Here is a 58,686-nt window from a genome sequence, read left to right as displayed (position 1 = left end):
CTTCAGTGCGTTACTTTTGTTTTGTTTTTGTGCATTTTCTCTGTGTCTGGGCACTCCTCTGGATACTCGTACACCAGAGAAGAGCTCCTTAACTACAGGACTACAACGCCTGTGGATTTATTTCCAATATTTGTCGCATCTGCGGCAGATTTACTGCTGACTCTGACCAGGAAAGCGAGACGCCGAAAGAGAGGGAAGCGAGCCGGCGCACTCGTGCGTTTGAGGAGACGCGGACTGCGAACTGCTCTTCCTGGGATCTTCCTTTCTAATGTACGATCACTCGGCAATAAGGTTGACGAACTGGCCCTGATGAGAAGCATGAACAGAGACTTTGCCTCCTCCTGTGTGTTATGTTTTACGGAGTCGTGGCTCAGTGAGGACATCCCAGACTGCGCGCTCAAGCTGGAGAGCTTTCATCTGCTGCGTGCGGACCAGCAGGCCGCTCTCTCCGGTAAGTCCAAAGGTGGAGGTCTCTGCTTCTACATCAATAGTGGCTGGTGCACAGATGTGACAGTGATTGCTCAGCACTGCTCTTCCTCTCTGGAATATCTTTTTATCCACTGCAAACCGTTTTATTCTCCGCGGGAGTTTGCTTCATTCATCCTGGCCGCTGTTTACATCCCGCCAGACGCAGATGCGCAGGCAGCTCAGTGCGCACTCGCGGAGCAGATTCTCCACACGGAGCGGACATTCCCGGACTCTCTCATCATTGCTCTTGGGGACTTTAACAAAGCCAATCTGAGCCATGAGCTTCCGAAATATAAGCAGTATATTAAATGCCCGACCAGAGAGGAGAGGACATTAGACCACTGTTACAGCACGATCAGCGGGGCCTATCGCGCGGTGCCCCGCGCTTCACTCGGTCTTTCTGACCACGTCATGATCCACCTGATCCGCGCGTACAGACAGAGGCTGAAGCTCTCCAAACCTGTCGTGAGGACTAAAAAACTGTGGAGCAACGAGGCTGTGGAGGAGCTTCGCACGTGTTTGGAGACCACAGACTGGGACACATTGAAGGCTGCTTCTAACAGCTTGGACGAGTTTACGGACACTGTCACCTCCTATATCCACTTCTGTGAGGACAGCATTGTGCCATCACGCACCAGGGTGAGTTATAACAATGACAAACCCTGGTTTACTCCTAAACTCAAAAAGCTGTGGCTGGAAAAGAGAAAGGCGTTCAGAAGCGGAGACAGGGACTGCTACAGAGAGGCCAAGTACAGGTTCACTAAAGAAGTGGACATTGCTAAACATCAGCACTCTGAGAAGATGCAGCAGCAGATCTCAGAGAATGACTCGGCCTCTGTGTGGAAAGGTTTTAGGAATATCACCAACTACAAGCCTAAAACCCCCCACTCCACTGATGACTTGCTCTTAGCCAACACCCTTAACGACTTCTACTGTCGTTTTGACGAGCCATCAGGCAGCCTTCACACCTCCAACGGCCCCAACAATAGAGGCACTTTGGACACTCATTCCCCCACCTCTCCCCCCTCCATAGAGCCATCACCACCTTCAAACCGTTCACCTACAACACCCCCCTCCTCACCCCACACAAAAGAGGATTTCACACCACCTCCTCCCACCACAACTCTTCATATTCATGAAGCAGATGTGAGGAAGCAGTTTAGGAGTCTGAATGCTCGGAAAGCTCCCGGCCCAGACGGTGTGTCTCCTGCCACCCTCAGACACTGTGCAAACGAGCTGGCCCCAGTGTTTTCTGGCATTTTCAACTCCTCACTGCAGGCATGTCATGTGCCTGCCTGCTTCAAGTCCTCCACCATAATCCCTGTCCCCAAGAAACCTAGGATCACTGGACTAAATGACTACAGACCCGTGGCTCTGACATCTGTGGTCATGAAGTCTTTTGAGCGCCTAGTTCTCTCCCATCTCAGGACCCTCACGGCCCCCCTCCTGGACCCCCTGCAGTTTGCATATAGAGCCAACAGGTCTGTAGACGACGCCATCAACATGGCCCTACACTTCATCCTGCAGCATCTGGACTCCCCAGGAACCTACGCCAGGATCCTGTTTGTGGACTTCAGCTCTGCCTTCAACACCATCCTTCCAGACCATCTCCGAGGCAAGCTTTCCCAGATGAATGTGCCTGATCCCATCTGCCGGTGGATCACTGACTTCCTGACGGACAGGAAGCACCATGTGAGGCTGGGAAAGAATGTCTCGGACTCCCGGACCATCAGCACCGGCTCCCCTCAGGGCTGTGTTCTTTCTCCTCTGCTCTTCTCCCTGTACACCAACTGCTGCACCTCCACCCACCAGTCTGTCAAGCTAATCAAGTTTGCAGATGACACCACCGTTATCGGACTCATCTCGGACGGGGACGAGTCTGCCTACAGGAGGGAGGTTGAACGTCTGGTGTCTTGGTGCAGCCACAACAACCTGGTGCTGAATGCCCAGAAGACAGTGGAGATTATTGTGGACTTCAGGAAGCACACAGCCCCACTCCCCCCCATCATCCTGACTGACACCCCCATCACCTCTGTGAACTCATTCCGCTTCCTGGGTACCACCATCACCCAGGACCTGAAGTGGGAGCCCACCATCACCTCCGTCATCAAGAAAGCCCAGCAGAGGATGTACTTCCTGAGGCAGCTGAAGAAATTCAACCTGCCAACACGGACGATGATGCAGTTCTACACCGCAATCATCGAGTCCATCCTCACCTCCTCCATCACCGTGTGGTACGCTGGAGCCACTATCAGGGACAAACAGAGACTGCAGCGTGTTGTGCGCTCTGCTGAGAAGGTGATTGGCTGCAGACTCCCATCTCTGCAGGACCTGTACACCTCCAGGACATTGCGGCGTGCAGCTCGGATCTCAGCTGACCCTTCTCACCCTGGACACAGTCTGTTTGACCTGCTCCCCTCAGGCAGGAGGCTCCGGTCCATTCGCACCAGAACCTCTCGCCATAAGAACAGTTTCTTCCCCTCTGCTGTTGGACACATGAACAATAACCATATGACTGTTCCCACCACTAACACATGACCCTACGCTGTGTCACTGCATCATTCTATGTTTGGCACTGATCACCACCTGCACTCATGTATATATCTTTCAACGGAGCACTCTTAATTCTTATTCTCATGTATATATCTCATGTATATCTCATGCACATATCTTTCCACGTAGCACTTTTAATTCTTATCCCTACTTTTATTTTTTTCCATGTCTATTTAAGTGCTATTTATGACAGCATGTTCGCACTGAAGCACCGCAGCAATTTCCTAATGTTGTAAACCTGCTCAACATTTGGCAATAAACCCCATTCTCATTTCATTCCCATTCTGAAATATCTGAGGGTTTAACATCGTCGCTGTCTTTCTTGAGAAAGAGATGGAAAAAGAGATTTTGTGCATCTTCCTGTATAATTTCAGAGGGTCCCAATCATGCTGACAATTACCCGTATCAGTTGGAAAGTTCATGTTATCACTGTAATTGGCCCCAAATTTCCTAAACATGAACATCCTAAACATTTCCTAAACAGTTTAAGAAATGCTGTCCAGGCCAGGCTCTTGGTAATGGCACCCTGAGAGTGTTTATGCTGTAGGCTTGCATAACGTCTCTAATTTAGCATCATTTCGTGTCTATCAACACAGAGGCCCAAGTGGGATTTATTCATCGGGTTCCTGTAACTTCAATATAAAAGATGACCCTTGTGTTCGCATATTAACTATTACACAGCGTCGAGGTTAAAGATGTTTTAACTAATATAGACTGAAGAGAAAGACTGAAGCAGTGAGTCAGTGCTAAATACTTGGTGAAGCCAGGCAGAAAGAAGATATTTGAGCATTACACACTATGGTGGCCTGCGGAGGAAGAACCCCCTTTGAACAGGGCGACCTTTGGCAGAACCAGGCTCAAGGGCAGCCATTAATGTCTTTCTACTGGCTGCTGGCCAGTCACAGGAGCATGTTCAGTGAGATTACCTAAATGTACCACCGAACCACACTTCAGCTCCTCCAGGCTGCAGAATTTACACCCTTTGGCACATCCTTTAACAAATAACAGTTTTACAGTTTAGAGTAAAATGTCATTCATATATATTTAATATCTGTAATATCTGGATATATATATTTGTAATTTTGTAATATATTGTATTATTTAATTGAGTTCAGTCAGTTCTTAATGTCTTGGAGTGACTGTGACCACATAATTTCCTCAGGGTTAATAAAGTATTCTGATTCTGACGACAGCAAAACACGAGGAAAATAAATCAAAGTAAATCAGGAAATGGTGAGAGAAGTGCAGGAAACACAGTCACAGACTGAACAAGAGTCCGGGGACACATGTCATAAATACAAACAGTAACCACAACCAAAATACAACAAGGTCTAAGGACACAGGACGCTAAGGTGTAAGGAAAATCTCCCCCAAAAGGCAAGAGCGAAACTAAAACGTTGATGCTTTATGTTTTTATTACAACGTGCTGATGTCAGCCTGCTATGGAAACATGTTATGTGTTGTACTGCTCTTTCCAAACCTTTCATACAATGTATCACTGATAAGTTTTTTTTAATGAAAAAAATTAACATAAAACCTACGTACTCATATCCCACGATGTCTAGAACTTTAGTGTGAAGTTCCATAAAGAAATCATGGGTAATACAGCGTTTGTGCTGTTTGAGGGTTCTACCAGCACACTACATTGGAAAATGATATCTTGAAAACTGTGGATGCTAGACTGCTAACAAACACACAAATGGAGCTGATTACACACTCCCTCCCTTCAGGGGGAGAATAAAAGGAAGAACAAAGCAACCCAACGGAGAACACCTGGTAATAAACAAGACTCCAATATAAAACCCTGGGACTGTTGTGATTTAACTATACAAAGAAATTCAAAGTGAAATCATTGCATCAAGACATCACTGGACACTTTATTAGATACACCTTTCTTATAATGAGTCAGACCTCCTTTTGCCTTCAGAGCTGCCTTAAATCTTTGCAGCATAGACTCATCAGGGTGCTGCAGCTATGGCGCGGCTGGAGATGGGTGCACATCCATGATGTGAATATTCCTCCACATGTCAGAGGTGTTCGGTTTGATCTGGGGACTGTTGGTGATTTTGAGTGAACACATTGTTATGTTCAAGAAACTATATTCATGTTTCAGAGGATTTGAGCTCACGGTTTGTTATCCTGCTTGACGAGCCAAGAGCCAAGACTGGTAAATTGCAGTCATAAAAGGAGGCACAGACAATGTTTTCTATTGTTCAAGTTCAGTGAGCCTGTAGCCTCAGTTTCCTGCTCTTACAGACGCTGCGCTTGGTGTGGTTTTCTGCTGCTGTAGGCCACTTTAAGGTTTGATCAGGTCTTCTGATGACCTGGTTTGTAAATGGTTGTGTGGGGAAAGTTCCAATAGATCAGCAGTTTTTGAAATACTAAGACCAGCCCATCTAACACCATCACCGTGCTTTTCTTTCTCATTCTGATGCTCGCTTTGAATTTCACCAGGTTGTCTCCATCATGTATACGTGCCTAAATACATTGGATTGTTATTCTATGATTCTATGATTAGCTGATTAGATGTTTGTGTTATGGAGAGGTGTACCTAATGAAATGTCCAGTGAGTGTATGTAAAGAAACGTCACCAAATGACAGTCCTCCACCAAATAAACTTTGTTTTAAATACATATTACATTTCATCACATGATGAAGGTGAAAGCCGTATATGGTTGGAACTGTGGGATGTTTCTGATTTCTGAACAACAAGAAAAACGAGTTTTCTTCTACCAGCAGCGACTTGTTCAGCTTGTAGTGGATTAAAAAGATGAAGCATTGAAAGGCAAGAACTAAAGGTACCTCAGATACTTCCTTAAGTATAGCAGTTAGGGTTATTTCTGAGATACAAGCATAGCGCACATTCAGAACTACATTTCCCGTGATCCACTTCGAGGGGACGACCGTAAACAGAAGAAAGCGGAAACAAAAGAGGTTTTTATAAAAACACAAACACGTCCCGGCTGTCGAAGTACTCAGGGAACAAACTACAACCATTGACTTGGCCAGCAATAATCCTACCAACACGAGCGAGGAGTGAGCACGGGAGCGGACTGCGTCAGTTAGCATGGCACTGAAAAGAATACAGAAGGTAAGTTTAACAAGCTAGCATTGGTTGCCAGCTAAAGATAGCACAGCAGAGGCTAACGATAGGATTTATTTTTCGCTAAAGGTGTATTCATACAGAACTTACACTCCCCCCGCTTTGAAACAACTCCGCTCAAACTTCGTCATATTTTTGATAATAATGGGGCCGCTGACATCTCTTCTAACGGACGAAGCAGGCTGACAAATCCAAAGTTTCATGCTAGCTCGCTAACAAATGACCAAAGAGCGTAGTTAGCTCATTAACTACCCTCTTTGTGCCCTCCATGTTAGCCTGTCTCTGTGTCAGAAGCTGTGTTGTCCAGCTTGTAGTGAGGGCTGGGACTGCGGTGACCAGGGAAGTTTGCACAGAGTTCATTTCGGTTCTCTGTAGTGTGGACTAGTTCACTTCCTTTGTGGACTGTTGAGGGCGCACGGAGAGGACTACCAGTCATAATGGAAAAGTGAAATAACACGTTAGACGAGCTTCTCGAAGGCTTGACAGGACTTATAATAACTACATACATATAACAGTGATGGTTTCTTTCGGTGGTCCGCACTGTCGAAACAAAGTCACACACAAGCACGCTTGCATTAACGGCCTAGTGGGGACTGTAGCGATACCTGGATGGTATTTGCCATTAATGACGGAAAAGATTTCTGCATTTGCAGCTGATTCACATTAAAACTGCCGTGTCACGTGATGTTCAGTCAAACCTCACAGACTGGTTTGTGTTATGTTGACCAGGAGCTGCAGGACCTGCAGAGAGACCCTCCCGCACAGTGCTCGGCTGGACCAGTGGGGGATGACAGTGAGTTCACATCCTGCATGTCGGCCTTGAGACTCTTCATAGTTCCTAAATGTCATTCTACGTTTTATCTTAACAATCTAAAGCAAAACATAAATAGTTTTCAAGAGGATTTATTTATTTATTTTTTGGTAGGGTCAGTTTTAAAAAAAAGAGCGGTGGAAGAACGAGTCAAGTAGATATCAGAAGAAAATGTTTCATTTGGCTAAAGAAGGGTCCTAAAAGATTTACTAGGAAGTTCTGCAGAGACGTCAGACTAGCTTCTAGAAAGCCGGACCTCTGCCGAAGGCTGGAACTCCATCCTGATCGCCTGAAAGTGACTGTATGCCCTATGCTGTTTCACAGTGAGACACCCCAGGACTGGACTGTGTTGCTGTGTCTAGGACCAATTTAAAATTGAATGGACAGCCAGGGGTTCTCCAAAGGGTTAACTATGAGCTCCATAGGTTATCTTTTAACTGGGAAATGGGAGCGACGGCTGTTAGTCACCCTGTAATCAGCCAGTTAGAGTAAGGCTGATGACAAAGCACAGCTGTCTGTCTTTTGTGGACACAGTACACAGTGTGCACTGTGCTCTGTACACACAGCATGTGTAACGTGGTGGATGATGGCCTCTGAACATTGTGTTGGTTGAATGTACAGCTTGCGTTCTTATATGTGCCTCTGTTTTGTTTCTTGCTCCTAGTGTTTCACTGGCAGGCAACAATAATGGGCCCGGTGAGTGTCACGCTAAGCTTGCTTCTTCTCCTCTCATAATGTTTTCTGCACTAAATGCATCAGAAATAATGAGCACTGCTTTATTTATCCCATATTTGGGACATTTCTTTGTTACAGTGTTGAAATTATTCTCATATAGAAAAATAAATAAATATAGACAAATGAGAAGTGGTGCCAACCGGTTTGTTCATCTGGGCTGAAGGTGACGGGAGCGAGCCGACTGATTCCACCTGAATCGTTTCACTGTTGTTGACAGAAGTGTTTTTTTGTCAGGGTGACAGTCCGTACCAAGGAGGAGTTTTCTTTCTCACAATTCACTTTCCTACTGACTACCCGTTCAAGCCACCAAAGGTAAGAGCCCCAAGCTTTTCTCCTGCCATGCTGCTAGATCTCCTGTCTCACAGAGCTGACAACTTGCATCACTGTGCCACATTTCATACATACACAGCAGCACATCCACACGGCCGCCTCTTAACCACTTATCCATTTTAAGGTCATACGAGGCAGGAAAGGAAGTGAGATGGTGTGAGGGGCAGAGTACACCCTGGACGGGTCACTAGTCTGTCACACAGCTAGTCTAGGGTCACCAGTTCAGGGTGACTGTGCAAACACACACAGGAAGAAGCACAAACACAGTGTGTTTGGTGGGAAGATTGTATAACCTACCTTACGTATTGTACACATGTGTTATTCAGTCAGAGTTACTGGAGGGCGGTGGCGGCCTGCTTGGAAGACAAACTGTTCACTTTTGTCCTGAGACATTTCTGTCCTACTAGGAGTGGTCTCTCCTGGACACGTGTACCAGGCTCACTGGCTGATTTGATAAGTAAATAAGGGCGTGTGTTTTGGAAAAATGTTGCTCACTGCTCCAGCAGAGTTGAGACTGGGAGGATCGGTGGCCCACGGTGGCTGCACACCTGAATAAAGCTCTTTAAGCAGGTTTTCCACACATGAACTAATCCTGATGCCAAAAGAAAAGTCTGACAAACAAAAAGACTAAACTTAACCTGGGATAGCAAGTGTGGCTTTTAAATCAAACAGGAAGTGACTGAAGTGCAGGCTTTAAGCTTTCATTTCATTTCATTTATTTGTTCATTTTCAGGCACAACAAATACCTATATTGAACATAAAATACACAAAACAAAAAACAAAACTTGCCTGAAAAAGGAGTGGGACGAAGAAAACTTATTAAATCCCACCCCTATACTCACTCATCAACAAAAAAAAACAATAAACTTCCCGCAGCTACGCCCATCATTGCATACAGACCCATCAACAGCCCCGGGCAGATACAAGCATCTAAGCGGCAGCTCGCAACCAACAATTAGAGCCTTCATAACTGAATACAGAATATATAAATTATAAATTGCATTACCACAGGTAACAGGCAGTAATAACTACAAGTAACAAACACACATACATATACATACATATATATCTACACACACAAGTACATATATGTACATACATACGCACACTTTATTTTATTTTTTATTTTGGAATCCATACCAGCAGTGGTAAGAGAACAGACATTACAGAGCACACTAAAAGCATCATTGAGTATACTGTGACCAGACCAACTGTTTGTAGAGGAATTTAAATCTATGAATATTTTTGCATTGTTTCAATTGTAAACTCAGACTGTTCCAGATTTTCACACCACATACAGACACACAAAAGCCTTTACGGGTTGTTCGAGTTCTGGATAATTTGAATTCTCCAAATCCTCTCACATTATAAACCTTTTCTCGAATTTCAAATCTAGTTTGTAAATTTGCCGGTAAAAGTTTAGTAAAAGCTTTATACAAAATTATGGATGTGTTGTAATTAACCAGATCCTGGAATTTAAGTAACTTTGCCTGAAGAAAGAATTTGTGAGTATGATCTAGATAACCAGCCTTGTGAATAATACGCAGTGCTCGTTTCTGTACTGTGTGTTTAATTCAAAAGGTTTAACAAAAGTTTGACATTAACAGGATCCCAGGATGTCTCCTGGTCTTTAACTGCTCTGCTTGTTTGTGTGTCTGTGTGCATGTACGTTTGCCGTCAGGAAATGAACAGCTGCTGTGCTTGAGTTTGTCACTTCATGGTCCACTTACTGTTGAGCCTCTGAAAGTCGAGCCTGGGATTTTCAAACAGATAATGTAACATTGTTGTTCAGCCCACTGAATCAAAGCTGAAAGTCTGCACTGCAAATTTGATTTAAATCCACGACGGTGCCCAGACTCCACACAGCAAGACGTGTTGTGTGTCGCTGTCACGATGTCATGGTGGGTCGTGGACGTTACAAGTTGGGTTACTTTGGAAACGGTATCCTGCTCTTTCATTGGTAGTTGCTTCAGTCGTCTTGACGATGAGGAAGGTGTCACTCAGGACCTGCTCACTTCAGTTATTCCACTCGCTGAATGTTACTAACGTCATTCATTTTTTTAATCCAGGTAGCATTTACAACAAAGATTTATCACCCAAATATAAACAGCAACGGCAGCATCTGCTTGGACATCCTGCGGTCACAGTGGTCTCCAGCACTGACGGTGTCTAAAGGTAATCAGATGTGTGTGTCGTCTGTATTTTAAAAAGTGACATTATGGATCGTATGATTAGGGCCGAGGAACCTCCCTTTGCTCCCACACAGCGTCACGTCTGCCCCATGTTAACTGAAGTGTGTCGTTTCTACACACTCGACAATGAAACTGTCCTCAGTTCACTGACGGGATCCTTTCACCTGTTTTTTTGCAGTTTTATTGTCCATATGTTCATTGCTGTGTGATCCAAACCCAGATGACCCCTTGGTGCCTGACATAGCTCACATCTACAAGAACGACAAAGACAAGTGAATACACACACGCGCGCATGCTAACGTCTTTAGTAAAGCGAGTGTGTCTGATGGTGTCATCGATTTGTGTCTTTTTCTCTTCTCAGATACAACAAACTAGCAAAAGAATGGACCCAGAAGTACGCCATGTGAAGAAGATGAGCACAGCGCAAAAACGACAGGCTGACATTTAGTTTCTTTCTTTTCCCATCTGTTTTTTAAAGTCAACACGCACTGAAATTATAGTACGAACTCATGAAATAATCCTACTTAACTTCCACCAAACTGAACTGTTGTCATCGTTATTAATCCGAGGCCGATAACATCTACATTACTTTGGGGGGTTGTTTTTGTTTTTCCTGAAAAGAAGCCGGACTCGGAGCAGGCCACAGCCTGCCTGTGCGCACTCAGTGGATACTTGGGCATTTTTAACGTTTGGCATGTTATTATTGCACCACGGACGGTTCATTTGTGACATTCATGATTATTACAGATTGTTTTCTTTCCTTTTTAAGTACAAGTATAAAATGAGAGGACAGAAATGCCACCAGATGCCAAACGGGAACAAGCCCACGTCAGCTGTGCTGTGAACGGAGATCAGAAGGGCCGCAGCAGGACGTCTTAGCTCGACTCCTGTGTTACTTTACCTAACAATACTTTTGTGTTCCTTACATTATTACTGTAACTGTTGCTGTGTTGATCCAGTCCAGTTGGACACAGCCAATTAAGGCTAATACTTCATTGGCTGCAGAGAGGAGAGATGATGAGGGACAGCGTGGAGCTGCTGGCTGTGAGCACAGCCAGCTGAGGCTGTGCCTGATGTGTGGTTGTTGTTGGCTGCTTCTTTGTCTGAGCTGATGGTGCTGTGGATCTTTCCAGGTTACTACTGAAATCATTCAGTTAGCTGTTCTGACAGTAAGCAGCAGCATGCTGTTGGACACCGACCTATTAGCATGTGAGCACCGATAGCAGGACAGTCGCGTCATGTCTCCTTCCTGTCTAATTGTCCCTTACAGCCTCTGTAGACGAACCCCTGGTACAGATCACACAGAATGTAATGCACAGTGTGAGACGATGCAGAAGTATTGCAAAGAAATGCAAATCCCTTTTCTGTAATACAGGAAAAAGTCCTGGAAAACTTTGGAGCACGAGCTTCAGGCGGCTCCGTCATCCACCTTTCTGCTTCGCGCATCAGCAGCCAGGAAGAAACACTGAAGGCTGAATGTGAAATATGTATGGCCCTCCAACAGACAACAGTACTGACTGATACTAATGTTCTCTTTGCGTCGTCACTTCATCGATGTGCTGGCTTACGGAGGAGTCTTGATGTCGGTGTAGCAGACCAAGTTGATTGAAATGAAACAATGTACTGTGGCAGTGGTCCTGAAAATGGGAGCGACTTCTTATGTGTTGCTGTTTTCTTCTATTGTTGTTGTTATTATTATTGTTATTATTATTGACAACACCTATATTGTATTCAGTCTGTTTGGAATGATTTTTTCTATTTGAACTCAGATTGGAGTCATCACAGTGTAAAGCTCTCATTAAAATGATGTGCTCTTGTCCCCTGATCGTAGCTGTGACGTTGGATTTCCACAGGTACAACAATCAGGCCTTCAGCCCAGTGAGAAGCTTTTTTACACTGTCCTCATTAAGCTGCACTCCATCGTAACAAAGGCTAAAGACCCTGCTTTTTGTTCCTGTGTAAAGTTTTCTACCTGTGTCTCTGAGGCCCATGTGGCACATTTTGTACTGGATTAAAGAATAGTACCGTTACTATCATGACATGATTGTGTAACTCTGCTTTATGTTGACACGAGCAACACACTTTGTATGTGGTGCTCTTATTGCACTTTGACTGCGCTGTGTGCTGGCAGTGTTACATGAAACTAGAGAATATAGAAGCACAGTCAAACATACTGTGCAAAATTCTTAAGCCAACATCCGTCTCTTTATATTTTGCTGGGAAACGGGAGAAACTGCACTTTTTCCCCTCCAACTTTATTTCAACAGAAACATTTAACGAGCATAACACAACACAATGGGTTTTACAATTGTACTGCAAAATTATAACACAGAGGAAGAGTATGTCTAATTAAACAAAAAGGATAGAAATACAGATGCAAAGAGGAAAAACGGGACTGAATAATTCAATAAATTAAAATGTTACAAATATTAATGGTTTTTAAAGCTTTCTTATTGTGAGAGGAACACAGTTGTGTTTCTCTCCTGAAAGTGGAGAAGTTACATTTATGTGTTTGATTAATGAGGTGAAAAGCACGACAGTCTCACTAAAGTCACCAAACACGTCCCGGGACTCATTCAGATCAGATGCTGTTAGAGATCAAACGACATATAAAACCTCAGTAAATGTTTCTATATCGCTCTTATATTTTAACAGGGTTAAATCAACAGCAGCTTAAACCAAATCTCCTTTTGAAACCACACTCGTCATAAACAACCATCGAGCCCTCTGAACACTAGGCGGAAACGGAAGTGACGTACAAGCACACCGCCGTTTCGTCTAAATTCAAAATGAACATCAGATGACTTCAGATGTCTTAAAGTTGTTTTGACCACGTTGTCTTTGAGTCTGTTTGTGCTTTAAAGCTGATTTGCTGCTTTGTTGGAAGTAAAGCTTCAACACAGGAAGTTAAAAAAAACAGTTGACCTTTTCCCACAATCCACCGGGAGAGAGTGAAGGCGCGTTTTGTTGGTAGACAGTTGGTGGTGCGTGTCCGTGGGCTCCCTGGGTTCCAGCGCTATCACAGCGTCGCCTGAGCACAGAGACAACGCGTCTGCTCTTCGCTCCCCTGTTTGCGGACTTTCGCGCTGATTCCCGCCGACATGGCTCCGTACTTGCTGACAGCAGGTGTTAGCCTGCTGGCTAAGTCCTTCAGTGTGCTCTCCTGCACTGGCTCTCTGGCAAGGTAGCTAACCCAGGCGTATGTGTTGCATTAGCTAGCTGCAGAGACACTGCAGTCTGCTGTGTGAAACTCCCTGAACATCGTGTTTTAGAACAGTGAGTGTTGGTGATGGTAGCATACGTAAGCGTAGCATGAAGCAGCCGTAAATATAAACATGGCCTTCGGTTCTTGGTACTGTTGGTAAACAGAAAAGCAGACATCTTGTAAGAGTTCCCGTTTGCTGTCAGTGCTTTGAAGCTTCGTGTGCTCTTCATATCCGACAGGAAACGCAGTGTAGCTGCAGCTCACACATAGCAGCGCTGCAGTGTTTGCAGGCTAATGCTGACTGTCTTCTTTCAACGCGGCCAGTAAAGTGTCACCCAGTTAGCAGTGTGCTGTGTGAACAAGCACACTGTGCGGTCAGACATGCACTGACAGTCATGATGAGTAGAAATGGGGCGGGGCGATCGTGGCTTAAGAGTTGGGAGTTCGCCTTGTAATCGGAAGGTTGCCGGTTCGAGCCCCGGCTCTGACAGTCTCGGTCGTTGTGTCCTTGGGCAAGACACTTCACCCGTTGCCTACTGGTGGTGGTCAGAGGGCCCGGTGGCGCCAGTGTCCGGCAGCCTCGCCTCTGTCAGTGCGGCCCAGGGTGGCTGTGGCTACAATGTAGCTGCCATCACCAGTGTGTGACTGTGTGTGTGAATGGGTGGATGACAGGATATGTAAAGTGCTTTGGGGTCCTTAGGGACTAGTAAAGCGCTATATAAATACAGGCCATTTACCAAATGTTCCTCACAGATCTCAGGCATGAACCCTGAAATACTCCATGTGGAATAAAGCGTGATGGAGAGGAGAGAGATGGCTGTTCTCATGTATGTTGCCTCCCTGCAGGTGTACCAGCGTGCTGCCCTCTGCATTCTTCAGCCCAGTGAAGTTTCTGACCTCCGAGGCCCGCTCCCCTCCAAAGAGACCTCTGAACGGATACATGAGATATGTTCAGCAACAGAAGCCGCTCATGGCCAGACAGAACCCAGGTATGCACTGTCACACTGCAGGCTGGTCAGCCTGAATGAGCAGACGTGTAAACATTCAGACAGGAAAAGGTTTGAACCTCGTGTATATGAAAGCAGTTAAATGGCAGTGATGGGCTGAGGCTTTAAGACACTACTCTTTGTATTTTGCTACAGAAAATGAATATAGATGTGGCGATTTATTAAAACGTGCAGTCTACGTGGACATAAAGTATATATGGCTGCTTTTACGGACACACTGCACACCATGTGCATATATGCCATTGCTATGGTTAATGGCTCCTTGGCAATCACCCTGTTAGTTTGGAAGTAATGTTTCATGCCTGGTGTATGTAGATGCAATGCTGGTTAATCCCCTGAGCGAGGCCTCTCTGTGCCTGAATACTTCACAGGTCAGAGTTAAAAGTTGAAAATGCTACAGCAAAGGCAGTGAAAATGAATAAGAAATCCAGAAACAGAAAGAAACGAGGGATGGCTTCAGGCGTTTGCACAGTCCTTCCGACAACACATACATACATATACATACAGAAATGAATCAAGCACCGGCATGCAGCACAGCGTGGATAAAGATAACACATGGGGCCAGGTTGGCGGCTGGATGGGATGGAAACAGCAGCCATGATGGCGTCCAGAATTTCTCCCACAGTCGTGTTGTAGGTATGACGGTGGTGAAGCAGAGGGGGGAGAGGAGAGCCTGTGCACACTTCTGTGGGCGCATGGAAGTGCATCCATGCTTCCTAAAATATCAGTGAGAAGAATCAGCGGCTCGGCTCCAGCAGCTGGTTGTGATTTGTTGCCGCAGGGTGTTTGGCAGTGAGGAGCACCACAGCACTGACCTGATCAGTCCAAAGAAGAGCACGAGGATTGTCCAGTAACACACAGACCATGTTGTCTAGGGCTGCTCGATTAATCGAATTTTAATCACGATTACGATCTGGGCTTTCAACGATCATTAAAAATGACTGAGCCGATTATTAGCCCCTCCCTCATTTATCCGCGACACCTTAAAGGCCGGTCCGTGAAAATATTGCATAAACCGTCCGTGGCGCAAAAAAGGTTGGAGACCGCTGATTAAGAGGACCCGAGGGAAGCTCGGAAAGCTAAGCAGAAGTTATTTGGAGAGGAGAGTGACTGCCGCTGGTTGAAAAGAGAGGTAAAAAACAACTTCAGTGGTGTTGCACACTATTTTATATTATTTTTTAAAGTCATTGTTAACCCTTTAAAGCCGGTCAGAGCAGCACGCTCCATTTTGTGTAGCTATTTTTAAATCCCTTTTTATGCAATTTTTGCAAAGCTATGTGTGGAAGGAAACTGTGACCGAGGACAAGCTGATGGCATCAGATGTAAGTACAACTCCTCTGGTTTCATACGCAAAACAGATTATTGCGCTAGCTTACACGGTTCAGGTTCTACAGGGATTTAAAAATAGTTACACAAAACGGAGCGTGCTGCTCTGACCGGCTTTAAAGGGTTAACAATAACAATGTATTGAATAATGACTTTAAAAAAATACTATAAAATAATGTGCAAATGTTTGCAATATAAGAAATAAATGAAAAATGTAAACATCTATGTTTAGTGAACTTTGCAGTGTTGCTCTGTGGTGCAGCTACACCGTAGCAAAGTTTACACACTGTGTCTACTTGATCCACGTCTGACTGAACCCATAATGTTTCCACACCACTGAAGTTTTTTACCTCTCTTTTCAGCCAACAGCAGTCACTCTCCTCTCCAAATAACTTCTGCTGAGCTTTCCGAGCTTCCCTCGGGTCCTCTTAATTGTTGTGACACGTGTTCGAAATGCAGAGAGGTGCGCTCGATTTGCCACACGGAGCAGCGCGAGAGTAAAGCACGAGGGAGGGGCTGATAATCGGCTCAGTCATTTTTAATGATCGTTGAAAGCCCAGATCGTAATCGAGATTAAAATTCGATTAATTGAGCAGCCCTAGTGTTGTCTTGGACAACAATGGAAAACTAAACTGTGAATTGTGGCTAATTGTCAGAGTCTGGGTGTGTAGAGTAGACCGGGCCCACACTGGCAGATGTTACTTTCAGTGACTTTTTCTAACAACCATGAAAACGAGGTTATGAAGATTGTTGTGCTGCACTTTGTTGCCTTTAAAGGCCAAAGTCCCTTTCAGTGCAGAGCTGTAGATGTAACACGGGTGTCTGTCAGCTGCCCGGCTCGGCCCTCTCTCCCAGATCTGTATGAACAGTTTGTGAATGAGCCTGTGTGGCTGCAGCAGCAGCTCTGTGAGACACTCTAGATCAGTCACAGTTTCTCTGTCCTTCCTCTAGTGATGCATTTTTGTTGTCATTAAACATTTCCTCATTATTTTCTTCAGAAATCAAAGCAGTGGATCTGATTAAGACGATTGCCCAGCAGTGGAGATCACTGAGCCCAGAACAGAAACAGGTATCTCATTTCTGTGTGTGTATAAACTGTAGGGGTGCAACAGTTCACCAGATCTATGGTTGGGCCGTAGCATCACGGGTTGTGGTCGTGGACTACACGTCACACACGACAATGTTTAAAGTCGTTTCCTTAAATTCCTCTGAAGTACATTGATAGTCATTCTCTACATCTTAACTAAAAGAATACATTTTCTTGATCGTCATCCAGAACTTTTGGGCCTGTTTAGAATATAAAGCCTGAAGTTTATACTGTATTTATACATTTACTGTGATTCTTCCAAACATTTTCTCATTAAATAAAACAGGAAGATGTGAAGAACATCAAAGGCATAAAGTGAAAAGTAGACTCGAGTGACCTGAGCGGGTCGGGCTTTTCTCACGAGCCGTTGCATCCCTAATAAACTGCTTCGGTAGCTCGAGGCGGGCACGTGCAACTGTGATAAATGAAAATATGCTTCTGTCAGGTTGTGTTTGTCGCACACAGGTAACAATAGCACGGCGTTACCAGCGGTGAAAGTGGAAAAGTCCTCTCTGTTGTGACCCGAGTCTTTTGTTTGGTAGCCGTTTCAGGAAGCTTCTCTCCGGGCCCGGGAACAGTTCAAGGTGGATCTAGAGCGCTATCAAGCCCAGCTGACTCCTGCACAGCTGCAGCAACAAGCCCAGGAGAAAAGGCAGAGGAGGGCCAAGAGGAAGGCCATCCGCAAGAAGAGGGTAAGAAAGACAGAAAGGACCAGAGCAGGCTGGTTTTTATCTCCTGTGCACTCATCGTGGGTTTGCTGGGTTGGTAGTTCAATCCTTAGCTTCTCCTGTTCAAACTCTCTAAGGAACTGAATGTGAACTGTGCAGAGTTTTACTGTGTGTGTGTGTGTGTGTGTGCGTGTGTGTGCGCGCGCGTGCACGTGTTTTCCAGGAGTTGACAAACCTGGGGAAGCCCAAACGTCCTCGCTCTCCTTTCAACATCTTCATGTCGGAGCACTTTGAGGAGGCTAAAGGAATTACGTCTCAGGTCAGGAAGTACACGTGCACTGATCCAGGGTCAGTGTGACCCTGATTTAAAAACCTGCAACAGGTATCAGAGTTTCAGTGTTTGGTGTTTATGCCGGCACGCTGGCGCGGCACAGATGACTAATGATGTGTAGTGAAGTCAGCCGGTGGGACGTTACCCCGGCAGCTTCTCTCCGTCTGTCACGTTTGATGTTTGCTGGGAAGCTTCTCTTGCACTTTACAGTAACACCACGTAACATCAGCTCCTGTAAGATGGTGTGAGGAGCAGGAGGCGCTAGTGTGAGCGGAAAAAAGATTAGCACCAGTACAAATGAGGTCATTTTATATGACGATGGTATGGATGCGTTTTCCATATCAGCAAACACACAGAGCCAGAGTTTCTGACATGAAGTGCACCTGCAGAAACTGGACTAAATGGAAATGCCAGTTTGAGATGGAATACAGATTCAGGTGAAACTGGAGCAGCTGTCAGGGTGCTGATGCAGCACCCTGACAGCTGCTCCAGTCATTTCTCTTGTTCTGTGTTGGTCAGCAGCTAAGCAGACACTGCAGGGTTGTTTTGGCCAATAGTTGCTCCTGTCGTTGTTTCAGGCTAAGATGAAGTCGCTGTTGGAGGACTGGAGGAATCTCTTCAGCCATCAGAAACAGGTCGGCAACACGCACCTTTCATCCTTGTAGCTGGAATGCTAATGAGTGCTGTCGGGTCTTCTGACATTTGTATTTGTGCCACAGGTCTACACGCAGCTCGCTGAGGATGACAAGATTCGCTACAAGAATGAGATGAAGTCGTGGGAGGACCACATGGTGGAGATCGGAAGAGAAGACCTGATCCGAGAGCGGACCCTGTCTACCAAGAAGAAACCTGCTGCAAGAGCCAAGAAGGCAACAAAGAAGGTAACAAAGAAGGCTAAAACTGTGAAGAAAGCCACGGGAACGTCAAAACCCTCCAAGAAGACCACAAAAAGCAGATCGGCGAAAACTGTCAGCCCGCCGTCCACCAAGAAGACATAAGACGCGTCCAGAGGAGGTGACAGGAGCTGTGATGGCTCGGGCGGAGCTCGGCCTCGCTTTTCTCTGACTTGAAAGTCAGCTGTCTCAGCTGACAGGACAGAACTTTGATAACCTTCAGACAGATCCGCATCATTGATGTCTCCAGATAAACCGCGATGGCAGCATTTGTAAAAAAGGTACCTGTGAGTTTGAGTCCTTCCCTGTGATGCAGACTCACTCCTCCAGGCTTAGATGGAGTAGTAAAATACCAAGTTTGACTTTAAAAGTGTGAGAGCCAAATGAAGCAAGCCTGTTGGCGTCGGAGCGCTGACGTGTACCGCTGTGGTGTTGACAGGAACAAACGGGTTCCTGTTGCCGTCCTAGAACACCTGCAGGATTAATGTGGGCTGCATTTTTTACTTCAACACATCCACACAAAATCCTGCAACAATGAATGAGTCTGAATGTGTCCTGTAAGGTCCACTGATTCTACCTGAACCTGACATAAATCCATACTTGGTGCTGGTGAGTGTGCAGCTTTAAACGCAGCGCTCCGGGCGGTCCCACATTTCCTCTTGAGATCAGAGCACCGCTGTTCACATGCAAGAAACCTGACTGAATTTTAGTGTCACTACTGTCACGCCTGTTGCTTCAGTAGCAACTTTAACGTGTGTCCGTGACCCTGAATGAAACCAGCTGCTTTACACTCTGTACTCGGCTAACGTCCGGTAACATTTGGTCTGTTCTGTTATTATGAAGAGCATAGTGTAGTACTGATAGCTGCTTTGTGTTGTAGAGTGCACAGGTCTCTGTGCTGCCATGTTCATCCTGCTTTATTATGTCTTTCCTTGTATGGTGTTTTTTTTCCTCAATAAACCTTCGTATACAGTTTTCTTCTACATGGCCTGAAATGATTCTGCATGTGTGCATGAAGCCCCCAGTGTCAGGCAGGATACAACATGTCAGCCGTATGATGACGAGGTGTTTCAGTGATCTGTGTTACTGACTTCACCTTTCAGGGCTTTGTGGTTCTTTGTGTGACACATTCATGCAACATTTGAAGTTTCTGGCTCAAGACATGCGTCGAACAAATGAGGAACGCTGTGACTGACGATGACCTGCTGTCCTGACAGGCTGCTTGTTCTTCAGCTCGTTTCCTGAAACGCTGTTACGTTCGTGGCCGAGGGGTAAATCGAAAGTAAGAGCCAAAACAGCGCTTTTCAAAATGCTATGCAGCCATTTATTGACGTCAGCAGTGAGCAATGCCAAAATAACAAACAAAGCTCTAACGGTCCCCAAGCTTCCCTGTCAAATAAAAGTCAACCAAAAACAGTTTAAATAAAGTTTTACTTTGACAAACAGACCTGGGTTCAACAGAAAGGCTTCTCGCTCCGACCAGGCTGCTGCACTGGACTACATACACACATGTACAGTGGACGGGTTACAAATGACCTCATTTACGAAGGTCAATGTCCTAGCACCAGACACAAATCAGCTGATACTAATATACCAGCTGGCCACGTGTTCAGTCAGACACTCAAAGCAACACTCAGTAACAGGCTGTTGGGTGGAGGAGAGAGGGCCAGGTGGTGTCATCTGGTGGTTAAGTACTTGTTGTTGAATCCAACCACTCAGCAGGCACTGGTCCCCATTAAGACACACCCATGTGTCTGAGACCCACAGCCATCCTCTGGTGGGAGGAGTCTGTCACACATCCTGGGTCATTGCAGAAGCTGCTCTTTAAATGGGAAAAACCCTGTGGTGACATTTTTACTACAGCTCAGCATCCAGATACTGTACTGCTGCATCAGGCCTTGTGTCAGCCCGTGTGAGTGACACACTATGACGGTCCTTGTGGTCAGCAGGCTGATGGTTCATGGCCCATTTTACTGCGCTGATATCTTCATCCCAGAGAGGGAAACGTCTGTGTTTTAAAAAGATTCATTTCAAAGACTTCACATGATTTAAACACAGATGCATGGTGACTCTCAGCAGTGTACCCTCAGACTGTTCTTCCCAACACATTTACTGCAGTTTCTCCTCCTACAGTGTCTACGGGTCACCTGCAGGGAGACCCTCAGGGGCCCGGAGGCTGCTGTGATGCAGCTTGGCCCAGTAAAGCCTGGAAGTCCGGAGATAAAACCAGTTTGTGATGGACGTTTCCCAGCACCATCATATCTCCAGTCCGCCCATCACACAGACGCACAGACACCAGTTGCTGCAGAAAGAGGGAGAAATGGCGTGTGAATAGGCAGTGACGTAATGAATGGTTGTTTTCCTTCACCGTGGACGCCCGTGTGTTGCTGTCAGTGCTGCTCCTCAGCCTCTGAGCAGATACAGTGGCTTGCTGTATTACGCACACGCCACTTTGCAGTTATTTATTTGTAACACATGTTTGGAATCACGTATGATTTTCGTTCCACTTCTCACGTGTGCACCACTTTGTGTTGGCCTTTCACCTGGAATTCCAATAAAATGTGACAAAATGTGGGAAAGTTCAAGAGAGCCGAACACTTTTGCAAGCCACTGTATGTTCTCTGAATGTGGCAACCTTCTTCAGAAGAAGCATCAAAGGGTGTGTACTGGAAGGTTTCAGATAATAATCAACTGTACTGAAGGACATGAGGTTTGTGAGAAGTATTTTAAATATCAGTGAAATGTTTCCTGTCTTCAGCTTTGACAGTAGGGCCAACGTTCACTAAGAACACCGTGAGACGCCTGAAGCTGATCCTTCCTCGTGTGGCAGCTCGACTGATATCATTCAGCCAAGGCTCGGGGTTTGGTCTAACGTGTAGAGAAGGACGCCCCACCGAGGATGACACAGACTGATCACATCCTTTCAAAAGGGTTGAACTTTGATCCCAGCCACAGAAACAACAACGCTACAGCTGTAGAAGCAGAGCAGCAATGCAAAGCCAGCATCCAACATCAGCATGGACGAGAGGGAGGCACTCACATCACTTAGTAATGACAACAACATTGTGACAAAGCAGAGGAGCAGTTGCAATGCTCTCCATTTGCCCCATATGTGTTTACCTTTTTTTGCACATTGTACACATTATTCTGTTTCTATGTATTTGCTATGATTTGCTATTTGTCAAGTAACATTGCTTCACTCACTATCCCGGGTTTGTTTGTGGAAGCGTTTTGTTGCCGGCAAATCAAACATTCTGCAAATTAAGACAAATACTCAGTTACATGTTTCTTTATACTTTATTATGTTACAGATTAAGTCATTTGTTCATACTTACTCTGTTTGTCTTTTCAGTCTTCATGAGGGTCAGGCGTGGGGAAACGCCCACCTGGCATTTCCTCATTTTAAAGTCCTGATGATGTCACACATGACATCAGCAGATCAAACCAAGTGGAGGGGTTTGTTTTTCCAGAGAGATGCTTCCTTTTGTTTGTGTTAAGGTTTAAAGGGATTTGTTGAATGTTTTTCCTTTCGTTAATACTGCCATTTAGTTGTGTAAATGTGCATATTAGAAGTGTGTAGAGGTTTTGTGTTTTTCGATCATCTGGGTAGAGTTTTAGATCCCTCAGTTGAGTGAGTGGTACTGGCTGGGCAATTGGAAGGAAATTGATGGCCCTATTTAAAGCCAGTCTCTACCAGATGCAGCAGAGAGCAGAGGTGAGCTGTGTCACCAGAGCCATGTTATGTTAATAGAGTTTATTTGGGGAGGAAGTTTTGTTAAGTTACATTAAATTAAGTTCACTGTAAATAAATTGCTCACCTTGGAAACCTGAACTGTCGGCATAGTCTGCTTCCCTACCACCTTCCTTGACGTTCGAGTCTGACTACTTCACAAACATCAACATCCTTCCAGTAGACAAGGGTAGGTGCACAGTTCTGCTAGACCAGAAAGACTAACAGGAGAAAATCTACTTATGAGCCCCAGGAAGCATTCGGATCAGTATTTAAGGTCTGACCCTCGTCACTGGTGGTCTAAGCAATGGCGCCTGTGTTTGGCTTTGCCGCTGCTGCTACAGCTCGTTGGAGACGACAGTGTAGTTTTTCACTGCCGTCACTTGTCGTTTGCAATATACTTTTTGCTCTTTTGTATTCTGACGTTTCTTCTGCTGCTTTAATTTATGATCGGGATACACTGTTAAACATCAAAGACTCAATGGAGATCTACTGTGACAGCTGGGACAGCTACAGAAAAACTTTTTCTCCTCCTCTGGAGTGTTCCGCACCTGACTGCGTGCTACTGTGCACAACCCGCGGCATTTCCACCCTCAAGAGACGAAAAAGGGGAACGAGGGCCGGCGTCCAGGTGAAACGGAGAAGGTACCGGAGGCTAGCTGCTTTGCTGTGGGGTGACTCTCGGTGTCTGCGACCAGTTCCTCTCCTGTCGTTTGCTGGGGATGTTACGCTGCCGCCTGGGACCCGAGCCCCATGGCTCGAAAGCAGTTTGCTCACTCTGTGTCCGTCATCCATTTCCCGTTTTGTTGGTGACAGCTACGTCTGCTCATCGATCAAGGTTTTTTCCAACTCTGGAGTCGCTGCCCTGTCCGGCAGGTCCACAGGTTTGCACAGGTGTTTAATTCAAGTACCGCTGCAGTCAGATGTAGATTCCGCAGATAAACCGTCATCAATTCGGTTCGCCCTGCTTAACGTTCGCTCTATAACGAACAAATCATTTATTTTAAATGATCTTTTTATCAAAGAGTCTCTAGGTTTTATGTGTCTGACTGAGACGTGGCAGCAAAATAAGGATTATGTCCACCTGAATGAAATCTGCCCGTCTGGCTGTTCTGTCATTGGAACTCCGCGTCTTTTAGGACGTGGTGGAGGACTTGCTGCTGTTTACCAGGACAGACTCATATGCAAACTGGTGACTTCGGACTTCTTCTCTTCATTTGAGTCACAGATGATGAAGGTCGGTTCTCTGAAAACCTTTTATTGTATTTTAATCTATCGACCTCCTGGACCTGCTGGGGTCTTTCTAACTGAATTTAACGACCTTCTGACATCGATCATTAAACTGGAGAGGGTTGTAATATTGGGAGACTTAAACCTTCATATTGATGACGCTTCCTGTAACACTGCTGCTGAGCTCATCACTATCACTGAGTCTTTTAACTTTAAGCAGCATGTTTCTGGCCCCACACATACGAAGGGCCACACTCTTGATCTTGTTTTCTCCCTGGGTTTAAATATATATGATGTATGTGTGGAAGATGTCCATGTGAGTGACCATAGTTGTATATTCTTTAATTTGTCATTTTACGTGGATCCTTCACCTCCTAAATTGATGATCCAAAGGCGGATTATAAACCAGGATGCTGCTAGAAGGTTTTCTGCCATGTTTGTCCCTTGCATGGCTCAAAATGATATGGATTCACTTATTTTGTCTTTTAACAATCAATTTTAGATACGGTGACACCTCTGAAACTAAATGTTGTCCATTCTTCAAATTTCTGTCCTTGGATAAATGAAAGTATTTGAAATTTTAGGAGATATTGTCGCAAATTAGAACGTTTATGGAAGGCTTCCAAGCTTGAGGTCCATAGGGTACATCTCAAGGAATCAATTTTCTCACTTAACAACATGATAAAAAATGCCAGAACGGAATATTTTGCTAATTTAATAGCTTCAAAAAAGAAAAATCCCAGAGTATTGTTTGATACAATTAAAAACATTGTCTCTCCTGATATTCCTCATGTACCAGTCTATACTAAATCTGACTGTAATGACTTTTTAAACTATTTTGTTAATAAGGTCGCTGCTGTCAGGTCTAATATTTCTCCATCATCCTCTCAGTATCACATTGACACGTTGTTTACCTCTGATACCTGGTCCTCTTTTACTCCTGTTACCTTACAGGACATCAGTGCTCTGCTTGGTCGAATGAAACTGACTTCAAGCCACCTTGATGTACTTCCTCCATCATTTTTCATTAGTGTGTTTGACTCTATTGGCCCCTGTATTCTGGAAATAATTAATACTTCTCTTTATACTGGCTCAGTTCCCAGCTATTTTAAACAAGCTATTGTTGAACCAATATTAAAGAAACCAAATTTGGACCCATCTCTTCCAAGCAGTTACAGGCCAATATCAAAACTTCCATTGGTGTCAAAGATTTTGGAAAAAATAGTTGCAGAACAACTTATAAACTTTTTGGAAAAGAACAATGTTCTGGACATTTTCCAGTCTGGTTTCCGCAAATTGCACTCCACTGAAACCGCTTTGCTTAAAGTGTCTAGTGACATTCTGATGGCAGCAGACTCTGGAGAGTACACTGTTCTGGTTATGTTGGATCTCAGCTCTGCTTTTGATACTGTTGATCACAGCATCATGATAAATAGGCTGAAGGACTTGTTTGGGATTACTGGCGTTGTTTTAAAATGGTTTATGTCATATCTATCTGAGAGATCCTTTACTGTCTGTATAAATCATGTGCTGTCGGAAACATCAGTTCTGTTTTCTGGGGTACCTCAAGGATCTGTTTTAGGTCCTATTCTCTTTTTGCTGTATATCCTCCCTCTAGGCCACATTATCAGACGTTACAATAATATTTCTTATCATCTCTATGCTGATGACATTCAGTTGTACTGTTCTTTCAAAGCTTCTGAGTTGTATAAATTGTCTTGTTTAAATAATTGTCTGTCAGAAATCAAACAATGGTTAAATGACAATTTCCTTCAGTTAAATGCAGATAAACCAGAAACTTTGATTATTGCACCTGATCACATGCTCTCAGAAATTAGGCAGTATCAGTTTTTTAGACCCTTCATTTCAGTCGAGTCTCAGAAACTTAGGTGTTGTATTTGACAGTTCGATGTCTCTTGAGAAACACTCTAAACAACTTGTCCGGAACAGTTTTTATCATCTAAGAAACATTTCTAAACTCAGGCTACTGGTGTCAAAGGCAGAACTTGAGATGATTACTCATGCTTTTATCTCTTCTCGTTTGGATTATTGTAACGGTCTTTTTACGTGTCTCAACAAACCAGCTCTGGATCGCCTTCAGTCTGTACAGAATGCAGCGGCAAGACTTTTAACTGGTACAAACAAGAGGTCACACATTACTCCAGTTTTGGCTTCTCTTCATTGGTTGCCTGTAAATTTTAGGGTTCATTTTAAAATTTTAGTTGTAACTTTTAGAGCTCTGCATGGTGAAGCTCCCCAGTATATCTCTGACCTGTTGAAACCTCATGCTTCATCCCGAGCACTTAGGTCTTCAGGTCAGAGGCTACTGGTGGTCCCACGTACTAGATTTAAAACATGTGGGGATCGGGCTTTTCAGGCACCGAGGCTGTGGAACTCTCTGCCGTTGTCTTTACGCTGTCTAGACTCTACTGACTCCTTTAAAAAGCAGCTGAAGACATTTTTATACAAACGGGCTTTTAACTAATTTAATTAATTTTAACTTGTATGTCTGATCTTACTGTAAAGCACTTTGTGATTTTATCTGTGAAATGTGCTATATAAATAAATTTTACTTACTTACTTACTGAATGGAGCACAACCTGGGTGTCAACACAGAGCCATGCAGACATACACTCATCCCCCCTCCCCTTCCAAACGCCTCCGATGCTTACGGTGGCTCAAAGGGGAGCAGCACATATGCTGCAGGCCCGGATGTGCTGTCTACACGGCTCTCTCCTTTTACTCATCCCTGTTGCTTGTCATGTGTTTCTATGGTGTATTAAGAGCTTTTCATGTGCTATGCGCTGAGGTGATTTTTTTCTGTTCTCAAACTGACCTCCCTGTTGGAGCTCAGTCTGGGGGGGGGGGGTTCTTTTTCCTCCTTGTCCTTCCTCATGTTGTGCATTTTTCCATTGTTCGGTTCTGGGTCGCTGCTCGTGCTGCTGACCGGCCAGCTACCTACCTGTCTCCCCAATGTGATGTTTGTGTATTGCATGTACGGTCGGCACGGTCAGTCTCTTAATTGCCCCTGGGGGATAAATAAAGTCTTCTGAATCTGAACACCATCCCCACAGAGACAGCAGCAGGGAGGAACATCAGGTCAACAAGGCCCTGAGTAAACGTGGACATCTGTCAAAGCTGGAGGCAGGGCTGCAACAATTCATCAACATCCATGATACTGACTATAAAAACTTGTCGACGTGTCATACGTGTTTTTATAACTGTAATACACTACAGGCAGCTATGGGGCAGTATCACCTATACTGTCTGCCAAGACTGCATTTAATACCAACGAAGAAGAACACAGTGCGACCGGCAAAGCAGGAGGACGGAAGAAAACGGAAACTGAGATTTTAAAAAATGTGAAAGCATTTCACAGAAAGCAAAGTTAAATGCAAACTGTGCAAAGCAGAGCCAGCCGTGCACGGCTGGAGCTGTGACGTCACCATTTCACTTTTGTTAGCTAATGTGACAGTAAACCATTAAGCAGGAGTAGTTACAGTCTCCTAGTCCGCCCCCACCCCAGCATTCATATTGGTGAATGTGAGGAAGGTGGTGCACCTGTTCCAGCTAACATTAACCATAACCATATAGGAGAGTTAGACGTGTACATCCAGGTGGACGAGGTGGGAGACGCTCCCCGACACTTAGCCAAGTCTCTGTTACAAACAGAAAGTAGAGGTCATGGAGGAAGTGGAGGCATTTAGATTTATTCACACGAGATCTCTCATTAACCAGACACTGGCCAAACTGGATGAGCAACCCTCCCCATTCATCCAGAGGACGCCTCACCAGCTCGTGGTCCCCGGTGTCTGCAGCTTTTGGTGTTTGTAACTCACAAATTATACTGCAAAGGTCACATGACTGAAACAATAATAAAAATGTCTAAACCTGCTGTAAAACTAAAGGTAGTGTCATATTATCCTTTTGTTTATTTGAACTTTTTTTGGTGGGAAATTTGAGCATCATATGTAATCCATGACCACACAGGTCTGACAGATCTGCTTACACTAGTTAATGATTGCAATGCAAAAATAATGTTAGAACACAAACGCGTTACCTGCAGGAAGGAGAATGCAGCTCCCTCTGAGACGTCCATGATGATGTCACCCAGCTTCAGCTCCACCTTTCCTGACTTCCTGATCTGCAGCTTACCCAGAAATCCTTCTGGGAACTGCGAGAGCACAGGACAGCCCTCTTTCACTGCACTCTGAGTGCGCGCGCGCGCGCGCGCACACACACACACACACACACACACACACACACACACACACACACACACACACACACACACACACACACACACACACACACACACACACACACACACACACACACACACTCTTTAGAAGCAGTTACAACAGTCCACTGTGCTTCAGTGAGGCTTGACGATGCAGACCACAGATCACGTGATGGTGTTTCAGGCTGAGTGTTTCCTGTGCAGTGGGTAAAATGCGAAGTCAAAGCCACGCGTGAGATGTTAGGAGCCCTGGTGTCTGAACCTGACTGTGGCTGATTTGGGGATTCTGAATTAGACACCGGTGTGGATGTGCGTGTAACAGCTTGTTGTGTTAGTACTGTTATGAGTTGGTGACCTATGCAGGGAGTACGCTGCAGCTTGTTTATGTTTTTATGGTCTGCAGGGCAGCGTCCTGCTGGGGGTAGCTGCTGCTGCCTTGGAGGGCAGCGCTGGGTCCACAACAATCTTTATGTGGGTAGCACGGATGAAGCGTTGTTTCAGCCGCTTCCAAAACACCTGAGAATGAACGAGGACGTGCAACAAAATCCAAAGGGAGGATTTTAGTCCTGGAATCTGTTCCACAAATCAGTGAATTTCGCCAGCAGCTGCTTTACATAATTTTGTAAAATTAAATTAACATAGCATAACATAAATATCTGTGATGAGAGAGGTGTTCACCGCCTCTGTGCTGCAGGAAACACTTGTACAGCTGTCAGGCAGAAACACTGCTGAGCTCTAGGTTTGACCTCACTGGCACAGCTTAGCTGTTTCTGTCAGCGACCGTTAACTAAGGACGTCTGCAGGAAGAGGACTGCATGCTGTACCACTGTATTAGGCTGGAAGCAGAAGATGCAAACAAAAATGGCCGAGGAGCTTATGGATAGATGCAAACAAAGCTTTCAGGGCTGATGTTAGGAATCACGCTCAAACATCTGGATGGGTCAGTCCTTTAACATGTGTTTATCCCGTCTACTCACTTTTGCTTGAAGATGTGGAGTCCTCTTCACTTCATGCTTGCCCTCCTTTGTTGCAGGCGTCTCTGCTGCAGGCCCAGGAGCCAGGTCGACCTTCGCTCCAGACGCTCTGCCTGGCATGCAGTCGGGCAGCTGCATGAAGAAGAGCTCCTCCCTGCCGGACAGGCTGAGATCCTGCAGCAGTTCTACCAGCGACGGCTGCTCTGATTTAGGCCGCTCGGTCCTGCTGGTCCCTGCACAGGACTGAGGTCTGAACACAGTGGGCCTCTCTGGACCTGCCATCACAACACAGAGTGATCACTACTCACAGACAGACATGCAGGAGCTCAGTGAGGACACTGTCTGTCATCCACCACATCACTCAGTGCAAAGTCAGTGAGCTCTGCTACTCTGCTGCCTGCCTTCATGAAGGCCTCCACCTTCAGCAGCTCTGCAAAGGGTAGCTCATCTTTCCCTCTGCTGCCCACGCAGGTCCCTTCAGCTCCTCCTTTTTTAACTTCCCTTTGCTTTACCCTCATTCATCAGGTCAGCGTGACTATTTAGTGATAACAGATCATAGATCTTCATACATCTACATCTCCTCGTGACTGATCACACCATCTTTGATTAAGAATCATTACTTTCCATTTATCATTCATTGACTGACACATTTCCTGCACGTCTTACCAAACATGGCACATTAACAGTCACGTTATTGTTGAAGTGGAAACAGCAGAGCCTAAACTCTGACGTCAGTGCTGTGACTGAGTGAACTGCTTGTGACGCTGTGCAGCGTGGGAGGTTTTCTCACGTGTCCTGGAGGTCAGAGTGCGACTGCTGGACTGACACAGAGGCAGCTGGATGGGCTTCAGCTTTGCATCATTCCTCAGACCCGGATCATCGATGAACTGTAGGTACAGATGCATAACATTAGTTTCCCAATGGTCAGCTGATTATCAGCTGACTGTCATGAAACACTGCACTCACTCGCAGGCCGACGGTCAGTGGTGCAAACTCTTACAGCATTAAACTGTCTGAACACTGCTCACACACATAAACCTGCTCTGCGGATCAGCTGATGGTGTTACAGACACCTGCTGCCAACAGGGAGGTTGGAGAGTGCCCTCTGGTGGACAAACGATGCAACCTTAACGCTCATAATGTGCTTCCTTGTGTGACGTTTTTTGTTTCCATTTACCGGCCGTTACCAACACATCTGCAAATGTGACCTGCCAATACATCAGGTGAAGCACTGAGGCAAAGGTCCTGCTGACCTGCAGCTGAGGGTCGATCCATAAAGATGAAAAGTGGAGCTCTTTGCATCTGTTGGGTTCTTTTAATCTTTTGGTGTCTGTGACGCACACGACTGCATCGGTGCGCTTTCACTGCACATGCATGAACAGGAGGAGGAGGGGGAGAGTTCATACCCTCACACCTTTTTACTTGTTGTAATATGTCAAAACAATGATTTCCAAGTCAATGTGAACACGTTCCAGAATAAACACGAGAAGTGAGAACAGCTAACGTTTATGGGCTCCTGACTACAGTTTTAATTCATCTTTAAAGCTTCACAGGAACGAAACAGGAAGCACTCACATCATCTCGCTGAAGTTTACTGAGTATCTCATCTTCCTCTTCCTCCTTTGTCTCTTTCTTGAGCAGTTTGCAGACAGGAGAGGTGGCAGACTCCTGCAGGTGTGTAGCACCATGCCAGCCTGTAGGCAGAAGCACTGATTGAGTGCGATGAAGAGGAAATGCAGTCTGGAGAAAGACATCCAACAGAATGAGAAGAGGGCTGTGGGTGTGCACCTGTTTTGCGCACGCTGTCAGCAGGACCCTGTTCAAAGATGGAGTGGGACTGGATGGTCTGAGGCCGCTCCTTCCTCCTCCCTCTGCTCTCTCTCCTCCGCTCATTCCTATCTCTTCTCTCCTTTTTCGGAGCCACGTGGATCTCCTCCTTTAGCCTACAGGTGTTCAGGATCATTAAATGACACAGTGCATACACAGATGAAATTCTCATACTGTCGTCACTCACTCGTCTTTACTCTTCCTCACGGCGTGGACGTTAGGCTCAAAGGTTTTCTGTTGGTACAAACCAGGAGAGAAAAGAAACACGTATGTCCTCATTAGGATTCAAACGAGGTGTGAATGCTTTTCTACTCAACTACATGGATATTATTATGAATTATAAACCTTACTTTTAAAACCTGACCAGGAGTTAACAGGCATCAAAGCAAGAATGTGAGCTGTAGCGCTGACCCTGACCTCTTTCCCTGTTTCTATCAAATCCTGCATTAAAAAAAACAGAAAAACTTCCTTTAACTCCCAAACTGACCAAGCTGCAGTCACTGTCCTGACTGCTACTGTCTGCAAATGTTCACAGTGCTAAGTTAGCATTTAAATAACACCTTTAACATACATGTCTCTGTATTTATATATGTGATATATTTCTATTTCTGCTTACATCCTTTTGTAACTTCTGTCGGTGCTGTGAAACAGAATTTCCCAGAGGAAGCCACCCGAGGGATTAATAAAGTTTCATCTAATCTAATTTAATCTAACTTGTTTCTTCTCTGCCTTCATCTGCTTCACATCCATGGCCCATTCAGAGCCCCTGACGAACCTAACTCACATGTTTTGTATTTACACTGTTGTATACTTGTTGGTTTATCTGGAACTGTGAGCGTGTGGTTTCTACGTGTTCTCCGAGTATCATGTTTGTACACAAACGAGCAATTTGTTCCAGTATATATAACACAAACATCTCTATATGAGTAAGTAAACACAAACGAATTTTATACAGCAACTGCGTGCAGATACAGAAACACAAATCAGAATGAACAAATGTGTGCAGGGTTGTTATAGCCTGAGTATTAGTGTTACTGTAACACGTGATCAGGGGGCGGGGCTTGGCTGAGTGGACTGTAGGAGAGACACAACATGCCACATGACCACCGAGTCCCCCCATCGTAACACGATAACGCCATCAGATGTCTGCAGAGAAGCCCGTGAACGTGTCAGCAGACTTATGACCCCGGGATTACACTCACGGGACTGTGCTTTATTATTTCCACTTCACGCAAAATAAGCACGCGGCATTATTAACACCGGGGCTGTGCTCGGTTACCTTAGTCTTTTTGAAGCCTCCCCCCAGCGTCAGGTCCCGGGTTCTGAGGGACGTCAGTCTTCCAGGCGGAGGTGGGGAGGTCAGAGTCCTGACCCGGGCCGCGAGTGCTCTCCCCAGCCCAGCCCCGCTGCTCGGGGAGGAGAAGCCGGGAACACTTGCTGCATCCCCGGAGTCGCTCATGTCGCGATACCTGCTGTGCTTCCTCTCAGTATTTTTAATGCGTGTCCGTTCAGCTGTTTCTCACGCAGGTCTGTTAATAAACGACGGCTTTTATTTTGAAAATAGGGCTGTTAAAATCCGGTATTTGTTAGCCGAGCGCCCACAGCTCCTGCCCCACTGGTCCCTCGGTGTGCCTCAGAACTAGTTTGTTTCACTGAGGTAACAGTGATCCTTAGCGGGGCTCCTCTAAGCTAAATAGCAGCTCGTTCCCCTCCGTGCTGTTTCCACGCGCCATATCGCAGCAGGAAGTTAATCCAATCTGGTTGCAAACGCAACACCGTCTGCCGCGGTTACTGGGTCGCGGTGATGATAAACAGTGTACTGCGTGCAGATGTCCTCTCAGCCGTAACCGACGGAGTGTCCTGTCGGTGGATGCAAAATAAATCAATTGCAAACAACGGTGCCAACAAAGCACGACGCACTTACTGCACGAAGGCGCTGAAACGGCTGCAACACCGCTTTGCTTTTGCCGCCTGCTGTATTTGTCCCGGTTAAACGGCTCTAATTTCCTTCCGCAGTTCGCTGCTATTGTTCTCAAGCAGCACTACACCGGAGCCACCACAAGATGGCGCTGTCTGCGTAGCCACGAAATGTGACGCATGTCAGTTTCTTTACGGAAGCAGTGGGTCATGGTGCCATTTAGTGAAAGTGGTTAATATATTTTTCACGAGTTATTTTTATAAATATGTTTATATTTATGATATGCTATACAAAAATGACCAGAGATGGTCTTTCCCTCCTTGACTCCGCCCTCAAACCAGCGTTCCTCCCGGTCCAGGATGTTACATCCTCATCACTGAACGAGTGTCCACTGGCCTGTAGGTGTAAATAGGCTGCAGAGTCCTGGCCTGACGAGGTGGCTCTGCTGTGTTGTGCCATCCGCTTAGTCAGAGGTTGTTTGGTTTCCCTGATCTATGAATCCGATACTCCTGACACGTACGGGATCACTACAGGTTTTCTCTTAGGCAGCGGTTGTCCTTCTCTCCTGGATCGGAGCTTTCTTTAGGAGCCTTCCCAGCTTTGACAAAAGTCCAGCAGGGATAACCACATTTACTCGAGGCCTTCTTGATGTTCTTCTGCCTCCCTGGCTGCTGTGTCTGTGGGGATGGTGTTCGCTCTGTGTGGTAGCGTCCTGATGACGCCCAGTTTGTGCTCCAGTGGATGATGAGAGTCAAACCTTAGATACTGATCCGTATGTGTAGGTTTACGGTACTTTTAGATGTCCTCCATTACTGATGGAAATCTCACAGTCTAAGAAGGCTAACCTGCCACTTTTCATATCCTCCCTGGTGAATTTGATGAGTCGGTCCACCGAGTTAATGTGATCCGTGAATTGTGGTACGTCCTGAGATTTGATTTTCACCCAGGAGTCATCCACTTATCTGAACCAATGGCTTGGTGGTGCTCCAGGGTAGGATAGCAAAGCCCTCTTTTCCACTTCTTCCATGTACAAATTGGCCACGATGGGTGAAACTGGCGAGCCCATGGCACACCCATGTTTCTGTCTGTTGAACTGACCCTTGTATGTGAAGTAGGTGGAATGAAGACACAGTTCAAACACACTTGGTCGATGCTGAGAGCGGTCCTGCTGCTGAGGTTGGGGTCATCCTGTAATCTCTTACGAACTACCTCCAATGCTTCTGTGACTGGAATAAGTCAAAATGGGGAGATTACTGTTGTTGTCTCAGGACAAACTACCTTGTTTGCTACACTCTGTGTTTATGAGCTAAAAGCAAAATCATTTCCTTGTAAAACTGATTCTGAAGTATGATTTTACTAACTCAGAGGGTACAGCTGTTATCTCCACATTTCAACCTTTTTCTCCAAATAGAATTACGAATAGAATAATTTTTTCTTAATGTGGACTGATACTCCTTTGAATGAGTGCCGGGGTCCATATGTGGCGGTTGCGGTTCTCCAGCATCAAGCTAACGCTACAATAGTGGAGCAAACATAAAGGGAGAGTTTATCATCTCGTTATATGAGATTGGAAAGCGAACAGAACAGCGTGAACCCACCAAAATAATGACATTTCCTATTTTTGTATTTATAGAATACAATTTATTATCACTTTAAACAGACATAAAAGCATTAAACATATTTTGTTACCTCTCACAGCTTTGTTTGACTCCAGATTTACAGACTATATTTATGCACCAATTGACCACAAAAATTATGCTGCTTCAATCATTCACTACTGATTTACAAAATTAGTATTAAACATAACTATTTTGGTATTTTAGGAACAGCTAGATTTATAGAAACAGGGACGAGAAATCCTCTTTTAACTACATAATAAAAGCAGAAGCTTAAATGCAAATGTTTGGCTCACCTCACTGTTAAATATTGCATCCCTTTTATACACTGTGTAAGAAATGACAATACTGAACACTAATACAAAACCCCGTTACTGCTGAGAGAGCAGTGAGCACCTCTGAATATTCATCACAGCAGCTACAAAGAAAAGAAAGAGACAAAACAAAGTTACACAAGAGCACAACAGACAATGACACCCAAAAACAACCTCCGCCCCACCTCAAAAAAACAATTGCTTCATGGTATCTTAGGAAAGGTAACCTTTTACACAGATAAGATATGACTTTACAAGACTTGGATAAAACTGGATAATGTACTAGATAATGTCTGATGTCAGGGTTCAAGTCAGCTGATGGCTATCGCTGGGATAGACAGAGATCTTATCTCACCAATATACTGCAGGGACAGCTGAATTCACCTTCAACTTAGCCACCCTAGCAGAATCCAGTCATCTTTATTGCAAACGATTAGTTTTTAGTCCAACAGACAAAAGGCTGAAAATGTTTCCATGTAATAAACGTTAGGCTGTGTTCAGCTTCTGTTCAGACTTCATTAAAATGCAGCTGTTTCATTGTGACTGTACACCGCGGACACCAGAGAAATGTTCTTGTTTCCTTTCAGTCTTAATCACTTGACATTTATCAGTAACAGTAACATGTTAATGTACTAAAGTACTAAAAAGTACTTCATGTTTCACATATAAGTTACTGAGACCCATCTAGTGCTGGATGAACCCTGCTGAACAGAACAAAACGGAGTCATGTGAGCATTTACCTGAAAGACTGCGAGCTTGCTCTCAGTGTTCTGCATCCATCAAAGTGACACAAGCGTTTACTTCAGCAGTGGCAGTAAATAACCTCCAGGCAGCGTCTTGGTTCTGCGGTCACGTTAAAAGCTGCCATGCTCTGGTCCTAACACATGATGAACACGATAAAGACATGCAGCACCAGCTGAGGTTTCTCGTGTCTCTTAAACTGAACTTTTTAATGCACGTTGGTGAAATAGTTTAAATCATAAATTGTCTTTGAAGACTGTGTTTGGTGTAAGTCTTGAAACATGTGGAAACACTCTTATCATATCAAACTCTGTTGTTGGAGGTAAAATAAACTCAACCTACAAAAACAGTGTTTCTTCAGGTTCCTTCTACTTTCAGAGTCAGACAGCAGTGTTCAAGTGTCTGTCATGTAACGCCGGGTTGATCTGCTATGACAGGTTTGAGAATATAGACGATAGAACTGAAAAGCATGGCTGGATTCCACCTGTGACATTTCACGCGAGTCTCGTGTATTTTGTTCAAGTAGACACTGCAGAGACAGACAGAACACAGCTTATTATTGATACGAAGAAATCCTCCAAAAAATGTTCAGTCATACCTTTAAAATCATCACGGTCCTTCAGCCCAACCAGGAGTGACATACCAAAATTACTCCAACACTACATCAACAACTGAAGCAGGAGGTCACAGAAGAACTCAGTAAACTGCAGGACTCATGCCACTCAGAGTCAACAATAACAAACAGGATGGGCAAAAATGGTGAAAACCACTGCTGCCCCAAAACAACACAAATGCCCGTCTCACATTGATGATCCTCCCAAAATTGTGGGAAAACTTCTGTGGACTGACACGACCACATTTAACTTTCTGGTAGGTTTATTACTTCTGGTTTAAAATGAACACAGCATTACAGAAACAAGGAAATTACAGCAACAGTCAAACATGGTGGAGGTAGTGTGAGGACCTGATGATAAAACTCTTTTGAAATAAATTTGCTTACTTAATTATTGTGTTATGATTATAGCGTTCAGCTGTGTTGAAATCTAATGAGTGTGGAGACATTGGATTTGATTAAAATCATTTATATTTACTCTAAAACTGTACAGTGAGTCCTGGGGACTGTACGGTTAAGCATTCAGATTTTACTGGGGCCACTTATGTTGGTTTTATCTGTTAGCTTTGAAAAAGGGGCTGGCGATGATGGTGAAGGGTGGAGTAGCATAAAGGGCTTTGACCCCATCCAGGGCCATTTTATCCACATTAGGTTGTAGTCCCAGCCTTCGGCGGAGGTGAGCAGCAGCTTGTTCCTGGTAGATCCTCTGAAAAGTGACTGTTCAGAGTTCTGCAGTGAGGCTGCAGAGCAGGCAGAGCTGACAATCAGACAGAGAGCAGAAAGCCAGGGGAGCAGCAAAGATTTAGACAGTGCTGTAGTTTTACCAACGATCCACTGTGCTCCAGTTTAATGTTTCCTGCTTTTGTAGTGACTTCCAGTAATATACAAGTATGACCAACACTCCAGGACGAAAGAGAAACTGTTTTGCACAGTGTTAGTGGATACACCCCGAATGAATGCATTTACTTTAAAAGGCATATCAGTCAGTACTTATCTGCTCATAATCACGTTTTAAATCTTTGCCATTGGATTGAGGAGCTATGACAGGGAAGGTATGTGTGTGCATGCTTGTGTGTGAAGAGCCTGGACGCTGACAGTTAAACTGCAGCAGGTCAAATGGACTGAACTGCCAAAGGGGATTTTTCCTTTGAAGCTTCTTGTAATCTTTGCATATTTAATTAATGGTTCTTTGACATTCTTGCCCTTTGGCAGCTGGGACACATTGACGTAGGGAAATTCTTTGAAGTGAGCTTGCCTGATGAATCCAGCCCATCAGCTCCACTGCACTTGTGGTTCTAGGATATTTAAAAGTAGAATGAAAGAGGGCCCAGCGGTTAAAGCTGGAGAAATCTCTGTGTGCAAGGCTGAAACTTCCACACAGAGACTCACACCTGTGAGTCTGTCATGGAAATGGGTTTCAGCTGGAACACAGCTCGCTCTGCCATCCACAGATCACACATGTGAACACGATGCAGACACTCTGCTGTCCTCTCTGGACCAACGCTCATTTAAAATGGACTGAGGCAAAGTGGGAAACTGTTCTGAGGTCAGCCAAAACGACATGTTTGGACTAAAGACGGGAGGAAGAGTCTGCTTTGTTACCAGCACTCAGCCTTCATTGAATCAGCAGCTGGCACATCTGGAGAGGCCATCAATGCAGGAAGGTGTATACAGGTTTAAGAGCAACAGAGGACGTATTTTTCAGGAGAGACCTGCATATTTCAGCAGGACAATACTAAACCACATACTGCAGCTATTCCAGCAGCACAGCTTCATAGAAGAGTGCAGGTGTTGAACTGCCTGCAGTCCAGACCTTTGACTAACCCGAAACATCTGATACATCATGAAATGAAAAATATGGCAAAGCAGTGAGAAACCGCTGTCAGGGAAGAAAGGGACAACAGTCCTCTCTCTAAAGCCCAGCAGCTGCTCTCCTCTGTTCCCAGATGTTTACTGGCTGCTGTTAAAAGAAGATGGGATGCCTCACAGTGGGAAACTATTTTTTATGAGTCATGTTGCTGCCATTACTACAGGGAGTGCAGAATCTTAGGCAAATGAGTATTTTGTCCACATCATCCTCTTCATGCATGTTGTCTTACTCCAAGCTGTATAGGCTCGAAAGCCTACTACCAATTAAGCATATTAGGTGATGTGCATCTCTGTAATGAGAAGGGGTGTGGTCTAATGACATCAACACCCTATATCAGGTGTGCATAATTATTAGGCAACGTCCTTTCCTTTGGCAAAATGGGTCAAAAGAAGGACTTGACAGGCTCAGAAAAGTCAAAAATAGTGAGATATCTTGCAGAGGGATGCAGCAGTCTCAAAATTGCAAAGCTTCTGAAGCGTGATCATCGAACAATCAAGCGTTTCATTCAAAATAGTCAACAGGGTCGCAAGAAGCGTGTGGAAAAACCAAGGCACAAAATAACTGCCCATGAACTGAGAAAAGTCAAGCGTGCAGCTGCCAAGATGCCACTTGCCACCAGTTTGGCCATATTTCAGAGCTGCAACATCACTGGAGTGCCCAAAAGCACAAGGTGTGCAATACTCAGAGACATGGCCAAGGTAAGAAAGGCTGAAAGACGACCACCACTGAACAAGACACACAAGCTGAAACGTCAAGACTGGGCCAAGAAATATCTCAAGACTGGTTTTTCTAAGGTTTTATGGACTGATGAAATGAGAGTGAGTCTTGATGGGCCAGATGGATGGGCCCGTGGCTGGATTGGTAAAGGGCAGAGAGCTCCAGTCCCACTCAGACGCCAGCAAGGTGGAGGTGGAGTACTGGTTTGGGCTGGTATCATCAAAGATGAGCTTGTGGGGCCTTTTCGAGTTGAGGATGGAGTCAAGCTCAACTCCCAGTCCTACTGCCAGTTTCTGGAAGACACCTTCTTCAAGCAGTGGTACAGGAAGAAGTCTGCATCCTTCAAGAAAAACATGATTTTCATGCAGGACAATGCTCCATCACACGCGTCCAAGTACTCCACAGCGTGGCTGGCAAGAAAGGGTATAAAAGAAGAAAAACTAATGACATGGCCTCCATGTTCACCTGATCTGAACCCCATTGGTCCATCATCAAATGTGAGATTTACAAGGAGGGAAAACAGTACACCTCTCTGAACAGTGTCTGGGAGGCTGTGGTTGCTGCTGCACGCAATGTTGATGGTGAACAGATCAAAACACTGACAGAATCCATGGATGGCAGGCTTTTGAGTGTCCTTGCAAAGAAAGGTGGCTATATTGGTCGCTGATTTGTTTTTGTTTTGTTTTTGAATGTCAGAAATGTATATTTGTGAATGTGGAGATGTTATATTGGTTTCACTGGTAAAAATAAATCATTGAAATGGGTATATATTTGTTTTTTGTTAAGTTGCCTAATAATTCTGCACAGTAATAGTCACCTGCACACACAGATATCCCCCTAAAATAGCTCAAACTAAAAACAAACTAAAAACTACTTCCAAAAACATTCAGCTTTGATATTAATGAGTTTTTTGGGTTCATTGAGAACATGGTTGTTGTTCAATAATAAAATTATTCCTCAAAAATACAACTTGCCTAATAATTCTGCACTCCCTGTATAGTGGGGTTGGGGTTGTAGGGGTTGCAACTCTGAATTGGATAAGTGGGAGAATGTGGACAGATGGAAGGAAACATTTTCATAGTATATTTAAGTATGTTCACAAATGATCAGAGTTACAATCAAAAATGGAGAACAAACAAAATCACCGAACTGCTGTGATTCATGAATTATTATTATTTTTGATTAAGAAGTGCTTCTGTGCTGTACTTTCACATTTGTATTAAACAATAGAGGATTTCTCAAACTAGATTATTATGTAAAACAAATTTTTAAAAGACAGTTTGCATTTTGTCAGCCTTTTCATCATCATCATCAGCAGCAGCAGCACCACCAGCAGGAGCAGCATGCTTTGGTTTGGATCTGAGAAGAGAGGACAAAAATAAAAAGAATGTGTCAGATAGCAGGATGCAGCATCAGCTTTGTTACAAAATTAACAGTGAAATATTTGCACTTTAACAGGATTTATGTTCACTGTTTTATTGCTTCAGAATATCTCCACATTCCAATCACAAGTTCAGAGTTACCTTGGTGACTCTTATCTATGTCTTTCTTTTAGGCTGGAGTATTGTCATTTCTTTACTCTCTGAAAACCTTTATTTGACCCAAAATGTTACAGAAAGAGTACTGAGAGAAACTAAAAGGAGAGGTGTCTTGATGCTTGATGCTTCCCCAAACCCAACCTTACTATTGCTTGCTTAAAGGGGAATTCTTGGGTTTCCTTTGCTTTAAAGTTTTGACCTTAATATGTGAATTGTATTTATGTATTGATTTGGCAACAAGCACACTGATAGATGTATCCATGATTACATGATTATAGTACTTTACCTATTTGCTTTTCTCCTTAAACACCAAGTATAAGAAGTTCCCACTATAAAAATCAGAACCAGAAACCCAGCCACTGCTGATAAGCCAATGAAAGCCTGATGATGATGATTTACCTCATAATCTGCAGACAGACAGAAAAGCATGAATAGTTACGACGCAAAAGACAGAGAGACAAAGCTACACAAAGACACTCACACATATCTGAAAAGGTTGGTGCTCTTATCTGAGCAGAGAAGGCAGGATTAAGGGATTTGTTTGGGAATATAAAACTTCCCCCATTCTGTAGTAACAACAGTAATGACATTTATATTTACTGACTGGGAATGGCACTGCATCTGTGTTACACTGTGACACTCCATCTGTGAGGTGATAACAAAGTGATAATTATTATGTAGATTTAGATATCATCATCTACCTCAACTAAGAACAAGCTGCAGTGTGTTTTCTGTCATTTCAACTCAAAAATGTCAGTTGTCTTTTTATCAGTGGACATGATTTAAAGTTATCATCATCCCTTCACCTCAGGTTTCCACCATCTGGTTCCATTCAGACTCAATGACCCTAGCCTTTCTCAGAATGCTGTTGAAGAGCCCAAGCTGTGCGTTGAAGTGAGCCCGACTAGCTGGTGTCGCTCAACCTCACGCACTAGCTTAGGCTCTTTCTGCACCAGAGAGGTGATGTTCCATGTCCCAGTAGACTACCTCCATAGCTGCCAGGGCCTCTGCCCATGACTGCTGTCCAACACACATTGTAGGGGATAGCTCAGTAGGTAGAGTGGCGGCCCCATGATCAGAAGGTCGGGTGTTCGATTCCCCTGAACAGCTACCCTGAGGTACCCCTGAGCAAGGTACCGTTCCTACACACTGCTCCCCGGGCGCCCAATGGCTGCCCACTGCTTCACTGAGTGAATGGGTCAAATGCAGAGAGGGATTTTCCCCACGGGGACCAATAAAGTACACTTTCTCTTCTCTGTAGCTGCTCCCTACGGGGCCTCGTGCATTTGGTGAGCCTACAGGAGCGCAAGCCCATTTACCACAGTACGGTAGTGATTCATGGAGAATAAATTATCATTTAAAACTGTAAAAATTGCATTTGTATTTACTCTGGTTCTTTTTATTTAAAAAAATAAGAAATTTGGAAGAGAAAATACTTTTCACTGCTCTGTGTATTAGTCAGTTGCACTCAGTTATGTTAGCATGTAAATGGAGAGTCCTCTTCACACACTGAGGTTAGTTATGGAGTTCCACAGGGTTCAGTGCTAGGACCAATTCTGTTTACATTATACATGCTTCCCTTAGGCAGCACCATTAGAAGACATAGCATACATTTACACTGCTATGCAGATGACACCCAGCTCTATCTGTCCATGAAGCCAGATAACACACACCAATGAGTTAAACTGCAGGAATGTCTTAAAGACATAAAGACCTGGATGGCCGCTAACTTTCTGCTTCTTAATTCAGATCAAACTGAGGTTATTGTACTCGGCCCTGAAAAGCTTAGAAATATGGTATCTAAGCAGATTCTTACTCTGGATGGCATTACCTTGGCCCCCAGTAACGCTGTGAGGAACCTTGGAGTCATTTTTGACCAGGACATGTCCTTCAACGCACATATTAAACAAATATGTAAGACTGCTTTCTTCCATTTGCGCAACATCTCTAAAGTTAGAAATATCCTGTCTCAGAGTGACGCTGAAGAACTAGTTCATGCATTTATTACTTCCAGGCTGGACGACTGTAATTCATTATTATCAGGAAGTCCTAAGAACTCCCTGAAAAGCCTTCAGCTAATCCAAAATGCTGCAGCAAGAGTCCTGACAGGGACTAGAAAGAGAGAGCAGATTTCTCCTGTTTTGGCTTCTTGTTAAATCCAGAACTCAAAATCCTGCTCCTCACATACAAGGTCTTAAATAATCAGGCCCCATCTTATCTTAATGACCTTGTAGTACCATATCACCCTATTAGAGCACTTCGCTCTCGCTCTGCAGGCCTACTTGTTGTTCCTAGAGTATTTAAAAGTAGAATGAGAGGCAGAGCCTTCAGTTTTCAGGCCCCTCTTCTGTGGAACCAGCTTCCAGTTTGGATTCAGGAGACAGACACTATCTCTACTTTCAAGATTAGACTTCAAACTTTCCTTTTTGCTAAAGCATATAGTTAGGGCTGGACCAGGTGACCCTGAATCCTCCCTTAGCTATGCTGCAATAGGTGTAGACTGCTGGGGATTCCCATGATGCACTGGGTGTTTCTTCTTCAGTCACCTTTCTCAATCACTATGTGTTTATACACCTGACTGCACTAAATTATTAGTGATTCTCTTCCACAGTGTGTCTTTGTCCTGTCTTCCTCACCTAACCTTAACGGGTCACAGCAGATAGCCCCGCCTGTCCCTGAGCCTGGTTCTGCTGGAGGTTTCTTCCTGTTAAAAGTTTTTCCTTCCCACTGTCGCCAAAGCACTTGCTCATACCCACATAGCAAAATTGGTATGGCCCACACAATGTACTTACACATGGCCCACATACCGCAAAGAATGATGGCCCTTTGGTGGCCCAGATCAGGTTTGCCAGATGTGGCCCACACATGGGCCAGCACAAGGCCAGTTGCAGACACACTGGTGGTCCTGTGTTGGCCCATGTGCGGATTACCTCTGGCAAACCCGATCTGGGCCACCAAAGGGCTGTCATTCTTTGCTGTATGTGGGCCATGTGTAAGTTGTGTGCAGCCATGAGCCAGTTGCAGACACACTGCTGGCCCAGAACAGTTTCAGCTCTGGCCCCAGATGTCAGCCTAATGTGTAGCTTAATCAAGCCATGTAATAACAACATGTGCTGGAACATAATAGTGCAAAAGCAACATGACTAAACTCTGTTCAGTGAATGGACTGATTCTTATAGAGCACTTTTCTACTCTCCCAGATTACTCAAAGTACTCATTACACATTGACCCATTTTCTCTAAACTGGGTGCTTCCTAACTACATTCACACTATTGACATGCAGACTGGAGGAGCCAGGGATCAAACCACTAACCTTCCAATCAGTCGGTGACCTGCTCTACCTCCTGAGCTACAGCCACCCACTGGCAAACATGAGTAAACCCTCACTAGGTTTTGGATAAAGTGTACACTCATGAACCTGTCAAACCTGCATTTGAAACGTTGGCTACCATAGCAGTATAGTATTGCAACATGGCATTTGGGTCTTCTAACTAAAATGGGAAAATAGGAACATAAACAGTGCCATCATTGCCAGACCTGGCCCACATCTGGTTGACATACACTCTGCCATGACACCAGTCAGTCAGAAGTACCAGCTTGATGCCGGACTCAGGGAAGACCTGTTTTGTATGAGCCTGGGCCACATGCACCAAACCACAATCGAGCCAGATGTGGCATGCCATCACATAAACAGTGCCATCTACGCCAGGGCTGGCCCACATCTGGATGACATACGGCTTATCATGCCAGAAGTCAGCCAGCAGTGCCGGCTTGATACCAGATCCGGGCCAGACCTGCTTGATATGTGGGTAGAAGGGTCATATGATTGCTGTGGTTTTCTATGTTTTGATTTTTTTGTGTATTGTTGTAGAGTCCTTAAATTACATTAATAAAACAACTGTTGTTGTGATTTGGTGTAACGCTAAGTTATTAAAGGACTAGTTTATGTCAATGGATGAATTTACTGACTGACGCGCAGAAGAAATAGTTCTTTATGGAGCCTAGATGGTGTGAATGATGAGACCAAAAACTGCAATGTCTTGTACCAAAAATATATTGAATAAATAGGGGAAAGGGGAAATGGAACAAAATAATTAACACAACACACAACGTAAATGTCCACAATTAAATAATAAATCAATGCTGTGATTTTTCTGTGCAAGAGTCCTTTTGCTAAGAGACCTTTTTTTTGGTCCTTTTCTTTTTAAAGTTCACTTTTAAGGTATTCCTCCTTAGGGTCCAGCTTCATACAATGGGAAATATGTCCGTAATCCAAAGACAGCTAAGTGGGGGAAATGAGGGGAAAACAAAGAATGGTCCTACCGGCTCGCCACTTCAATATGAAGAAGATCAATTCAAAGGGGAAAAAAAACCTGACCGCTGAGTTTAAAGTTTAAAGATGAATTGAGGAGAGAAAACGCTTTGTTTTCCAATACCGCTCTAAATGCCATAAGCTCACAGCCACAGCAGGAGTCGAACCCGGAAGTATCCCTCCACAGCCGGTTTTCAGAGTTGCTGCGACGTGAAAGGAGCCAATCAGAAGAGGGACCTCAAATCAGCTGACGTGGGTCATGTGACAGGCAGTAGTTGATATGGGTTACAGGTTCCCCCCTCGATCTCATGTACATGGTGGTTGGGTCCGGATGACAGGTTGTTCAGTGGCAGTAAGCAGATGGTCCTCTTCATCCTCCAGTGCATGAGTAAAGGCAGTGGTTAAGCCATGGACGAGTGCCTGAATACTCTTCAAGATGGGCTGACCAAGCGTAGAGTATTGTAACCGGTCCGGAGGTTTCCTGGTCCGAGTTGATGTTCTCAGAGGTTCTAGTTCAGAGCTGGAGGTGTCAGAGTTAGATGGTAGATCAGCAGCAGAGGACATACTGGACTCAGTCGGCAATTCAACATTGGTAGGTTCAGCAGAGGACAGACTGTCCTCTGATTCCACAGTATCAGGAGCTTCCTCCTTGACGGGGGTTTCTGAGTCAGGGGTGTCGCTCTCTGCTGGCTCAAGAGAAGGCAAAGGGAGCGTAGCAGGTTCACAGACTGGTGTATCAGATGGTAAAGGTTCAGTGGCTGGAACGGCGGATGCCGGTTCTGGCAGATTGTGGACAGTGGTGAATCGCAGAGGCTCTGAGACAGGATCATACCATTGATGCGGTATCATTTCATCCTCATCGTCTGACTGAGGTTGTGCACAGTCCTCATCAGAAAGGTTGAATGACTGCTTCCCGGTTGGTTTTACAGTTGTTCGGTTGGTTCTAGTGGAATGCGGCAAAAATCCACATGGTAATAGGAGATCTCTGTGTAGAGTACGAATCGGTTTGGATTTGTTCTCTGGTCGGACAGTGTACACTGGAAGATTTTCTGCTCTTTTTACCACCACATAGATGTCTGGTTCCCATTTGTCTGCAATTTTGTGTTTGCCTCGGAGTTTCACGTTACGTACCAGCACCCTGTCACCAACGTCCAGTTCAGAGGGGCTGATATGTTGGTCGAAACGGCTCTTGTTTCTTTCCATGAGCTTCTCCGCATTGCCAATGGCAATTTTGTAGCTCTTTTCTAGATTTGACTTCAGGTTCTGGACATATTGCGAATGAGTGGGTTGATTGCCGTCCACAGGAAGTCCAAAGACCAGGTCAATCGGGAGGCGAGGTTGTCGACCAAACATGAGCTCATAGGGTGAGTAGCCAGTAACATCACTCCGGGTGCAGTTGTATGCGTGGACCAAGGGCTTAACAAAATCTTTCCAGTGAGTTTTCTCTTCTGTGGTGAGTGTTCCAAGCATATTCAGGAGTGTTCTGTTAAAGCGCTCGACTGGATTTCCTCGTGGATGGTATGGTGTAGTTCTTATTTTGTGAATTCCAGCCATTTTGCAGAGTTCTTTTATTGTGCGTGACTCAAAGTCTGGTCCTTGGTCACTATGGAGCTTTTCTGGGATACCATAATGAACCAGAAAATTGTCCCAGAGACATTTGGCGACAGTCTTTGCTTTTTGGTTTGGCGTGGGGGCAGCGACAGCGTACTTGGTAAAGTGATCTGTTATTACCAGGATGTCTTTGGTTCTGCTCCTGTCGGGTTCCAGTGATAAAAAGTCCATGCAAACCAGTTCCAGAGGTCGATAACTTCGAATGTTCACCAGGGGTGCCGCTCTTTCAGGTAAGGCTTTTCGTTTGGTGCATCTCTCACATGTCTTCACTTTATTCCACACATCATTGGCCATTTTCGGCCAGTAGAATCTTCGACGTACGAGGTCAAGAGTACGTTCGATGCCCAAATGACCCATCTTGTCATGCAGTTCTGACAGTACTTCAGCCCGAGATTTCTGAGGTAACACTAACTGGTGATAGAGCTGGTCCCCAACTTGCCTCCTCCTCACGAGAATGGCGTTTTGGAGCTCCAAACGATGTTGGTCTCGGAGTAGAAGGGGCAGTTCTGGGAGTTCATCCCGCAAGACGGGAGGTGGGCTTTCCCCAGTCTCTAGCAGCAATATGACATGCCTCAGGGTCTGGTCTTCCCTCTGTCTCTCAGCGATTTCAGCATTTGTCAGCTGAGGAACAACAGGAGGTGCAAACTGAGTGTCGTTGATGAAGCTGTCAGGCAAACTGCCGGCATGGGCAGTTAGTGACTGGATGAGTGCGGTGGTGGACATCTTTTTAGCCATACTATAAACGAGCTGCCAGTCACAAAGGGCCTTGACTGTGCGTTGATCGATGGAAATTGAGGAAGACTGATCCAGATGATGTTGGGCAAATCGGAGAATTCTCTCCCTCTCCTTTTGGGACATCTGGTCATTGGAGAGTTCTCCATGTGGCCTGCGAGAGAGAGCATCAGCATCTGGATTTTGCCTACCAGATCTGTACATGATTTTGAATGAAAATGTGGAAAGAGCAGAGAGCCAACGGTAACTGGTGGCATCTAATTTAGCAGAGGTAAGTAGATAGGTGAGTGGGTTGCTGTCAGTAATGACAGTGAAGTTGGTGCCGTAGAGGTAGTCATGAAACTTCTCCGTCACAGCCCACTTGAGAGCCAGAAACTCCAGTTTGTGAGCTGGATATTTTGACTCACTCCTCGACAGACCACGACTTGCATAGGCAATCACCTGGTTTTGTCCTTGTTGCTCCTGGTACAGAATAGCTCCTAGCCCGGTAGAACTAGCATCTGTATGGAGAAGGTAAGGCTTCTGGGGATCGGCGAAAGCAAGTACTGGTGCCGTCGTGAGTTTTTTGATAATGGTGTCAAAGGCTTGTTGACATGCAGGAGTCCAGCGACTGGCAAGTGGTTCCTTAGGATCCAAATATTGCTCTCGCTTGAAGGTGGCTCTGAGTTTCCGCTGTGATGGAGGATATCCAGCAGTAAGGTCATGCAAAGGTTTAACGATGTTGGAGTAGCCTTGGATGAACCTACGGTAATATCCTGCGAAACCCAGGAAAGAGCGAAGTTCTTTAAGATTCTTTGGAACCGGCCAGGACTTAAGTGTCTCGATTTTATCTGGATCTGTCTGTACACCATCCTTTGACACAACATGCCCCAGGTATTTAACGGATTTCTGGAAAAACATGCACTTTTCAACTGAGAGCTTGAGTCCAAATTCCTTCAAACGGTGAAGGACTTTCAGTAGTCTCCTCTCATGCTCTTCAAGTGTTGGTGCAAAAATAATCAAGTCGTCAATGAAGACCAAGACGTCTTTCAAGTTCATTTCTCCCATGCACTTTTCCATTAGTCGCTGGAAGGTACTGGGTGCGTTCGTGACTCCTTGGGGCATTCTGTTGAACTCATAGAATCCAAGTGGACATACAAATGCTGTTTTGCTCTTGTCTTCCTCCTCCATTTCAATCTGATAATAACCAGATTTAAGGTCAAGGACTGAAAACCATTCTGATCCAGAGAGAGCTGTAAAAGTATCCTCCAACTTTGGCAATGCATATGCATCTTTGATGGTCTGCAGATTTAGTTTCCGGTAATCAATGCAGAGCCGCACACTCCCATTCTTCTTTCGCACCACGACAATGGGTGATGCAAAAGGTGACTCTGACTCTCTGATGACCCCAGAGTCAACCAGCTCCTTCAGGTGTTGGCGCACAGCATCCAAATCTTGAGGATGGATTGGTCTTGGGCGCTGTTTGAAGGGAGTAGGGTCAGAGAGCTTTATCTGATGTTTCACTTTGTCGGTTTTCCCAAAGTCAAGGTCGTGTTTTGCAAAGACATCATGGAGGGCGTTTAACTTCTCAGTAATACGACTCTTCCATTCCGGTGTTAAGGGGGAGTTACCAAAGTTGAAGTTGAACCCAGAGGTCACAGGGTTAGGAGGCATACTGTCATGACTCCTTTCCTGACACTGAATAGACTGAATGGCACTGATCTCCGCAATGATGGCTTTGGCTGGGAGGGTTACGTCATGATCAGACTGGTTGCAGATTACCACAGGTAAGTGGTATGGCTGGTGAGAAGGGAAATCCATGACACAAGACGGGACCATTAAGCCACCTGGCAGAGGCGACGAAGTTGGATGTTCCACCAACACAGCCTTCTCGGCCTGGAGGCAGCGTCCGCAAATTAACCCCTCCAAGGCAACAGTTTTTCCAGCTGGGATGGTCTGTGGTCCGTCAGTGTGCAGCTTGATGATTCCATGATGGTTACTGTTGGCCAGTCTGTATCGTTGCTCAAGGATTTTCAGCACCGTTCTGTATCCATGTGGGGCTGGAATGGAGGGTTGTTGGTCTGAGAATGCTCTCTCATATGCCAAGTCCAGAGTGTTTGTACCAATCAGTATTGACGGCTGTTGAGCTGATTGGACATCAGGAACTACCAGGGCAAGTGTGTCAACAGCTGTGGTGGAACCCAAGAAGTCGGGAGGGAAAGTAACATTCAGCTCCACATAACCAAGGTATGGAACAGCTTGGCCATTTGCTCCTTCTATTTCCAGTAGATTTTTCAGAGGTTGTATCTCATGGTCAGAAAGATAATCATGGTGGAAGGAGTGAGAGATGGTGGTTACCTGAGACCCAGTGTCTAACAGGCAGTTGAATACAGTTCCTCCAATCGTGACCTGTGCTGTGCTTCTGGTTCCAATGAGTCCTTTAGGCAATGTGATGGAACGTCCATCCTGCTTGTAACTGGGACATGGGTCGATTGCAGCCTCCGTCTGTCCCTCCACAGAGACTGCCTCTAGTTTGACGATTTGTTATTGCTGTCCCAAGCCTGCTGTCTTTTTTCAAGTTGTTTCTTCTTTTTCAGAACCAGTGTCGGGTTCGGAGGGTTGGCGCATCCTGCTGACATGTGCCCATCCTCTCCACATTTAAAGCAGTAGCCTGCTCTAGGCCGGGAACTGGTAGCACTGCTGCTGGGTCCTGGTTGTGCTGATCTGAGTTGAGGTGGTGCTGGCTTGGAGAATTGAGATTTCTGTGAGAGAAGAGCAGCCATTTGACTCTGCAGTTTCTGCATCTGTTGCTTCAGCTCATTAATAGCCTTGGTGTCTGAATGGCTACAAGCACATGTGCTCTGGGAATGAACAGCGGCACGAGGCTTGGATGCAGTTAGGTGCTTCTTCATGAGATTCTCCTTGGCCAGCTGTCTACCCTCCTCAGTTCGAAGCAGTAGGAGGAGCTCTGCAAAATATGGGGGATCGCTCCTCAAGTTCTCCAACTGTAGTTTGTTTAGGATATCGCTATCCCAGCATCCTCGACAAAACTGCTTGAGTAAATGTTTGTTGAAGTCTGAAGACAAGTTACCACCTCTTTTCATCACAGTGTTTAATGTGAGTTGTAAACGTTGCAAAAAAGCAGAGGGTTTCTCACCCGGATCCTGTAACGTATTCAGGAATTGAGCAAACAGCTCTTCACCATCTTGTACTAAAGCAAAAGCAGAATCCAACACTTTTAAATAGATGGATGGAATTGTGTTTGAGCCCAGCCCTTTCACAACATCTGCTGCCGGAGGTAGCAAACTTTCAAGGATGCGACGAGTGATCTGTAGAGGTGCCAAATTTGGATCTGCTAACAGCAGTTCAATGTGAGATCTCCAGGTCTCATAATCTGTTTCGTTAGCTGGTTTGGGGATCTTCCCAGAGAAAGGACGAAGTCTGAATGCAGATACGGTGTCTGCTTTTACAACATGCTCCACCACTACCTTTTGTATTTCCGGGGGGTTCATTTCAGTCTGTGACAGTGAAAATCTTTGTGGATGTGGCAGTGACCCCTGTTGGTCAGGTGAGGGATTGCTGGTAGCCGTCTCAGGGATTGCGGAGTGTCCAGACAACGACCCCTGCTGGCCAGGCAGAGATGATGCAGGCTCCACAATTTGGACTGAGGCTCCCTCTAAGTCACTGTCTTGTTCGATTCCTTCCAGATGCTCACTAATTTGTCCCATCATTTCCCGCAGAATATCTGGGAATTCCCTGCCGCTGCGGCGTGCAAGTTGCTTGAGCTCGCCGAGGTAATCTGCAGGGGTGTTGACTCCTCCTGTGGCTGTGCATTCTGCGGCAAGCAATCTTACGCAAAAAGTCAAAGCCGAGTGATTCTTTGACTGATGAGTATATGGGAAAAACGTATTAAGAGTAGTTATCGCAGAACTATCACAATATTCAACGATCAGGTTTTTGTAAAAAACACTATTTGCGTCATCCACGAAAATAACCGTTTTTATACGACCGTATTGTTTCAAATAATCAAGAATTTCCTCATCTTTCTCAGTGTTTGTGGCACCAGAAACAATGACAGAATGTGCAACATTGGCCCCACTTTCCTGAATAAACTTCATTTTTTCTTGTCGCGGACCTTATCAAAACCACAGAAATTACCGAATATCAAATTACATCAAATAACACAAAAAACCCCCCCCAAAAAACCCTCATTCACCCATCAGGCTCCTGGCTGGCTCGCCACGTGTAACGCTAAGTTATTAAAGGACTAGTTTATGTCAATGGATGAATTTACTGACTGACGCGCAGAAGAAACAGTTCTTTATGGAGCCTAGATGGTGTGAATGATGAGACCAAAAACTGCAATGTCTTGTACCAAAAATATATTGAATAAATAGGGGAAAGGGGAAATGGAACAAAATAATTAACACAACACACAACGTAAATGTCCACAATTAAATAATAAATCAATGCTGTGATTTTTCTGTGCAAGAGTCCTTTTGCTAAGAGTCCTTTTTTTTGGTCCTTTTCTTTTTAAAGTTCACTTTTAAGGTATTCCTCCTTAGGGTCAAGCTTCATACAATGGGAAATATGTCCGTAATCCAAAGACGGCTAAGTGGGGGAAAAGAGGGGAAAACAAAGAATGGTCCTACCGGCTCGCCACTTCAATATGAAGAAGATCAATTCAAAGGGGAAAAAAAACCTGACCGCTGAGTTTAAAGTTTAAAGATGAATTGAGGAGAGAAAACGCTTTGTTTTCCAATACCGCTCTAAATGCCATAAGCTCACAGCCACAGCAGGAGTCGAACCCGGAAGTATCCCTCCACAGCCGGTTTTCAGAGTTGCTGCGACGTGAAAGGAGCCAATCAGAAGAGGGACCTCAAATCAGCTGACGTGGGTCATGTGACAGGCAGTAGTTGATATGGGTTACAGCTTGTATAAGAATTTCTTATATTTATGTATTATTCATATTATGTTATTGTATAATGCCTTGGTGCCACTGGATTTTAGCATGTCTCACACTCATGCAGTTACACAGATGGTGGGAGTCTGGTAAGGAAGTTGGGGGGAAGCAGAACTCCACAGGAAGAATCTTTTGTCTCTTCGAGGACTCTGGGAGGCAGCAAGGGAGTGTGAACCTTAAGGTGTGAAACAGCGGTGCACTGCCTTTTGTTCCTGAAGAAGGTTTTTAACTGAGAGCCATGCTAGGCTCAGGGAGACTCTGCTGACCGTCTGCCCCGCGGTCATGCAGGCTCTCCACCAAGCTTGGTTTTCTGTTCTTTGTTTTGATTAAAGAATGTTAGCTGCCGCTCACCGTATGTATGCAGGCTTTATTTAATGGAAAACTTCCACAACATTCCATACAAATAAAATCTGTGCAAAAAGCAAGACTGAGAAAAAAGATATTTTTTAGCACCAAAAATGGTGTTTATGTATCCGAGGTGCTACTTATGTGTTTAGTTTGTACAAATAAAAGAAATACTCTACACCTAAAATCACCTACACCAACAAGCAGTCATAGCTAGGGATCGGGATTGGTCCCAGTAGTTTGATGCTGTGTAAGTCAGTCCAGTTACCATTTAAAAATGGGGCTTTATCTTTTATCTCTATAGCACAAAATTTGCCAGTGCTGTTGTTACCTTCTGTGTTTTTCTTGGGGAGCAGCATTTGCTTGGTATTGTCGAGGTGTCCATCATTGATCTCTGGGTTTATTCCTAGTAAATGGCACATGAGTGGGTACACATTAACAGTCTCAAAGGGCCCAACCACTAAATCCTTCTGGAAATCAGGCCCAACTGCCCTGAAGAAAGGCTTCATGTCCATCACTTGATTGTCAAAGCCATGCTCTCCTTTGTTGAACTGCACAGGGAAGAACTAGAAGTTGAGAGAAAACAGAGAAAACCATGAGTTGTGGAAAAGAGTAAGTATATGTAACTATACATTTGATCATTTTTGTTTCCCTGAGTTATGATTTGAAGTTTTACTCAGTAGGACCACATCATGCTGTGCAAAAGGGTAGTTGATGTTATCCTCAAGGTTTCAGAGATACTAAGAGCATGGCAGGAGTTTACCTCTTATTATCCACTAAGTCTTGGGTGATCTGACTAGGGACAGTGTTGGGTTGTAGCCACATGCTAAAGAGTCACATTTTCAGAAAGTAGATGGGCATGCATTCTCTCACCCCATTGATTACGTATCCTGGATCAGCAAAAAGGATGATGGGAAGGAGTCGAGCATGTTTACTATAGTGCAGCCACGCTGGCATCTCTTCCTTTTTATACACATGAAGATGTGGGTGACTTCCTTTGAGGGCACTGTAGACCTTCTCAAGCATCCCATCCTTAGGAAGCAGCATCCCAACAGGTCCATAGTCCACCAGATGGAACTGGATATCACTGAAGTTGAAACCAGGAATCTTATAGAGGATGATCTCTTCAACCTGTGCACCCCGTAGAACAGTAGTCATCCCATGGTCAGCAGTGATAATAACGTTGAGTCGGTCAGTAAGGCCATGATTTTGGATTTTATCCCTGATGTAGCCCACAGTACGATCCACTTGTTGAACCATTTCCCGGCGTTCTGGGGAATCTGGTCCATATCGGTGCCCAGTCCCATCTGGTTCTCCAAAATACAAAGAGACAAAGTCCAGGTCCTGTTGGTGGAACCACTCTCCAATCACTTTGTCGATGTTCAGCCTCCACTCTGTTTCATTAGAATAATCATATAAACGTGGTTCCACTTCCCTCACCCTGACAGTCTCCCCTTTGTAGGTGGCTGCTGTGCCAGGGAAATGTAGAGATCCTGCTTTGAGACCCTGGAAGGAGATGTAGGAGATGAGGAAGGACATTAAACTACATTAAAACAAGGGAAACAGCTTCATGACACAGGAACTTTAAATCATTGAGGTACGGTACAGACAAATCTAAAGAACCTGTCTCTGTGCTGTTATCCAGATGGGTAAGCTGCCGTTGTCCCAGTATGAATCAACAAACTGAGTCATGTAGTACCCCTTCTTCTCCTGAGTAGTAGTGTTGAACCACATGTTATGGATTACTCAGTGATTCTCAACATAGCGTCCTGACAGACAGAAGAAAGAAACACTAATGAGGAGCGTTAAGAGAACGTAAGGGTAAATGTTAAAAGTCCTTCGGTAATATACCATATTTTTCGGACCATAAGGCACACCAGATTATAAGACGCATCAACCACTAACATCAAAATATGATCCTTTGTGTTTGTTCTCAGATTTATGTACAAACACTTCTGAAAGGAGGGTCTTGCAGCAGATGTAGATCACGTTGGCTTCATCTTTTTAAAAGACTGTTTCTATTTGTGTTTGTTTGAATTCTGTTTCTATAAGTCAGTCTGCCACTGTGAGCAGGGATGACTGTGGCTCAGCTGAAGAAGCTCGTTGGAAATAAAGGTGCATCTACCATCACATCCACTACAGTCCACAGTTGGTGAGACCTGAGCTAAATCTACATCTCTTTGTACTAGCAGGTTTGTTGTGTACCCGTGGTCCAGCCACTGCTCAATAGACACAGAGACTTTAGTAACATCTGAACAACAACCACAGTCTTATTTAGAAAAATGAAGCACAAATTATGAAAGGAAACATGTGCACAACTTTTACTCCTCAGTATCCAGGAGAAAGTATAAAGTACACTTCAAACCAATGGTGTGAATGTTATTAATGCACTAGATGAAACAAGTAGGGATAGTTTATAGTGAAACAACATTGCTTTAATAATACTGCGATATAACTAATATTTATTAGATTAATTCTTAATCAGACATCAGTGATGTCTGTATAAATCCAATGAATTCACAGTGATCTTTGCAGTCAGGCATATCTTATTATTTTTTATTGATAAAGCTGCACATAGCCTTCTAGTTCTTCTTCTTTATCCCAGCTGTCTTAGGGCGAGAGGCGGTGTACACCCTGGGCAGGTCACCAGCCTGTGGCAGGGCTAACACATAGAGACAGACAACCATTCACATCTATGGGCAATTTAGGGTTCCCAATTAACCTAACCTCACTAACTGCATGTCTTTGGACTTTGGGAGGAAGCCAGCGAGAGAACCCACATGAACAGTGCTAACCACCATGCAGCCCTAAGTGAATAACTAATATCTCTCTAATATCATTCTCTTTTTCAATTCAATTTATTTATAGTTTCAAATCACATCAAGAGTCGCCTCCACGCTGGATCTCAGCGCGCTTCATCAGACAGCTGCAGCTTAATGTTGGTCTAAACGAGGACTGGTTTATACCCGTTCATGGACAATTCTGTTTTTGTACCAGTAAGGTGCAACAACTTATCTAAGCTCTCTAGAATATAATATTATCCAGACGTTAAGACTTTTTAAATACCTGTGAGCAAAGTGAAGTGCGTGGGGTTGGTAATGGTGATGAAGGGCGGTGTGACGTATTGTGCCTTCACCCCATCCTTAGCCATCTTATCCAGGTTAGGGGTGTCCACATCTTGGTCATAGTTCCAGCGGAAACCATCAAAGGAGATGAGCAGCAGCTTGTTCCTGGTGGGCTGAGCTCTCCTAGTGTCCCGCATTGGGACAGCAGCACAGGAAAGGCTGCCTACGAGGCAGAAGGCAGTCAGGCAACACAGCAGCATCACAAAGGATCTCAGGCTACACTGAGCTGTGTCAGCATACCTGCTTCTCTACTCTCAGTATTGCTGTTTCCAGTGTTGACGCCTATGTTACTGCTGTTACATAAGTATCACATGTAATCTGATCTGACAAGATGCTCTCTCTTATCAACCCATAAAAAACTGAAATCTAAACTCATATCATTTGATCATGAGTTACAGGTTAATCCACTGTTATTGCCTTTCAATTACTTTATCTGGGAAGGAAGAACCCCTCAGATATCATGAATTGTTGGGAGATGAGGTCAAAGAGAAGACAGCAAAGAGAGATTTGTATCTTTCAAAATGCACACCAAGGTTGTATTTTTGATGTGAATTATGTTCAATTGTATTTTATTAACTTAATTGGTCTCAGCTAAATTGCCTCATTATTATATCACATCATAACAAAGAAGAAAGTTCATGTTCATGAGCACTACAACATCCCATAATAGAGATTGAAAATGTGACGTAATTTCCGGGGTAAAACCACAAAGGATTGTAGGTACGAGTGGCAAGCGGTACTAGCGCACGCAGGCTTTCACATGAAAACAGTCACACAGCGATAAAAAGAAACACAAAGAAAGGCAAGAAGCTGTTGTATTATTAACTGCAATAGCCGGTCGCATCACAGCCACGGGAAGCCGACGGGTAAAGAGATTGGTATTTATCAGATTCCGTCGTGGAAGAGAAATTGTTCAAGTCATGTTTCCGAAGTAACAGAGCCACGGATGGCCTGGGTTGCAGCCATTCGAAGACGTCCCAAAACACTCCAGCTCACAGGTTAGTCTGCTCCAAGCATTTCCACAAAGGTCAGTCTTCTGTTGTAGTTATTATGTAATTTATCATAATTGTTGATGAAGGTTACAAATAAGTCTTATATTGATTTGAAGTGAATTCGTTGCTTTGCTGCTTTGTTCACTGTGGCTTTGCGGGCTAATGTTTGTTGTGTTTTGTAGGAAAACCAGCCTACAAAATGCAGGAATGTGATCCAGACTGGGCCCCTCTATCAACCTGGGCAGAGATGGGCAGTAACGCGTTACTTGTAACATGTTACTGTAATCTGATTACTTTTTTCAAATAATGAGTAAAGTGAGGGATTACTATTGCAAAAAGGGTAATTAGATTACCGTTACTTTCCTGTAGGAACGCTGCGTTACTGCGTTACTAAAACCATGATTTTTTTTTTGCGAGAATGTCTCATGACAGTGACATAAGCGAGTGCGACGTTCGTGGCAACAGCTGTGTGCAGATCAACAATGGATCACATATCGAGTGAAAAAGTAAACTGGACCTGGGCTTGTTGCAGGGGTCTGAAGTTACTAAACATTTTGTGAGTGTATGCACTAAAACTTAGGATCATATAATAATAAATATGTGCATGATGAAAGTTGGGCAGCACGCTAACGTCCTTACTCCCCTCTGTATGCTCGTGTGGGTCTGACCCTTTCACTCCTTTGATTTTTTCCTCCTCCGTTTTTTGCCTTTTCGTCACATATGTCTTTGTACGGAGCTGCCGTGCTCTCCGTCGTTTCGTACATAACTCTTTTTGGGGCAAAAAAAATTGCAGGTATGGATTAAGGTATGGTGTTCATCTGAACAATAGACTGGACTGGACTCATAACTCAGACGCCCTCTACAGGAAAGGGCAGAGCAGGCTGTACCTGCTGCGGAGACTCAGGTCGTTTGGAGTGGAGGGCCCACTCCTGAAGACCTTCTATGACTCTGTGGTGGCTTCTGCTATCTTTTATGGTGTGGTCTGCTGGGGCGGCAGCATCTCTGCTGGGGACAGGAAGAGACTGAACAGGGTGATCCGAAGGGCCAGCTCTGTTCTAGGATGCCCTCTGGACCCAGTGGAGGTGGTGAGTGACAGGAGAACGGCGGCTAAGCTGTCATCCCTGATGGACAACATCTCCCACCCCATGCAGCAGACTGTGACAGCACTGAGCAGCTCCTTCAGTGGGAGACTGCGGCACCCACGGTGTGGGACGGAGAGATTTCACAGGTCTTTCCTCCCCACTGCTGTCAGACTCCATAATAAAGACTTTAACTGATCAAGCACACACATCCATACATATGCAATAATACTAAGTGCAATAATCCTTTCTGTCATCGTTGTATTTTTACTCAGTTGTATATAGTATTTGTATTTGTATTCTATTTTTATCTTATTGTATATTTATTTTATTTTATTCTACTGTATATAGTATTTTATTCTATTCTGTACAGTTGTGTACTGTATTTATTCTTATTGTATTCTAATTTTTGCCTCATAACTTTTGCACTGTCCACTTCCTGCTGTGACAAAACAAATTTCCCACGTGTGGGACTAATAAAGGTTATCTTATCTTATCTTATCTTATCTTATCTTATCTTATCTTATCTTATCTTAAAACTGTAGAATTAATGATAACTGGTGCTGGAAATGCTAGCACTTGATGCAGTGTTTTGATTCTGCTGCCACTCGTAGCTACAATGCAATGCGCGAAAGTCACGTGGTCTGTTGATCTCTATAGGCCAACCACTCAGCCCACACAACCTCCCAGCAGGACCAGCAGGTGGCACCTGTGCTCTGTGGCAGGGGCAGACCTCTGTCACCCACAGTCTGTGTCCTCCTAACAAACACTGTGTACAGGTGAAGCCCAAAACCCCACCATGCCCCCACCACCACTCTCCCCCGTGACTATAGTATCATATGTCTATAAATTTGTTATTATAAGTACATCTCTGCATAACATTGCATCCATATTAACATTAACGAAAACAAAAGAAGAACGAAAGAAATATAGATTCAATTAAAACAAAGAATAACTTTATTAACATTTTTATTTTAGTCTGTAACAGAAAATATTTCATGTGCTTATAGTAGTACTGCAACTCTCTAAACTACTACAACACTTAAAGTAAATCAATTTGCCTGAAATAAAAAAAAAAAACTCATTTAAACTATAAACATCTTTTCACCGACTTGAACCGATTTTGATTCTGAAAAATAAAATTAGATTTAAATCGATCAGCAACATTAACTACTCAGTAGTCTCCCACCATAGTCACAGTGACGCCAAGCGCTGCAAATGCTTGGTCATATTTTCATCACTGGATTTAAATCTTACTGGTATTAATGGTAGAGACCAGCAGGGGCGGATCTACGGTGGTGGCATAGGGCAGTATGTGCCACCCTGGTCGATGCTTTGAGGAGGTCCAGCTACAGTTAACATTGGATATGTCATGATCCTGGGCCATGTTGGCCCAGTATTCTTAGTTCTCATGTGTCTTTGTATTCAGTTCCCTGTTTAGGCTCTGTTTCCTGAGTTGCCCTGTTGTGTTGTTCCCTGAGTGCTTTCCCTTTGTGACTCTCACCCCCTGT

At 44.6% G+C, this 58,686-nt stretch overlaps 3 protein-coding genes across 6 annotated transcripts; 2 read left to right on the top strand and 1 right to left on the bottom strand.

The window, feature by feature from the left end:
* The first annotated feature begins 5,879 nt into the window (after nt 1-5,879).
* ube2d1b (ubiquitin-conjugating enzyme E2D 1b) lies at nt 5,880-12,231 on the top strand. The gene is made up of 7 exons (XM_026177496.1): nt 5,880-6,112; nt 6,854-6,917; nt 7,600-7,631; nt 7,905-7,982; nt 10,070-10,175; nt 10,371-10,464; nt 10,554-12,231. The coding sequence occupies exons 1-7, from the start codon at nt 6,089-6,091 to the stop codon at nt 10,597-10,599; spliced, it is 444 nt and encodes a 147-aa protein (XP_026033281.1). The 5' UTR covers nt 5,880-6,088; the 3' UTR covers nt 10,600-12,231.
* A 71-nt stretch (nt 12,232-12,302) lies between these two features.
* Nucleotides 12,303-19,692, top strand: tfam (transcription factor A, mitochondrial). Its single transcript, XM_026177495.1, has 7 exons — nt 12,303-13,376; nt 14,244-14,386; nt 16,729-16,799; nt 17,360-17,509; nt 17,709-17,804; nt 18,395-18,451; nt 18,536-19,692. The coding sequence occupies exons 1-7, from the start codon at nt 13,294-13,296 to the stop codon at nt 18,812-18,814; spliced, it is 879 nt and encodes a 292-aa protein (XP_026033280.1). The 5' UTR covers nt 12,303-13,293; the 3' UTR covers nt 18,815-19,692.
* Nucleotides 19,693-20,010: 318 nt separating this feature from the next.
* On the bottom strand, nt 20,011-32,769 carry LOC113027737 (DNA-directed RNA polymerase III subunit RPC4). 4 transcript variants are annotated; one of them, XM_026177492.1, is made up of 8 exons: nt 31,990-32,769; nt 30,898-30,944; nt 30,672-30,826; nt 30,459-30,577; nt 29,674-29,770; nt 28,887-29,158; nt 27,730-27,879; nt 20,011-21,011 (listed from the first exon to the last, which is right to left on the bottom strand). In XM_026177492.1, the coding sequence occupies exons 1-8, from the start codon at nt 32,167-32,169 to the stop codon at nt 20,871-20,873; spliced, it is 1,161 nt and encodes a 386-aa protein (XP_026033277.1). In that variant the 5' UTR covers nt 32,170-32,769; the 3' UTR covers nt 20,011-20,870. The 4 variants fall into 4 exon arrangements, with proteins under 4 accessions (XP_026033277.1, XP_026033275.1, XP_026033278.1 ...); XM_026177490.1 differs by lacking the exon at nt 20,011-21,011 and adding an exon at nt 26,526-27,533; XM_026177493.1 differs by lacking the exons at nt 20,011-21,011; nt 27,730-27,879 and adding an exon at nt 27,989-28,105.
* Between the last annotated feature and the right edge of the window lie 25,917 nt (nt 32,770-58,686).

The sequence above is a fragment of the Astatotilapia calliptera genome, chromosome 8 (assembly GCF_900246225.1).
Source record: "Astatotilapia calliptera chromosome 8, fAstCal1.2, whole genome shotgun sequence".
NCBI classification, from domain to species: Eukaryota; Metazoa; Chordata; class Actinopteri; order Cichliformes; family Cichlidae; genus Astatotilapia; species Astatotilapia calliptera.
Note: the sequence above shows the minus strand (reverse complement) of the source record. Positions and strands in the feature narration are given on the sequence as shown.

Coding starts and splice junctions, on each gene's coding strand:
- ube2d1b (XM_026177496.1), top strand. CDS start 6,089: ATGGCACTGAAAAGAATACAGAAG. Junction 10,176..10,370: donor AGCACTGACGGTGTCTAAAG/GTAATCAGATGT, acceptor GTTTTTTTGCAG/TTTTATTGTCCATATGTTCA. Junction 10,465..10,553: donor TACAAGAACGACAAAGACAA/GTGAATACACAC, acceptor TTCTCTTCTCAG/ATACAACAAACTAGCAAAAG.
- tfam (XM_026177495.1), top strand. CDS start 13,294: ATGGCTCCGTACTTGCTGACAGCAGGTGTTAGCCTGCTGGCTAAGTCC. Junction 13,377..14,243: donor TGCACTGGCTCTCTGGCAAG/GTAGCTAACCCA, acceptor GCCTCCCTGCAG/GTGTACCAGCGTGCTGCCCT. Junction 17,510..17,708: donor AGGCCATCCGCAAGAAGAGG/GTAAGAAAGACA, acceptor CGTGTTTTCCAG/GAGTTGACAAACCTGGGGAA.
- LOC113027737 (XM_026177490.1), bottom strand. CDS start 32,169: ATGAGCGACTCCGGGGATGCAGCAAGTGTTCCCGGCTTCTCCTCCCCG. Junction 30,827..30,897: donor GTGAGGAAGAGTAAAGACGA/GTGAGTGACGAC, acceptor GAACACCTGTAG/GCTAAAGGAGGAGATCCACG. Junction 30,578..30,671: donor TGACAGCGTGCGCAAAACAG/GTGCACACCCAC, acceptor TTCTGCCTACAG/GCTGGCATGGTGCTACACAC.